This window comes from Xenopus laevis, chromosome 4S (assembly GCF_017654675.1).
Source record: "Xenopus laevis strain J_2021 chromosome 4S, Xenopus_laevis_v10.1, whole genome shotgun sequence".
Taxonomy (NCBI): domain Eukaryota; kingdom Metazoa; phylum Chordata; class Amphibia; order Anura; family Pipidae; genus Xenopus; species Xenopus laevis.
In genome coordinates this window covers 24,741,487-24,813,575 of record NC_054378.1, presented here as the reverse complement: position 1 = coordinate 24,813,575, position 72,089 = coordinate 24,741,487, and the positions used below count along the sequence as shown (strand labels likewise).

Here is a 72,089-nt window from a genome sequence, read left to right as displayed (position 1 = left end):
AAAACATGGGGCCACAAATATACAGTAAAAGAAATCTCCATTTATTGGTTTATATTAAAAAATGAATGTTTCCTAAAGGCCCTGTGTGTGTCATGCCTTTGAGGGCTCATGTCTTCCACTGAAAGATGAATTCGAGAGCACCTGAATCAAAATGTAAAAGTAAAAAAAAAACAATTAAAGCGTTATAGAACTGTACAAATGACATTTAAAAAACAAACATTTTAAGTTGAACTGTAAAAAGCGGATAGCGGAAAAAAGGCAACTGCTGACAAATTGAAAATGTGTTATATATAGGCCATAGGTAAACTATCCCATTAACACCTCTTAACATATATAAATACATAATAATAAAACTCAAGTACGTATATACACAGCTTTCTATGCAAACAAAATATAGTACAGTACAAGTATTGGACCTGTTACTCGGGAATTCTCATGCCCTCAGGTTTCCTGGATAATGGATTTTTCTGTAATTTGGATCTTCATACCTTAAGTCTACTAGAAAATAATGCAAACATTAAATCAACTCAATAGGCTGGTTCTGCTTCTAATAAGGATTAATTATTTTTAAATTTCAATCAAGTACATGGTACTGTTTTATTACTATAGAGAAAAAGGAAATCATTTTTAAAAATTTTGATTATTTAGATAAAATGGAGTCTATGGGAGACCGCCTTTACATAATTCAGAGCTTTCTAGATAACGGGTTTCCAAATAATGGGTCCATACCTGTAAAATAAACAGATTAACAGGGAATAAAGGAAGATATAGTGGTTTTATAGATAGGATTTATCTTTCATTTATTTTACATTATTTTAGTAAAATATTTGGGTGTAGCTTAAGCATACAATAAATACTTACTTGCATACATACTTATTTAACAAAATTGTAGTATTACTGTTTTTCCTATGTTTCATCTCATGAATTTACAACCATTTTTAATCAATTATATTGCAAAAGAACCATGGAACTTAATTAAATTACATAAAGGAATCAATATGAAACTCTTCTTATTTGCCAGCTAAATCTGTTTACATCCCTTATTCAGTTAGAGGTAAGGTGCATTTGTAAAATGCAGTTAAGAATTTCAGTGTTTAACACTGATACAATATATTTATTAATATAATTTGCCAGAATAATATGAAATATGTTTTGTATAAAAATCATATTTGTGCAGTAAAATATATTCTAATATTAACCCTGTTAAAGGTAGATTTCATAGAAAAACATAAAAATTGTCATATTTAATAATTAAGTAGTTATTATAAATTATTTTTGTTAAAATACCTGTCCATCATATTCAAACATTGTGTGTGTGTGGTACCTTAATCATCAAACTGTGTGAACCCCCCAATGCAGTTACCTGTAAGTTCACTCAATCATAAACACATACACAGACATACAGTATATACAGGTATGGGTATGCCTGTTATCTAGAATGCTCGGGAACTGCGGCTTTCCAGATAATGGATCTATCTGTAATTTGGATCTTCAAGTGCCAGAACAATGTTACATTTGTATCCCCCTATCTTAGTTTGGCCCTCTTAATAATGATTGGAGTAAAGGATGTGGTTGTTGATATCTCATCAGTCTATTCATTCTCATTAAAACCAAGTGCTGCTTCTGGCTTATCTGTTAACCACCCCTAACCTGACTCTCACTCCTAGAGTGATCTATTACATAAACTAACGTCAAACTAGCTGTTCTTACCTTCTCCTCTACTGAAGTATCCTATCTCAGGCTTCTTCCACCCTGTCCAGAAAGTGGGATCCAAAAAGATAGAACATTTTGCCCCTCAGGCCCGGACTGGCAATCTGTGGGTTCTGGCAAATTCCAGAGGGGCTGCTGTAAGATGCCATATACAGTCACTATTTATTGGGCTGGTGGGGGGCTGTTTGGGCCTCTGTGCAGTTGAAATGCCAGGGCCTATTTTGACTCCCAGTCCAGACCTGGTGCCCCCTCCCCTTTAAAGGACTGTGGAACACTTGAAACCCTAGCCATTAAAGGAAAACTATACCTCCAAAATGAATATTTAAGCAACAGATAGTTGATATCATATTACGTGGCATATTAAAGAATCTTACCAAACTGGTATATATTTTTTAAGTAAATATTGCCCATGTACATCTCTTGCCTTGAACCAACATCTCATGATGGCCTCTGTGCTGCCTCAGAGATCACCTTATCAGAAAAACTACAACTCCAACTGTAACAGGAAGAAGTGTAGAAGCAAAAGACAGAACTCTGTCTGTTAATTGGCTCATGTGACCTAACATGTATGATTTGTTAGGTTTGTTTGTGTGCATCACGAATCCTAGAATCCCAATGGGTGGGACATACTACTAAAAAGTATTTTATTATGAAAATGGTTTATTTACATGAAGTAGAGTTTTACATATGAGCTGTTTTATTCAATATATTTTTATTACATTCAATTTTTACATTGTTTGGTGGGTATAAAAAAAATTTGTTAGTTTACAATAAAAAAAAAACACCAAGACAAATTATACTTTAAAATCGCAAAGTCTTTATTAAGATATAACTTACCAAAACTTCGCTTCTGCTCCTCTTCAGAAAAGGCAGCAGGGCAACGATCCATCGAGCAGCACTCAATTTCTCCTCCCTGGCTATCTGCTGCTGGATCCTTTAGCTCCCACTTTCTGTGCTACTGTCAGTGCACCAATATCTGTATAAAATGTTTCCTATACACAACATTATTCCAGCTTTATAAAGAAGGATTGTGCGTCTCTGCTCCCCTGGCTGTATTCCTTGGGAAACGGCCGTTCCAGTACACGGCTGTGGGCCTTTTGTTTCCAGATCAGTTTTTCACTTAGTAGCTGAACAGAAGCGATGAACAGCCAGACCTGGCCTTGCACTAGTTTCCCAAGAAATACACACCCTGTTCTATACAGGGATTGGTGTACTGGCAGTGGCATGGAAAGTGGGAGCTAAAGGATCCAGCAGCAGATAGCCAGGGAGGAGAAATTGAGCGCCGCTCGATGGATCGTCGCCCTGTCGCCTTTTCTGAAGAGGAGCAGAAGCAGAGTCTTGGTAAGTTATTTCTTAATAAAGACTTTGCGATTTTAAAGTATAATTTGTCTTGGTGTTTATTTAAAAAATGTTTTTTGCTGTTACTGGTCTTTTAAGAAGCTTTCAGGGCATGCTTTAACTTGGAAAGTCAAATCTTCCGACCTCTAAACTCTAAATAGACTTAGCACAATGCTAAGGCTAATACTTAAGGGGACTTCTTGTGCTAAGGAAAACAGTTACCCTCCTACACTGAGAATTCTTGTTTATCAATTTTTATCTCTATATTATATTTTGTCTATGTATAAAAGGAGGAAAAAAAAAAGTTTGAGTAAAAGCTACCTATATGGAGAACTTGCTTTTTAAAGTCAACCCTAAATTGCCATGTTATTGACCCATGTATGCAGTCCTTCTGATGGTCCATCTGACTATTATCTGACCAGCATCAGCCCCTGTTATGATCCATTGTTAGAATACTAGAAAAAAATGTTTTCTTTATTTTTTTTCAGATTAATTTTCTGTTTTCACATTTCTAATGTTCTGCCTCTGGCTCCCATAATGCCCTGTGAGGAGAGGGGTGGACACTGGAAGTAGTTTTCTAAAGTTTGAGTGTACACAAAGCACTTACAGGAGCGAGTTAGGCCTCTACTTAAGTCCTTCCCTAAATAAGCATTAAACATTGGGTTTTTTGCATATTGCATCCCAAGTGCTTCTATCTGACATTTTCTAAATGATGTGCGAGATATGAGCATGCAAGGAGGAGACAGATAGTCCCACCAATCTGTTGCCATTCCAGTTTTCATATAAAAGTTCTGTTAGCTCACATAGATTCTGTTGCAGAACAAGGTTAACACAAAGTTTATATTCACCAACCTTAAAGTAGACACCTTCATTGAACTGGTGAAAGATTAACCTGGCAAAGGCCAAAGCTCAAAAATGTTAAAATGTCCATTAAAACTCAGGTTTTAAAAAAAAATGCACCATTACTATGAAAGAAAACATTTCTTTCCTTATTAATTTTTGCACTGCATGGAAGAAACATGCAGACAGACTTGGCATATAAAAAGTAACAGTAATATAGATCTTTACAAACAAAAAGAGGGGGAAAAAACAATGTGGTAGTTAAAATTCCTCAGGTCTGAAGCCTGACAATGGTAAGGTCTGGTTAAAAGCTCCCAGTGTGCTTAGATCCAAAAGAAAACAACAAAAGGTGTTAATAGCTTTTACTCTAAAGCACCACGCTGATACATTACCCATTATACTTATCCGCACACAGGGAAATGACAAACAGGTTTGATCAATTGGATTTTAATGCAAAGTGGAACTGGGAAAGAAAGGCAGCCAGCTCAGAAGAGTTGCTAATGTGTCTGAAAAAACCACTTAATTGAGGTCGTAATAATATTAGCACTTATTATCATCAATAATTTGACTTTATTTATTACTACATGGGAACGCCTGTCAGAAAGCGATGGTATGGACTTTGTTCTGCATGTTAACATGAAGTTAGCTGATGGATGAATGGGAAATATTTCAGCAGCTGCTACAGACAGTCACACAGCATGGAGGCATGATGTTCTTTTGCTGCTTTTAGTCCTTAGAACACAGCAAATCTAAAGAACACATTTATATCTATTAACCCTCATTTGAAACCAGCTATTGATTCCGATATGTGTTCATTAGTGGTTAAGGTTACAGAACCTTGCTTAGGGAAACATTTCAGCAAAGCCCTGAAAGATTTGCTTTTATTTTCATGTCTATATGCTGGCTGCACTCTTTTCATCATGTCTGAACTTCCATAGCAATCAAAGACATCCAATTCTGCTTCTTTAAATTTGAGAGAAAAAACATTTATTTTGCCATTTTCCTGGGGGCATCTGTTTATTTGGGAGATTTTAATTTATTAGAAGCTATGTTTTGGCCTCAGTTATTAAATAACAGTGTAAAATTATTTATTTTTGAAAAATGGAGAAATATAAATGTGAATTGTTACTTATTTTATTTCTACGCATGTAAGTGGTGAATAGCTTTCATTCAGACCATTGTATTTATGGTTACAAGCCTCATACTGAAAGTAGCAGAAAAATATTGCATAAAACACAATCCAAATAATTGACTCTTCCACCTACATTTATTCATATGCTGAATTGTTTTGTGCATTGGTGAAACAATTTATCCTCAATTTACCAATATAGACGCAGGTGGCTATGCTGCCTAATACTGATGTAATACACAATTATCCATGCACTCTTTTATTCATCTCAGCTACGGTGTCAAGCTAGCTCAAATTAAACTGAAAGCAATTTGGATACATTAATTGTTGCGATCTTACTAGACGGAGGAGGGTTTCTTTATTAACATTAGCCTTGCATAACCAAAATATGATATATGTATTTTGTGTTTGTTTCCAATTCAGACAATGAAATTAAAGAAACATTCTGAAAATCTGCATTTCTTTTCTAATTTAATTTTTTTTTATACCCTGACCAACATGAGACAGTTGTATCCTATAATTTGTATGGTTATGTGTGTTATTTGGCCAGTCAAATTCTGGTGAGATTGAACCTAAACATGTTTAATACAACCCTTGCTTTACCACCAAGACACAAGTTTGTCCTGCTTTGATTGAATTTGAATAGAATTGTGTGCAAGGTGCAAAGTAGGGAGGGCCTACAGACTCCTTGTAGTTGTAAATTGAGTGACTAATTGTGACTATTATTTTCACGGTTCCCATTCAAAAAAACATATCTAGTGTATCACACAGTAATTCCATATATTGTTACAGTGTTCTGGAAGTGACATCATGCCACTCATGTGTGATTTACCAAAGCAAATTTGTGCCTGTTTTTAAACTGCATGTCAGGTGACTGCTATTACTATAAAAAATTGCTGCATTGTGGGTAAAAAACAAACATTTGTGTGCATCTGTGCACTTTGCATATTACATTTGTCTGTAAATGAGCGATTTAGTATATATTTTACCCAGAATTGTATGGCTCACCATCTAAACTTGCAGTGTTATTCACCCAAACTTGTGCCTGCTTTCACATTTCAACAGTACATCGGCATACACATTAGAATATTATAAAATAGTCCTTTGATAATGATTTGTGTTGATTTTCTTCTTTCTTAGTTTATGTTTGTCATTTTCTAAGATGACAATAAATTTAAGGGTACTATATGAGTTTTGTTACCAAAGCCTTTTGAAAATTGGTTCACGTGACATTTCAGTGCATAATGGTTGATATGGTCCTGGCTTTGAAGAATGAGGTGACAAGCCTACTCTAGGGGGCACATTTACTATGGGTCGAATATCGAGGGTTAATTAACCCTCGATATTCAACCATTGAAGTTAAATCCTTCGACTTCGAATATCAAAGTCGAAGGATTTACCGCAATTCAACGAAAAATCATTCGATCGAACGATTAACTCCTTTGAATCGAATGATTCTAAGGATTTTAATCCATCGATCGAACGATTTTCCTTCATCAGAAATTGCAAGGAAAGCCAATGGGGACCTTCCCCATAGGCTAACATTGGTGCTCAGTAGGTTTTAGGTGGCGAAGTAGGTGGTCGAAGTTTTTTTTAAAGAGACAGTACTTCGACTATTGAATGGTCTAATAGTCGAATGATTTTAAGTTCGAATTGTTCGATTCGAAGTCGAAGTTGTAGTCGAAGGTCGAAGAAGCCAATTCGATGGTCGAAGTAGCCAAAAAAATAATTCAAAGTATTTTTCATTCTAATCCTTCACTCGAGCTAAGTAAATGTGCCCCTAGGTCTTCAGTGAGATATAGCAGCTCCATATCTGAGGTAACTGACAGTAATTGCTTTCACAAGTATACTTTGAATATTTGAATATACCATTAAAGCAGTGTGTAATTTCATTACAGCCATCTGCTAAATAATATCCTCTTACAAGCCCAATTCCCTACTAGGTTGCATTCAAACCACCTGACTGCTTGACGCCTTTCTGGAGAAAAAAATAGCCTAGGAACCCAAGCTCTCTCCTTCCCAACTGTCAAATAAATATTTTCTGAGCCCAGACATAATGACGGACATGGTTGTTGCTCACAGTGGGGATTAGACCACCTAGGACAGCTTTACTTTTTTAAGACTTAGAAAGCTGTTAATGGTTTTATCCCTACTTTACATATCATAATAGGGTTTAAACATTTAAACATAGCAGAAGAAAAATATTCTCTTTCAGTACAACTTTATTTAGGTCTCTAATTACAAAGATTGAATATAGGCTATTGACAATTGTTGGGGTTAGAGACAATTCTCTTACAAGGATGTATATAAGCAAATTGAGTGACTGTTTTAATGATATAGTTCATTGTAACTAACAATCTTAACTCTTACAAATGTATATATATATATATATATATATATATATATATATATATATATATATATATATATATATATATATATATATATATATATATATATATCGAAAATTGAACAACAATGTCCGCACTTTCAGGTCTAAAAAAGTGAAGAGGTTATTTTAAAAAATTTTTAATAAATAAGTATTATGTGGCAACACATAGGGGCAGATGTATCAAGGGTCGAATATCGAGGGTTAATTAACCCTCGATATTCAACTAACGAATTAATACCCTTCGACTTCGAATATCGAAGTCGAAGGATTTTGCGCAATTCGTTCGATCGAACGATTCGAAGGATTTTAATCCATCGATCGAAGGATTATCCTTCGATCAGAAAATTGTTAGCAAGCCTATGGGGACCTTCCCCATAGGCTAACATTGGCCTCGGTAGGTTTTAGGTGCCGAACTAGGGGGTCGAAGAAATTTTTAAAGAGACAGTACTTCGATTATTGAATGGTCGAATATTCGAAACATTTTTAGTTTGAATCGTTTGATTCGAAGTCAAAGGTCGTAGTCGAAGGTCGAAGTAGCCAATTCGATGGTCGAAGTAGCCAAAAAACATTCGAAATTCGAACTATTTTCCCTCTATTCCTTCACTCAAACTTAGTGAATGGGCCCCTACGATGTCTTATCATAACAAATATATACTTTTAAAACCATAAATATTTCAACTCAAAAAATTATTGCAACTCACTTCTATGTGTTAAAAATGCTTATTCACAAAAGTTATACAAGAGAACCACTGACACATATTCTACATCAGTGATCCCCAACCAGTAGCCCCTGTGCAACATGTTGCATGTTTTTCAATTCCAGGCTTGGAGGCAAGTTTGGTTGTATAAAAACCAGGTGCACTGCCAAACAGAGACTCAATGTAGGTTGACAATCCAAATAGGGGCTATCAAATGGCCAATCACAGCCCTTACTTGGCAGCCCAATAACATTTTTCATGCATGTGTTGCTCCCCAACTCCCTTTACTTCTGAATGTTGCTCACAGGTTCAAAAGGTTGGGGATCCCTGTTCTACATGTTACACATTATGGGGCAGATTTATCAATGGTCAAAGTGAAAATACGAAGTAAATAAATTCAATTGCTCTTTTTTTTATTCAATTTTTTTTATGTTTAAATATATCTTATTAGATTTCTCAGTCAGCACCTATGCTTCCCAATGCTTAAGACCTGGTGCACGTCCAACAGTTTCCACCATGCGTCCGTTTATTCACAATTTACAAATGTCGACAGCACCAGCCATAGATTATGCTGTTTAAAATGCCTTTATTGAGACATGGGTTTCTGGCCCCCAATACACTTGGCAACGTTTCAGACCGCCATCGGTCTTTTATCAAGCCTTGATAAAAGACCGATGGCGGTCTGAAACGTTGCCAAGTGTATTGGGGGCCAGAAACCCATGTCTCAATAAAGGCATTTTAAACAGCATAATCTATGGCTGATGCTGTCGACATTTGTAAATTGTAAATATATCTTATATCATAAGTCTATGGGTCCTATCTTCTATAGATAAAGGGGGCAAATTAGGAGTTCCAGGGGGGCGAGCCACAAGATGTCCGTATTTTACTGAGCACCGCAGCCAGAGCTCTAAATAACAACTTTAAAACTGATACAGATACCAGTGCCATATTCCATACTCCAACCATGGAAAGGCCCATAGGCTGCAATCTGTACAAAGCATAACAGCCACATTGCCAGGCCTACGCCACAGATTTGGACGGAAGGGGTGCAGAGACCAGCCATAGAAGGGAACCCACACAACAACTCCCTAATCCTCACTGCAAAAATACGCCACAACAGACTCTAAACACACATGGGCACAGCCTATGCCCCAATTCCATGAACGCAAGCCATATTACAAACCAGGCTGGGTTACCACACTAACTCCTGCAGCTGGAAAATCCCCAGCAACTATAACACAACTTTAATACCACAAAGACTCTGTGGCAATAAATAATAAAAGAGACAAACCATTATATTCCTTTAATTCTTGGGGCAAAATTCTACAATATCACAAAGATTAACCAAAACCAGACTCAAAGAGAAAAAATAACAGGACTCCCCAACAACTAACACCTTCTGCTCCACAACTTCAAACACAATAACTACTCCAAGCCCTGGGACCACTGCTAGATTAAAAACTAGCTGGTATAAAATAATCCATTAGAGAAATACTACCACAACTCACAAACCAATCACAACGGATGTCTGAAGCAGAACAAAGAATCTCAGATTTGGATTACAATCTAGACATAGCACAAATGACCATAGAGACACAACAACATGAAATTACAATACTTGCAGAAAAAGTCAATGATCTGGAAAACAGGAGCAGGAGGAATAATTTAAGATTGGTAGGAGTTCCAGAAACCATAAAAGGAGAAGCCTCGGAAATACTACTGACAACTACACTGCCAGATCTTCTGAAAATGGAAACCTCCACATTACCATACCAAATTGAACGCTTTCACCGTATTGGACCTCCACCTGCAAAGGAATCCACCATACCGAGACAAGTCATATTTAAACTCCTCAATAATGTGGACAAAATTAACATTCTCACAGCCTACAGAAAGATAAAAAACCCTTTCTATGAAAACCACAAACTACTGCTATTCTAGGATTTTTCAGCCTCAGTAGCGGTAAAATGCAAAGAATTTGGCCCCATCTATAGATCACTCTTTTCCTCGGGCTTCACGTTTGCTCTCCTATTTCCAGGTAAACTTAAAATAATAAACACAGACAATGGCAAATCTTTTCTTTTTCTTTTCTTTGAAGATCCCAAAGCAGCCATGGCCTATTATAAAGAACTATAGCCTGCAACTGGATCACAGGACCAAGTCACTTGAACTTCACCAGAACACCAAGACAAATGAGAGACAATAACATAGACATTCTACCCAATTTGAAGAGTCCCCAGCTGCTTAGCAATCGACTATTATACTATCTCTTAACTGCATCTCCCTGATTGCCTTCACCCTCACCTAACACTGGTTAATAAGTACAATAAAAACAAAATGGGCACCGGGAATGTTATATAATATTTTGTATATAATAAAGTTGTTGTCAACACTTAAGGCAAGTATTCCGAAATTAGTCACAAATCCCACAGGCTACATAACCCAGGGATGGGGGCTGCTCGCTGGGACAGTCCTAACCCTGAAAACAACTGCCACCCCCTGATACCTCAACCAAAAAAAGGTATAGGTTAAATCCATATGGCAGACTCTAACCAAGCCTCACAAAAGTAAGATATCTTAAAGATAATTTCTTGGAATGTGGGTGGGCTTAACAAAGAGAGACTGACCATATTATATTACTGCAAGAAACCCATTGGAGCTCCAGAGATAATCAAACACTTAACGCCAAATGGATCCAAACATTTCTAACCTCATCTTATAAATCTAAGACTAGGGGTGTAGCAATACTGATTAATAAATCTATACAATGTACAGTTCTGAAAAAATATCAAGATAAGAAAGGGTGATATCTAATAGCGGACATAGAAATCCAGAATACAAAATACACAATGGTGAATATTTATGCTCCTAATAATGACAACAAATGTTTTTGTCACAGATGTCTTACAACGGCTTTGACTCCTTGGGCGAGACAAATATCATACTCGGGGGAGATGCTAACGTGGTATGACTACATGGACAAATCAGGTAAACCCACCCCAAATTCATACTGTAGACTACAGCTAAACCCTACACGCATGTGAAATTCTACACATACAAGACACCTCTAGATTTATACAACCAACCACTAAAGACTACCGGGGAATGTACTAAAAGTCGGTAATGGAAAAACTATTTGCAATGTGAAAAGTTATGCCTTTGCGCAAAGAAATTTTGCTTTTCGCAAATTTAATATAGCTTCTGCAAAACCAAATACTGTTAAGCGACCACTTCTGACAGTGGAAGACCGTTTGCGTATTTTATAGTTTGCTACAATGCGCAGTACATGTAATAAAACTTCTTATCTTCAGAAAAAGTTGTTATATTTGCTCCAAAAGATTACGACACCTTCAAGCAATTCTTAAGAGCGTGCAATTAAAATTTGCAATGCGCAATTAAAATTTGCAATTCCTTGTTTAAGGAACAATGTGGATGTGGATTTTTATTCTTATTGGTGTGAATTGTTTTGCTATTTGCGATAATTACATTCGCCCTATATCTTCTATTCTGGGGTCCATGGGACTCACTCCAGAATAGACTATATATTTATCAATATTTTATCAATTTACCAATTTACCAATTTAGCCACAATATATTGTTGTGCTGCCACGCAGTTTTGCTGCCTAGCAGTTGATATTATATGTTATGTTATAATGGTATTTGGTATCATCCGTTCACCCCCACTGTTTCTTGCTAGATAGTTGCTCCCGCCCTCCATTTTCTTCTGTAACCTTCCCCTTGGTTTAGTGTGTTATGAAGAGACTGCAGTGTGTGTAAGCTGTGTAACTCCATTTGAAATTTACCTATGAAAAAGGCCTCTATGTTTAACATTTGCTACCTTGAAGCATAAAGAAGCATTGGAGAACATTTCTGGAGTCTTTATTCATTGAGTAAGCTATCTGTCAAGGTGATCATTCAACCTGCTGCACATATCCTTACAGACTGGGTCTACATGGAGCTTGTGGCCTGTACAACCGATACTGAGACAGAATAGTAAATTTCAAGGTAATCCATTGCATGGCTATACTCTGCAGCTTCAGAACCGTGAGTATTCATTTGACTGTGTGAAGAAAAAGAAAACCCTAAGACAGGAATCCATCTTCATACTGTGCACTGAAGCCATCATTGCCTGTGTGTTACTGCTACACTTACCAGAAGCATTGCACTGCACTAGAAGCCAACTACCTGCTGAATATTCCCCACAGTATAACCTATTGCTGGTCTGTGCTGTTTGTCAGCAATAAGTACATTCTGAACTGTGCAAAGACTGTTTATGATTGCTATATAAAGTCACAAGGATTCATTATTTTCAAGCTGTTTTTGGACTGTGAATTCAATATCTGCATTTATTATAAGAACTTATTCTTGCCTTTTACAAGGTGATTTTGAACTGTGTTTTTCTTTGCCAAGAATCTGGTTTGAGCTGGATTGCAGCCCCAGCTCCAAGGCCCAGCCTGCTTACAAACAAAGTATCAATACTTACAGATCTGATCTTTGGCAGATTTCCAAGACACTAAACTGCAGCACTTGTCATGTCTGACAGAGATTCTACTGAGCCTGCATCTATTCATGTCAAAGCAGACACCTTGCTTCATTCTGCACGTCCAGCTAGGGCCCCTCATCCATCCTTGAAGGCAAGGGAGGCTTATGAAGCAAATAAGGAAGCAACATCTGATAACCTGATTGCATTATGGGAGAAAACTTTAAGTTGTATAACAGCCGCTAATGAAACTAGCAACAACACTGAGCTATTGAACGCCGCCCTCTCAAGGGTTAAGAAGTCATTTGAGAATTATAAAAGACTTGCTGAAAAGTACTCTTCCCTTTTGTCATGTTCCAACATAGAGGAAGCTTCACTAGAATTAAAAGACTTTACTTCTACTGAGCAGCAGAGACATAGCAAATATCTGGAAGCAAAGGCACAGATAGAGGGTAGATTAGCACAGCTACATGAAACTACATCCTGTATATCCGCTTCTTCCAGACACTCAGAAAAATCATATAGATCTACCAGCTCACATCATAAATCCTCCTCCAAGTCATTGCGGTCCTGCTCTGTAAGGTCATCACTGAGCAACCAAATACTCAAAGCTCGCCAAAAGGCTGCAGTAGCCCAGGTTCAAGCCACCTGTTCTGAAAGAGAAGCAGTCTTCAAGGCAGAAGCTAAGCTTAAGGAAGCTGAAGCACAGGCAGAAGCTAAGCTTAAGGAAGCTGAAGCACAGGCAGAAGCAAAACGCATTCAAGCAAGAATACAAGCAGAAACAGAGGCCCATCTAGAAATCCTTCAGAAGAGAAGAGAAGAGGAAGTAGCCTTAGCAGAATTATCTGTCTTGGAACAAGCCCTATTGGAAGAAGAAGGAGCGTCTTGTCCTAGCTTGGCCGCCCGTCAAGATCCTGTTGAAAGGACCCTACAATTTGTTTTGACCCAGAACCATAATGATACGGTCCCGCCTACGGTTGTAGACCCACCTCATAATCCTCTAGCAAGTCAGTGTGCACCTCCCAACACAGATACTTCACTACTACCGTATGCCACAAAATCAAGTGTACCAACCTATCCAGCTCATGTGCTGCCACAACCCTATGTGAATAGAGATTACAAGGGCACAACAGGAGACTTCAGAGTGCACTCTATGCCTCCTGCAACACAGCACTCTTCAACTTCAAATGTGCAAAGGCCTTTAGACACGAGACCCATGCCTGGATTGAACCCATCTGCTACACCTTTGTCTCCACCTACTAGCCAGCACCAGATACCAACCTTGATCCAAGATGGTGCACCATCAGTACTTCCTGTGGGTGTAAAAACCGAAAGCACCGACATTGCAGAGTTTAGCAAGTATATGATCCGGCGAGAGTTGATTGCTACTGGACTGTCTAGATTTGATGACCGCCCAGAGAACTATAGGAGTTGGAGATCTACATTCAAGGCAGTAACCAAGAACTTGGGCATTGAACCCCAAGCAGAACTTGACTTACTAATAAAGTGGTTGGGACGACAATCTTCAGAACAAGTAAAGAGACTTAAATCTGTCTACATTCATAACTTTGAAGCAGGCCTTGATGCTGCCTGGGAACGTTTGGAACAAGACTATGGGAGCCCGGAAGTCATAGAATCTGCCTTATTCCAGAGACTTAAAGACTTCCCTAAAATCTCTATTAAGGACAATCATAAGCTCAGAGAGTTAGGTGACCTTCTTCTTGAACTTGAAATCGCTAAGTCAGATCCTAGTTTGCCAGGTCTTAGCTATTTAGACACTGCTCAGGGGGTAAACCCTATTGTAGCAAAGTTGCCTTATCATCTCCAGGAGAAGTGGACTAGCATGGGATCAAGGTATAAATATGAACACCATGTCTCTTTCCCACCCTTTTCTTATTTTGCAGAGTTCGTGAGGAAGATCGCAAGATCCAAGAATGACCCAAGCTTCTTGTATCCAGACACAACCACCCTTCCTTCAACTACTTCAAAGGGTATTGCCACCAACAGTAAATTCAAGGACTTAAGACATCCTATTGCTGTGAGAAAGACCGCAATTGCATCCAATGTCTTGGCTACAGATACTAAATTACAAGATACCAAGTCAAGCAATATTGATCAACAGTGTCCCATTCATGATGCACCACATTCTCTGTCTATATGTCGCGCATTCAGGGACAAGCCTATCAAAGAACGCATGACATACCTCAAGGAACATAATATCTGCTTCAAGTGTTGCGCATCCTCCGATCACCTAGCTAAAGACTGTAAGAATGATGTCAGATGTTCCCTGTGTAACAGTGCCAAGCATGTGGACGCTCTTCACTCAGAATCATTCAAAAGGAAATCTTCGCCTGGCAGCAACCCCAAGACTACATCAGATGATGGCGGGGAGAGAACTAAGCAAAACGCCAACCCTGTAACCACAAGATGTACAGAGGTGTGTGGAGAAGGGCTTCATAGCAAGTCTTGCAGCAAGATATGTCTCGTTAGGGTTTTTCCTGAAGGATGCCCACAAAATGCTATAAAAATGTACGCCATACTCGACGATCAGAGCAATCGCTCATTGGCCAGTCCAGAATTCTTTGACTCATTCAACATTCATGGAGAGACCTGGTCCTATACCTTGCAGACATGTGCCGGACAAGTCAGCACTTCTGGAAGAAGAGCCCACGGCTTCATAGTGGCATCAGAATATGAGAACACAGAGTTTCCTCTACCAACGCTAATCGAATGTGATCAGCTACCGAATAATAGAGAAGAGATCCCCACACCTGAGGTTGCACGTCATCACTCTCATTTGAATCACATTGCTGATTACATTCCATCACTTAACAAGGATGCGAAGATCATGATCCTTCTAGGGAGAGACATTCTCAGAGTTCATAAAATAAGAGAGTCATGTAACGGTCCAGATGATGCTCCCCATGCCCAGAAACTCGATCTTGGATGGGTGATAATAGGAGAGGTCTGTCTAAATCGATCGCACAAGCACCTGGACGTGACTTCCTACAAAACGAATGTGGAGGGATCAGAACGAATACGAAGAATCAGTAGACCTGAACAATGGAACTATGTCCCGACCGGTTTGAATCCCGCAGACATCGCCACAAGGTCTGTGCCAGCAGTTGTCCTTACACAAACCATTTGGTTGTCAGGACCCAAGTTCTTAACAGACCAGTCTTCTATAGACTCTGAAGGAGACGTCAACTTCCACCTGGTGGATCCAGATACTGATCCAGAAATCCGACCAGAGGTTAAAACATTGAGCTCCAACATCTGCTCAAGAAGAAACTTGGAGGTGAGACGTTTTGAACGTTTCTCTTCTTGGAAAAGATTAGTAAAGACTATTGCAAGATTGAGTCATATTGCACAGAGTTTCAGCAAGTCCAATCAGACGTCATCTTGTCATGGATGGCATACCTGCAAAGAGCCACCTAACGCATTAGAGTATGAGAAGGCAGAGTCATTCATCATACGTCATGTGCAAGAAGAAGTCTTTGCAGAAGAAATTAAGTGCTTGAGAGGCAATAGACCAGTCTCGAAGGGTAGCCCACTATTCACCCTGAACCCAGTAATCGACAATGAAGGCATACTTAGAGTCGGTGGACGGCTAAATAAGTCAAACTTGCCAAGACGAGAACAGAACCCCTTGATAGTACCAAGAAACCACCATCTGGCGACCTTGATTATCCGGCATTACCATGAGGAAGTAAGACACCAAGGAAGACACTACACAGAAGGTGCTCTCAGAGTTGCAGGGTTCTGGATAGTTGGAGTGAAAAGACAAATAGCCACGATCATTCACAACTGTGTCAAATGTCAGAAGTTAAGAGGTAGACAGCAAGATCAACAGATGGCTGACTTACCCGCAGACAGACTGAGCGAAGATGCACCCTTCACATACGTCGGGATTGATGTATTTGGACCATGGACAGTGACGGCCAAAAGAACCCGCGGTGGTCAAGTCAACAGCAAAAGATGGGCTGTAATGTTCACTTGCCTAAGTGTAAGAGCCGTACATATCGAAGCGATCGAATCAATGGACACCTCTAGTTTCATTAATTCTCTCCGGAGATTTCTTGCTCTAAGAGGTCCTGTGAAGATGTTGAGATCGGACTGTGGAACCAACTTCATTGGTGCTTGTAGAGAGTTACAGATAGACCAACAACAAGTTGCAAATTATTTGAGTGATCAAGGCTGCGTGTGGAAATTCAACCCACCACACTCTTCACACATGGGCGGAGCATGGGAACGCATGATTGGGATGGCAAGGCGCATACTGGATGCAATGTTGCTTGATGCAAGTTCTTCACGCCTTACCCATGAGGTGCTCACCACTTTCTTTGCTGAGGTTGCAGCAATAATCAACTCAAGACCATTGACTGCCATATCTACAGACCCAGAGTCTCCAACTATCTTAAGTCCAGCCACATTGTTGAACTGGAAGATTGGACAGATTTCAGCACCAAAGGGTATCTTCGATGAAAAGGACATGTATAAACGACAGTGGAGATACGCTCAATACCTTGCGGATTGTTTCTGGGACAGATGGAGAAAGGAATATCTCATGCTTCTCCAAGGTCGCAAAAGGTGGCAAACCCAGAAGCCCAACTTAAAGGAAGGGGACTTGGTCCTGTTAAAAGACCAGCAAACTCATCGGATCCAGTGGCCAGTTGGACTCATTACAAAGGCCATTGCCAGTGATGATGGGAAGGTCCGAAGTGTGGAAGTCAAGATCGTTAAGGATGGCAACTCAAAAACCTTCCTCAGACCAGTCACTGATATTGTGTTAATTATGCCTGCTTCCAAAGGTTCTGATCTAGTCTAATATCAGTGAACTACTCAAACTCTAATATAGCTAACTCATAGACTTGAGAAAGCTAAATAGCATTTTATGTTACTGTTAATAATATGTTAAAGAAAAATAATTGTGTAGTGGTATCTCACGATACCAGGCGGGGAGTGTGCTGCCACGCAGTTTTGCTGCCTAGCAGTTGATATTATATGTTATGTTATAATGGTATTTGGTATCATCCGTTCACCCCCACTGTTTCTTGCTAGATAGTTGCTCCCGCCCTCCATTTTCTTCTGTAACCTTCCCCTTGGTTTAGTGTGTTATGAAGAGACTGCAGTGTGTGTAAGCTGTGTAACTCCATTTGAAATTTACCTATGAAAAAGGCCTCTATGTTTAACATTTGCTACCTTGAAGCATAAAGAAGCATTGGAGAACATTTCTGGAGTCTTTATTCATTGAGTAAGCTATCTGTCAAGGTGATCATTCAACCTGCTGCACATATCCTTACAGACTGGGTCTACATGGAGCTTGTGGCCTGTACAACCGATACTGAGACAGAATAATTGTCGATGCAGTTAAAATTACCAAAAGAGAAAGTGACAAAGTCCCGCACAGACCAGACACTGAACTGTAGTTTAAAACTTGGGAATCTTTATTTAATCCTTATTAATCCTTATTAAAGCATGTTTTAATATGGATTAAATTAAGATTCCCAAGTTTTAAACTACAGTTCGGTGTCTGGTGTGCGTAACTTCGTTGGTTTCTCCTTTGCTCTTTACGCAACATGGGACACTGAAAGATTCCTGCACCTGATCGGATGATTTAAGCTGCCGAACTTTAACCCTCCACGGGCGGTGAACGGGGCCGGCGGTTCCTTTCTAAAATTACCAAAACCCCAATCACGCTCATCCAACTGGAGGTTCCCGGCATACTTAGCTACTAACGATAACTTTACCCTATTTTTCAAACTGGTCTAACTTTATAGATGACTATATTTTGCATTGGGAAGATCCCCATCTACTTTGGGCTGCCTCGAAACCTGAGAGGACATATTATATCCTATTTAATCCAAACAAAAGAAAATTTTGTTGGGAAACATACCCTATTACAAAAAGAATTGACCAAACATTATACGGCTTTCAAAACTACTAATTCACAAGAATATTCACAAAAATAAATACAATGAGACAAAGCAGCTTTTAGACACTTTATTAACAGAAAGCATATAATTTATAGAATCATACAGCAAACATGTTTTATAGATGGGGAAACAAAACTTTTGGCCAAAATAGCGGCAAAAAAATGCAATCAACCCCTATATACAAAAACTACAAACCCCACAGGGGTGGACCAAAGACCAAAATCAAATAAAAGATATCCTAACGACTCACTTCCAAACGTTATACAGTACTCGACAATGAGGACCTGATAGATGGCCTAAAATTCCTATAGGAAGCTGGGCTTCAAAAGTTGTCAGTCCAGGACAGAGAAATCCTTGATGCCCCTGTAACAAAAGAAGAAATTTCAAAAACGATTAAACAATTGAAAAATAACAGGACCAGATAGTCTCTCAGCAGAATATTACAAACTATTAGCACCCGAACTTTCCCCTATCTGATCTAACCTTTACAACAAAATCCTGCAAGGTTTACTATGGCATGAAGCAAATGTAGCAAGAATAATACTGTTTGAAAAAGAAGGTAGAGAGACCAACAAATCGCACATCATCCTGACCTATATCATTGCTCAGTCAAGATACAAAAATCTTGACTAGGGATGGGCAATTTTTTCACCTTGTTTCACCGTGGAAATGATGCCCATAGACTTCTATGGCGTCGACGACATTTAGAACGAAATGGGTCAAATTCGCCCATCCCTAATCTTGACCAAAATAATGGCAGAAAGAACTAATTCTCCCCAGAATACTTACCGAGCATCAATAGGTTTCCTCAAACACAGACAACCGGTGAAAGCCCTTCGTACTCACAGACGTATATCACTGCAATCTGGAAAAAAGATAACATGGAGTATTACTAAATCTAGACCCAGATAAAGCCTTCGACAGGATTTCACACATACATATTAGACGACTGCTAAAATACCAAAATTTTGGCATCCATATGCTCAATCTCTTTAAAAACTTATATTCCAACCAAAGCACATTTGTCACAGTAAATGGCCTGAACTCTGAAAAATTTATGATTAACAGGGGAACAAGAAGACAAGGCTGCCCACTCTCCCCACTATTATATAATCTAGCCATAGATCCCCTACTAAGACACTTTCTACAGAATTCAAACATTTCAGGCATCCAAATCAATCACAACACAACTAAACTAAAGGTCACAGCTTTCGCAGATGACATATTACTCTTCATACAAAAACCTCTAACAGAAATCTCAACCATACTGTCAATAATACACAGATTCGGACAAATAGCTGGCTTCCAAATTAATGCCAGAAAATCCGAAGCACTCCAACTCCATGACACCACACCACAAAATTGGTCTGCAGACTTTATCACATAAAATACCTCGGCATAAAAATACTAAAACACCATAAAGACACTTACAAACTGAACATCAGATCAATCACTGATAAGATACAACAAGATACACAACAATGGAAATACATAAACCTAACCTTTCTGGGCAGAATCCACTTCATCAAAATAGTTCTGTTCCCAAAATTACTGTATACTAAGCAAATGCTACCATATTGTATCAAACCAAACGACCTAAAACGCATATACCACGTACCTTCATTTGTCAAAACAAACTTCCTAGAATCAACTTGTATACACTACAACAACCAAAAACACTAGGGGGAGTTAATCTGCCAAGTACAATGAAGCAGCACTACTAAGATATGCAGGGGACTGGCTAGTAAATAGAATTGGTTCAATAACATAGACCTAGATGATAGATCAATCCTAATCAGAGGGTTTAACTCTAAACTACCTTCTACACTCACCACCTTCAACCATCCCCAACTACTAAAAGTTAACCCATTATTCTTAGACACCTACAAAACCTGGCAATCTTTAAGACTAAAACATTTAGCCCCCATACCGAACATGGCTAGGAAATAAGGAATTCCCTATGGGAAAATCAAACCCAGTCTTACTCACTTGGTGAGATAAAGACTATACCCTGTCGAAACCTTATCAAAAGAAACTGGGACCTGCTCTCTCCAATGGAATTAAAAGACAAAATTCCCTTTACAAGCCCACACATATTCCTTAGCCTGCAAATATAAAATTTTGCAAGAAACACAATCCACAGAATAAAAGACACAGGAGACAATAACATGATAGTCAACCTCTGGAAAGAGAAAACCACAAGACGCTCTTCTGCTCAAATATACCACACACTACGAACAAACATAAATGAAGATACAGAAGAATCCCCCCCCCCCCCCGTTGAAATGGGCAACACTTACAACACAAATACCTATCATGGAGATTTCTAAAATCCTATACACACATAACACAACTATTACCAACCAGCAGATACCAAGAAATGGCGTTACAACTCCTCCACAACTCCTATCTAACACCCGAAAAGCGTTTCAAAATGGGAAATCTCCCCGCAGACAGGTGCAGTCAATGCATGGCGACCAAGGCAGATCTTCTACATATGCTCTGGTTATGTCCAAAATATAAAGGTTCTAGCTGGAAGTAACCTCCTATTGGATGCAGATAGTAAATAAACCATCAAACCAACCATCAAACCAACTACAGAGTGGGCCTTGTTCAGCGCTGTTCAACTCTACCCAAATTTAAACAAATGGAAAAACATTTGGTGGCTAGGTTGACAGCGGCATCTAGAAAGGCAATACTCCTTCAATGGCTCTCAACAGAAGCCCTCTCAGTCACGCTCACGAAACAAAAACTGCACCACATCTTTCACATGGACTGGCTAGAAGCCATGACAAAAAAGAACAACAAGCTAAAAAATTATTTTCCACTTGGACCACATACAGTCTCCCTTCACCACTCAGATACCTAACAACTCACACCTTCATAAACGCAACTTGGTATGACATAGAAATCTTAAGGGGTAACTCACTTCTGCAAGAAACAAACCAATATATGCAAAACATACTTCAAGGGACTGGAACAACTGAAAGATCATCCCCCAGGAGTCACTACCATAACAGGCTTTTGGCATTTTACCTAAGGTAAACAAATCTAGCCTGTAAAATTGCAAGTTAAGCTCAGAACTTGTTTCATGAAAGCTTAACACTTTGTTAACTCTGTTTACATTTAATGTACTGTAATAATAATGATCACTATAAACCAGCAACTGGACATGTAAAATGTCCAAGAAATGTTCAACATGCTATGAAAACCAATAAAAACAATTTTCAAAAAAAATAAAAGGGGCAAATTATTAAAACAAGTTCCAATTGGATTGGATTTTTAGCAGCTTCAGAGTATAATAAATCTCGAAAAATTCCTCGAAAAATTCAAGTTTTTCCCCTTTAAAAACTCAACCTGAAAAATTCTAGGTTTAATAAATTTTATAAATAGTTAATATAATTTAACCTAGACCCTGCTCATTTTAAAGCTCTGACTAACCATCTCTTTTAACAACCCCATTTTTATTATTTATAAAAGAGCAAATATTTAGCAGTCAAATAAGTTCTTATAGGTTCTTACAGCTACATTTATTAACTAGTGGTGCCACTTCAACGAGATTTACAAATGCTATTATGGTAATATGTGGATGAGTCTACTGTGTTTCCGTATAAACTAAGCTTTGCAAATCGGCATGAGCACTGTGGAAGTAGTATTAAAGTCATTTTGCAGATTAGCTGTCAGAGGTTAGAAAAGCTGCCATAAATGTTATTTCTCCTTTGTGAACACTCTATTTCACAGCATTCTCTTGTAAGTGTAGAAAAGTGTTAGTAGTTCTTACACCTTTATGGGTATATTTATTAAAGTTAGGAGAGACAATTCTGCACAAAAAGCTATGCTTAGTTTGTTTTTGAACCAAACCAGAAATTGTTTTAATCTGTAAACTGTTTCATGCATTATATATTGATGGGACCTCAGAAAAATAATGTAACAAGCTTGAAAACTTCAAATCAGGGTATTTAAAATGTAGGTTCCCTTGGATATCTTGTCAAGTACAAGATTGTGAATTATTTGTTAAAAATTAAGTCTGTGGTCGATGGCCTTCCCGTAATTCTGGATAACGAGTTCCCTGACAATGGATTCTATACCTGTACTTTCAAAATCAGTATTGGACATAATTTTCTGTTTTGTAATGGCTGTTGTTAATTTATTAGAAGAGCCCTGTTTATTATATAATTATTTTATGTAGTGCCGCAGAACTTGCTGCCTATAAATAAATAATGATTTTGGAAACATTGATTTATTCCCTCTATTTCAGATCAAAGGACAAAAGCAGATTTGTAAAGAAATACATTATTTTTCAATGAGACAGACAGTTCATTAAGAGGTTCAGTGTAAATTACATGTATGCAGTTCAGTTATATGATCCATGTGCCCGAATTGTGCAGGTATGGGACCTGTTATCCAGGATGCTTGGGACCTGGGGTTTTCCAGATTTTGGAAACTTTGATTTATTCCCTCCATTTCAGATCAAAGGACAAAAGCAGATTTGTAAAGAAATACATTGTTTTTCAATGAGACAGACAGTTCATTGAGAGGATCAGTGTGAATTATATGTATGCAGATCAGTTATATGATCCATGTGCATGAATTGTACAGGTATGGGACCTGTTATCCAGAATGATTGGGACCTGACGTTTTCCAGTTGACAGATCTTTTCGTAAATTGGATCTTTATATCTTAAGACTACTGGAATATCATGTAAACATCAAATAAACCCAATAGACTGGGTTTGCTTCCAATAAGGATTAATTATATCTTAAGGATAAGAAGAAAAAACAGCGGAGCACCGTGAGAGTCCAGTAAAAGTATTAAAAGTAGAAAATTTTATTCAGTAGGCATGTAAAAACAGGTTACAGCAGCAGTTCACCCTGGCTGCCCGCTTAACGCGTTTCGTGGCGTCCTGCCACTTCATCAGAAGCTGACGGCAGCCAACCTTCAACTCCTTAAAAACCCTCCAAGTAAACACACCCACAAAAACCATTAACCCCATCCAGGCCAAAGGAATAAAAAATGTCGTGATTCATAGAATAAACAAGCAACCCTCCCTGACAAAACAGAAACAGTCAAATATACACAAATACAAAATAACAAAATAGTTCGTGCACTGATAGCATGATTTGTACCAAATGTGGTTAGTGTAGAATAAACAGCAACATATATAAAAACTAAATACAAAGCTAAACCATCGAATCCCAAATCCCCACCCACCGAATTAGTAAATAAATTATCCCTTAGCAGTAAAGGGCAAATTGACATAAATATTCTCAACCAAGCAAAATCATTACCCACAAAAACAAACCAAAAACAAAATATATATAGGGGCATTAATTAATCCCACCATAATCATTAATAAAAACATGATAATTCCCATTCCCTATTCATCCCACCATATGCTTCAGTAGTTCTCAACTGATGAATCCAGAACGCCTCTCTAACCAACAGCCTTCTATCAAGGTCCCCACCCCTTACGTCAAATTGGGGCTCATCTATAATTTGAAACTGAATATTCATAACTCCTTCATGCTTATCTAGGATATGTTTAGCTACAGCGGATTTACAGTCATTTCTGCCCACCGCCGAAATATGCTCTAGGATACGTGTTCCTGCCTTTCTCAATGTTTTTCCCACATACTGGGACCCACATGCACATGTGACCAGATAGACCACTCCCTTTGATGTACAATTGAAATATTTATTGATCTTAAAGACTTTCCCTGTATTAGTAGCTGAGAACTCTTTCGAAACTTTAAGGAATCTACATGATTTACATCTTGTTCTACCACATCCATAGTTCCCTTTATACTTTAGCCAGTTGTAAGAATTACCGCGGTCTTTAGAACTGTATAGACTACGTGAGACCCATGATGCTACATTCCTATTTCTTCTATAGACAAAGGATGGTCGTGTGTCCAACACCCTAGCCAGAGTCGAATCCTGGAGCAACACCCCCCAATATTTCCTTACACTGCGTTGTAATGACCATGTTTCTTTGCTATATGTAGTACAGAATTTAACCCCTGAGTTCCCCTGTTTCTGAGTCTTAGGCTTCTTATGCCGTATAGAGCCACAGTCGGACAGCAATTTCTCCCTGTCCATAGCCACTGCCCTCTCATAGGCTGTTCTCACCACATTCATCTCATATCCCCTTTCGATGAAACGGTCCCATAATGCCATAGCCTGGGAATGAAAATCATCCCATGTGGAACAAATCCTCCTTAGACGTATAAACTGGCCTATGGGAATCCCTCGCAAACATGCCGCAGGGTGTGCACTCTCTGCATGCAACAGGGTATTGCGGGTAATGGGTTTTCTATACAAATCCGTACAAATCCTACCCTCCCTAGCCATTAGCATTATATCCAAGAATGGAATACTTGTATCTTGTGTTTCCATAGTAAATGCCAACCCCGCTACCTTGTTGTTACAATACTGAACAAAGGCCTGCAGAGAAGTTTCGTCACCATCCCATACCCCTATGCAGTCATCGATGTAGCGGTAGAAACGAACTATACTAGTTCTATATGGATTACTATCATCAAAAATGTGGAGCCGCTCAAACCAACCCATGTATAGATTGGCATACGTAGGGGCGAAGGAAGCTCCCATGGCGGCTCCACATTTCTGAACATAATAATTTCCATCAAACATGAAGAAGTTGGATCTAAGTAAAAACTCAATTGATTGCAACAAAAAAGCAGATTGTTCCACGTTAAATCTACATTCCAAATCCAGCCAAAACCTAACAGCCTCAATACCATTAGTGTGATTAATCGAAGAGTAAAGGGCTACCACATCCATCGAAAACCATCTATACGTGGACTTCCACTCCAAATCCTGGAATTTATTTATGCACATCGTAGTATCCCTCAAGTATGTCGGGAGTCGTTCGACCAAGGGTCTCAGAAGTTTATCAACATAGGACGATAAGCCCTCCCCCAAAGATCCTATCCCTGCCACAATCGGGCGGCCCTTAACCTCACTCAACGACTTATGTACTTTGGGGAGTACGTGAAAAATTGGCATAACTGGGGAATCACATTTCAACCCTTCCCACTCACTTTGTGACAAAATGCCTTGATCGAAACCTTCCCATAGTAGGGCTTCAAGTTTCTCTTTGAAAAGCAATGTGGGATCTTTGTCTAGGGGGGTATAGGTATCTTCATCACGCAATTGGCGCATAATTTCAGTTACATACATTGTTGCATCCATAACTACCACCGATCCACCTTTATCGGCCTGTTTCACTATTATATCCTTATCTTGACTCAATTTCACCAAAGCTTCCTGTTCACCCCTTGTCATGTTACTCCACTTGTTTCGATTATGTATCTCCAAACCCTCAATATCCGCTTGTACTAATTTATGAAACATATTTATTTGTGGGCTCTTAGCTGTAATGGGATAAAAATCAGACTTTCTCCTTATATCCGTGCGTATAACATTAGGGTTAGAATTATCCACATTTTCCCTTTGTAAATCTTGTAGATCATTTATTAAACATACATCTCTAAAGTCATGCAGCTGAGCCCCATTGTCGGTGGTACCAGGGAGGTCACACAATTGTTAATCAGCAGCATCACTTTTAACTGATGATTGTACCTCCATTAAATCAGAGTTATCTCCCTCCGTGTCCCCCATGTCCATGCTTGCAAAGTCCATTTTTTTCTGGACATTGCATATATCCCATAGTGGTGTAGCACCCGGACGAAGTATTATATATTGTTATATATATATATATACATTCTCTATATATATTTTTCTACTATTGTTCGTTACAAGCAGCTTTTAATTGCCTGATTAACAATGGCGGATCAACAGAGAAAAAGACAAGCGGAGTTGGTGTTTGCTGAGGCTATTACCACAGAAAGATTAGTGGAGGATGGTTATACACCTGATACATTTTACCTTCTCCGTAGTCTGGAACGGAATATGAAACGTGAGGTTCGATTATGGTGGGATGTGTGCTCACTTGAGAATTATATCAAATGTGCCCGGGTCCCTCGGGGTCTGAGGATTAAAAAGTTTCCCTCATTTACAGATGTACCGACTGAATTTACGACCGCCTGGAATGCGGTACTAACTGACTGTTCTATGCGGCTAATGGAGCTTATAATTAAGTATAACAAGCAAGAGCTGATAGGAACGCAAAATGAAATCCTGGCAACAGAGAATGATTTGAAATCAGGCAGATTTACGGGCTTTGATATGAGTCTGTTGGACTCTTTGAAACGCCAGGTGCAACAATTTGAACATGCAATTAAAACTAATAAGAGGGATAAATTCCAAAGGGATAAGCGGGACTATGACAATGGTCAAGTATACCTGTGGCGGCATAATAACGATTACGCTTATTCCCCCAAGTTCATGGACAGCAGGAGTCCGGATGCGCTGCGACAAACACCCCGCTCCATTCTGAAGCCAGGGAGACTGGTTCAATTTCTAGATCCGGGAATGGACGCTCGGGGACCTTTCACTCCCTCTCCCTCTTCTTCTGTTCCTTTTTTAAGGGTAGGTACGGAGCTTCCAGAGCGCGACCCAGGCGAGATCTATCGTGCCCGGGACCCGAGGGATGTACCGACCCCGAAAGAAGTGATGCGAACCCGCAGCTACGGAAAGAACGGAGGCGAGGCGGGCGGAGATCTAAATCCAGGTCATCAGTCCTGGCGCGGAGGGAAGAGCAAGAGATCCCTACGGTGGTAGGAATGGATCTGGCTTCGGATAACGCGGACCCCAGCCAGGTGATTACCCATCCTGATGTTCCCCTTAGTGGTTTTGACCCCAACAAAGACAATGTTATTAATCTATCGTCTAAGTGTCTTTCAGATAATGAACTTTCGATATTGTCAAAGGGCCTGAACTTTATTCCAAATAGGAGTGTGGATACCTTCTCTCTTATCCGCGATTTGAATAAGTTTATCAGGACTTTAACTCTGAAGAGACACTTTGCAAGCATGGACATGGGGGACACGGAGGGAGATAACTCTGATTTAATGGAGGTACAATCATCAGTTAAAAGTGATGCTGCTGATTCACAATTGTGTGACCTCCCTGGTACCACCGACAATGGGGCTCAGCTGCATGACTTTAGAGATGTATGTTTAATAAATGATCTACAAGATTTACAAAGGGAAAATGTGGATAATTCTAACCCTAATGTTATACGCACGGATATAAGGAGAAAGTCTGATTTTTATCCCATTACAGCTAAGAGCCCACAAATAAATATGTTTCATAAATTAGTACAAGCGGATATTGAGGGTTTGGAGATACATAATCGAAACAAGTGGAGTAACATGACAAGGGGTGAACAGGAAGCTTTGGTGAAATTGAGTCAAGATAAGGATATAATAGTGAAACAGGCCGATAAAGGTGGATCGGTGGTAGTTATGGATGCAACAATGTATGTAACTGAAATTATGCGCCAATTGCGTGATGAAGATACCTATACCCCCCTAGACAAAGATCCCACATTGCTTTTCAAAGAGAAACTTGAAGCCCTACTATGGGAAGGTTTCGATCAAGGCATTTTGTCACAAAGTGAGTGGGAAGGGTTGAAATGTGATTCCCCAGTTATGCCAATTTTTCACGTACTCCCCAAAGTACATAAGTCGTTGAGTGAGGTTAAGGGCCGCCCGATTGTGGCAGGGATAGGATCTTTGGGGGAGGGCTTATCGTCCTATGTTGATAAACTTCTGAGACCCTTGGTCGAACGACTCCCGACATACTTGAGGGATACTACGATGTGCATAAATAAATTCCAGGATTTGGAGTGGAAGTCCACGTATAGATGGTTTTCGATGGATGTGGTAGCCCTTTACTCTTTGATTAATCACACTAATGGTATTGAGGCTGTTAGGTTTTGGCTGGATTTGGAATGTAGATTTAACGTGGAACAATCTGCTTTTTTGTTGCAATCAATTGAGTTTTTACTTAGATCCAACTTCTTCATGTTTGATGGAAATTATTATGTTCAGAAATGTGGAGCCGCCATGGGAGCTTCCTTCGCCCCTACGTATGCCAATCTATACATGGGTTGGTTTGAGCGGCTCCACATTTTTGATGATAGTAATCCATATAGAACTAGTATAGTTCGTTTCTACCGCTACATCGATGACTGCATAGGGGTATGGGATGGTGACGAAACTTCTCTGCAGGCCTTTGTTCAGTATTGTAACAACAAGGTAGCGGGGTTGGCATTTACTATGGAAACACAAGATACAAGTATTCCATTCTTGGATATAATGCTAATGGCTAGGGAGGGTAGGATTTGTACGGATTTGTATAGAAAACCCATTACCCGCAATACCCTGTTGCATGCAGAGAGTGCACACCCTGCGGCATGTTTGCGAGGGATTCCCATAGGCCAGTTTATACGTCTAAGGAGGATTTGTTCCACATGGGATGATTTTCATTCCCAGGCTATGGCATTATGGGACCGTTTCATCGAAAGGGGATATGAGATGAATGTGGTGAGAACAGCCTATGAGAGGGCAGTGGCTATGGACAGGGAGAAATTGCTGTCCGACTGTGGCTCTATACGGCATAAGAAGCCTAAGACTCAGAAACAGGGGAACTCAGGGGTTAAATTCTGTACTACATATAGCAAAGAAACATGGTCATTACAACGCAGTGTAAGGAAATATTGGGGGGTGTTGCTCCAGGATTCGACTCTGGCTAGGGTGTTGGACACACGACCATCCTTTGTCTATAGAAGAAATAGGAATGTAGCATCATGGGTCTCGCGTAGTCTATACAGTTCTAAAGACCGTGGTAATTCTTACAACTGGCTAAAGTATAAAGGGAACTATGGATGTGGTAGAACAAGATGTAAATCATGTAGATTCCTTAAAGTTTCGAAAGAGTTCTCAGCTACTAATACAGGGAAAGTCTTTAAGATCAATAAATATTTCAATTGTACATCAAAGGGAGTGGTCTATCTGGTCACATGTGCATGTGGGTCCCAGTATGTGGGAAAAACATTGAGAAAGGCAGGAACACGTATCCTAGAGCATATTTCGGCGGTGGGCAGAAATGACTGTAAATCCGCTGTAGCTAAACATATCCTAGATAAGCATGAAGGAGTTATGAATATTCAGTTTCAAATTATAGATGAGCCCCAATTTGACGTAAGGGGTGGGGACCTTGATAGAAGGCTGTTGGTTAGAGAGGCGTTCTGGATTCATCAGTTGAGAACTACTGAAGCATATGGTGGGATGAATAGGGAATGGGAATTATCATGTTTTTATTAATGATTATGGTGGGATTAATTAATGCCCCTATATATATTTTGTTTTTGGTTTGTTTTTGTGGGTAATGATTTTGCTTGGTTGAGAATATTTATGTCAATTTGCCCTTTACTGCTAAGGGATAATTTATTTACTAATTCGGTGGGTGGGGATTTGGGATTCGATGGTTTAGCTTTGTATTTAGTTTTTATATATGTTGCTGTTTATTCTACACTAACCACATTGGGTACAAATCATGCTATCAGTGCACGAACTATTTTGTTATTTTGTATTTGTGTATATTTGACTGTTTCTGTTTTGTCAGGGAGGGTTGCTTGTTTATTCTATGAATCACGACATTTTTTATTCCTTTGGCCTGGATGGGGTTAATGGTTTTTGTGGTGTGTTTACTTGGAGGGTTTTTAAGGAGTTGAAGGTTGGCTGCCGTCAGCTTCTGATGAAGTGGCAGGACGCCACGAAACGCGTTAAGCGGGCAGCCAGGGTGAACTGCTGCTGTAACCTGTTTTTACATGCCTACTGAATAAAATTTTCTACTTTTAATACTTTTACTGGACTCTCACGGTGCTCCGCTGTTTTTTCTTCTTATCCTTGGGATCCCTTTGACCGCATGGGATGGCGGCTGGCTGTGCAGCACGTTTGAATCTGGTGTCCGGTAAGTGCTCCCACTAAACAATTTTTTTCTGGACATTAATTATATCTTAGTTTGGATCAAGTACAAGGTACTGTTTTATTATTACAGAGAAAAAGGAAATCATTTTTAATAATTTGGATTATTTGATTATAATAATCTATGGGAGATGGCCTTTTTGTTAATTGGAACAATCTGGATAATGGGTTTTTGGATAATGGATCCCATACCCAGGGCCGCCATCAGGGGGGTGCAGGGGGTACTCTTGTGCCAGGCCGGACCTAAAGGGGGGCCTGGCTGTACTGCACTTTTCTAAATAGCGGACCCCCCTTGACAGCGCCAAAGCCATGCAGCACCTGCCAAAGTCCCAAAGTCATGAAAGGAGTTGAAGTTGAAATCCTGAAGCCACGAAAAGACCCAAAGCCATGAAAGGAGGCAAATTTGAAGTCCCTGAGCAGCGAAAAAGACCGGAAGCCACAAAAGGAGCCGAAGTTGAAGTCTACTGAACACCAATAGGTTTTTTTTTACGTTATTAAACCCCTAGCTACCAATATATTATTTTAATACTGTATAGGCCCCTGCCACCAATGTTTTTTTAAAAAATATTCTCTGGAGCCCCAATTTTGTTTTTTACTAATGGGGTGCCCTAACCACCAATGATTTTTTAAAAACTTTTATGGGGGGCCCTGGAGCCAATGGGTTTTTTTTAACTGATAGGGGGGCTCTGGTCACCAATTTTTATTTTTTAATTTGTAGGGAAGCCAAGACCCCCAATGTTTTTTTTTAAAAAAAAAACTTTTATAGGGGACCCTGCCGCCAATTTTTTTTTTTAACTTATAAGGGTTCATTAATGGCTTTTTATAACTTGTGTGCGGGGAGTTTTTAGCGCTGATGTCTGTGTGGTCTTTTAACTGTGGTGTGGGTGGAACCTGGGGTGGGGCTTGGGGGCTGGGCTGGGCTCGGAAAATTTTGATGTATGGTGCCCTGTGATTTCTAATGGCAGCCCTGCCTATACCAGTGCAGGAAATTGTGTCAAATATCTGGGCCACTACTGTGTCTCTACATAATTTTTGTCAATGTGCAGATGCTTACTATTTGTATGTGATGCTATATGGATGCTTACCATTTCCTAATGTGTAAAATGATGTCTAGGTGCAATTAAAAGAGTAATCGGAATCGGTGAATTGGTTGAATGATTATCAGCTAATCTGGGCACTCACAGAAGTTAAATACATATACAACATTTCACAGTATAGTTTCATTACAAACAGAAATAACCCATTTAACTTTATCTTTTTTGATAAAAGCTAAATTTATTACACAATAACGGACATTTCTCCTTCACTGTCTACTTTATTATGAAAAAAACAACTGAGACCTGAATTGCAGCAGGAGTGATAAATAACACTGGGGGCCCAGAACGAAAGAAAAGCTATAACATTTGTACTGTTTAGAAGTGATACAAATACAATTGTGATCTTTGCAATTTGGTATACTTTAAACATGGGTCATCCTTCATTATTAAAGTTGGATAGTCCCATTTAATCAGTTTGGCAGATTTACAGTCATTTTCCTGCATTACATTGACCGATTTTACATTGAACACAGGACCAGAATTATCAAAGAGAAACAGGCGCCTGTGAAATTAGATCAATCTGGTGAAGTCATATTGTGTTATTATTGATGCAAACAGGCCCTCAGATACATAACTGTGTGCTAAATTTTGCTGTTCCCTGTGGGCTCAGTACACATAGACACAACCCTCATTGGTGCCCCTAATCCAGGATAACATATAATAGTATCCATACCTGGGACATGTTAAGAGAAGGCACCATGCTGAGACTCTGGGAGCACTCTGCAGCTGCTGGCAGGATATCTTGAGATCATGAAGTGTACATCCAAATTGGTTACAGACTGTGACCATAACACTCCCTAGCCCACTGCTGGAAGCAGCCTACTCAAACCCCAAGCATGACAGCCCTACATACACATTTAAATCTTCTATTCCCATTACAGTTCTTAAACTATTCATATTTGGTATGTTCTAAAAGATAGATAGTAATTTGGTTACAATTATGAGAAAACAGAACTGCGCTCGTGCCAGGTCTTTCAATTGTAATATTCAGACATAAATTTTTAGTCTAATAGGTATCAAGAGATTATTTTAAATTGCGGAAATTTACAGTGTATAGTACAAATCATACACCATATCAAAGATTTGGTTCAGGATTTATTAAAATTCCAGCTCTTAAAAGTATTCAAATTCAGCCAATTCCCACTTTTTCAGCCAAATGCAATGCAAAACCTAAATGTAATTTGACTTCTGAGCTCTGATCAGCTAAAAGCAATGATGTTTTTTCAACATTATACATTTTTTGTGTACCATATTTTAATATGCAAATTAGGGCTTAGATTCATTTCAGCATTTGGCCTATTTTTTGCAAAATAAATATAGATAGATATTTGCCTATATACAAACAATATGAATAGGGGCTATCGGTGCTGACTAGCTTTACGAGAATTACAAAATAACTACTCCATTTAGGGAGCTAGACACTATATAATTTATATAATTAAGTCTAAAAGGATTAGTTGTGTTAAAGTGTACTGATATAAAAATGGTCTTTAGAGAGGATAATAGGATACTTCCACTGAATCTTTACCGGCTACCCATGTGAACCAATCTTTGAGTCCAAATGTATCAGCACAAAACAGCCACCACCTAGGTACCCAAATAATGCAAAGACTGGCTTTACAAAAATTGAGGTGTTAGTATCCCATTTTGGCCAAAACATGTTAGCTTACATGCCACCGCAAGGCCCCTTCATTACATGCAAGACTCATACTGCCCACCAATTCTAGTGAAAGCAATTGTCTGTTTCTTAATTTGTGCAACACTTTAGGAAAGCCATTCTCCTGAGAGCCCCAGAGCAGCAGGGTCAGAGAAGGGGCTGCATGACCCAGCTTGCATCACTAGTGGGGGATAGGTTAGATTCAAAGGCTGGGGTAGGGCATAGTAAAGGGTGGAGGAGGGGATACAGGTATATAGGAGTGATAGAGAGGTTGGCTAGCCACCATTTTAGGTGGACAGCAGAGGAAAAGGTCCCCACTCACCCTCCTTGGGGGTTGGTTTACTTAATTGTTTTCTTAGTTGTCACGAATGTGGCGTTGGAGGGTTCAGGGATACACTATTTCTAGTTAGAGGAGTTAAGGAACGGGTGTTAAGACAGGTAAATTGGAGCTGAGAGGGCAATATGGTCTTTGTCACAGATTTGGGGAGTCCTTGTCAGTCTGTCGGGGAGGCGATTTGGTCTGGTATGCCAGATCAGGTTGAGTGGATGGTTTAACCCCAAAGGTGGGTGACCATGGGGGGTGAGATGGAGCGCTAAAACTGCGTGCTCAATGAGGCCGGGGGTTGGCGGCAGGTATCCTCTGAGCTAGGTTTAGTGGCCTTGAGGATATCATGGCTCAGGGTGGCTGTGGCAGGGCAGACTGATAGATAATCTTGTGTACAGTTATTTGTTGTATTAATATTATATACATATATATGAATGTTATGTATCGATTATTCATGTTTACAATTTATATTGTTGTTTGCACTATTGTATTTCTAATAAAGCTGTGACCATCATCATTCCAACAGTGATGTCACGCAGTTTTTATTGGTTAGTCAGGTGAGTGAGTGTAGGCGGATGCATGGGTCATGTTTCAGCCCAGTAATACCCCTACTCATAAACAAGCTTACAGAATTGGTTTGTAGAGATGGAAGTACTTGAGTAACCTGCACAAAGGCCTGACCTTAACCCAATTGAACACCTGTAAGATAAACTAGAATACCATGTCCTTCTAGCTATAAGGAACCAACCCCTACTAATAATGTCCTAGAATAGTTGAATCTGTTGAATGTGATGTTAAATAATAAAAATATATATGTTGTGTGTTTTGTGTGTGTGTGTGTGTGTGTATATACACACACACATATACATAAGAGAAAAACTGTGTACTCATGTATCCAATTATACATACATACATACATACATATATAAAATGTAGCACACAGACATTTCAAGAATCTGTACTCAAGAGACCTTAAAAATATTTTTATTGTAACATAATTTTCAAGCTGTAGTCATCATCTGGATGATCACAATAGAAGTGGAAAGCATTAAAGATTAAAAATATATATATATGGATTTATGATTGTGGAACTTTCAATTCTCTCTCTTTCTTCTTCTTCTATATATATATATATGTATATATATATATATATATATATATATATATATATATATATATATATATATATATATATATAGATATAGATATAGATATAGATATATATATCTATATAGATATATATATCTATATAGATAGATATATCTATATAGATATATATATATATACACAGTGGTGTGAAAAACTATTTGCCCCCTTCCTGATTTCTTATTCTTTTGCATGTTTGTCACACTTAAATGTTTCTGCTCATCAAAAACCGTTAACTATTAGTCAAAGATAACATAATTGAACACAAAATGCAGTTTTTAAATGAAGGTTTACGTTATTAAGGGAGAAAAAAAACTCCAAATCTACATGGGCCTGTGTGAAAAAGTGATTGCCCCCCTTGTTAAAAAATAACTTAACTGTGGTTTATCACACCTGAGTTCAATTTCAAAGGTTATAAAGCCATTTCTAAAGCTTTGGGACTCCAGCGAACCACAGTGAGAGCCATTATCCACAAATGGCAAAAACATGGAACAGTGGTGAACCTTCCCAGGAGTGGCCGGCCGACCAAAATTACCCCAAGAGCGCAGAGACAACTCATCCGAGAGGCCACAAAAGACCCCAGGACAACATCTAAAGAACTGCAGGCCTCACTTGCCTCAATTAAGGTCAGTGTTCACGACTCCACCATAAGAAATAGACTGGGCAAAAACGGCCTGCATGGCAGATTTCCAAGGCGCAAACCACTTTTAAGCAAAAAGAACATTAAGGCTCGTCTCAATTTTGCTAAAAAACATCTCAATGATTGCCAAGACTTTTGGGAAAATACCTTGTGGACCGACGAGACAAAAGTTGAACTTTTTGGAAGGTGCGCGTCCCGTTACATCTGGCGTAAAAGTAACACAGCATTTCAGAAAAAGAACATCATACCAACAGTAAAATATGGTGGTGGTAGTGTAATGGTCTGGGGTTGTTTTGCTGCTTCAGGAAGACTTGCTGTGATAGATGGAACCATGAATTCTACTGTCTACCAAAAAATCCTGAAGAAGAATGTCCGGCCATCTGTTCGTCAACTCAAGCTGAAGCGATCTTGGGTGCTGCAGCAGGACAATGACCCAAAACACACCAGCAAATCCACCTCTGAATGGCTGAAGAAAAACAAAATGAAGACTTTGGAGTGGCCTAGTCAAAGTCCTGACCTGAATCCTATTGAGATGTTGTGGCATGACCTTAAAAAGGCGGTTCATGCTAGAAAACCCTCAAATAAAGCTGAATTACAACAATTCTGCAAAGATGAGTGGGCCAAAATTCCTCCAGAGCGCTGTAAAAGACTCGTTGCAAGTTATCGCAAACGCTTGATTGCAGTTATTGCTGCTAAGGGTGGCCCAACCAGTTATTAGGTTCAGGGGGCAATTACTTTTTCACACAGGTTTGGATTTCTTTTCTCCCTAAATAATAAAAACCCTCATTTAAAAACTTCATTTTGTGTTTACTAGTGTTATCTTTGACTAATAGTTAAATGTGTTTGATGATCAGAAACATTTTGTGTGACAAACATGCAAAAGAATAAGAAATCAGGAAGGGGGCAAATAGTTTTTCACACCACTGGTATATATGTATATATATATATATATATATATATATATATATATATATATATACACGACAAAAAAGCTGAAGCACACCAGGATTTTCTTCAAGAAATGTAAAACTGTTTATTCCATCAACGTTTCGGCTCTCGAGTGGAGCCTTTATCAAGATAAAGATTACAACAAAGTGAAAACTATTTAAAGACTCACCCAGCTCACTCCCACCTCCCAGTGACGCCCCCTTTCAGGTGTGAGGGATAATTAGAAAATTCATTAGTGTGACTGGTTCTTCCAATAGATACATTCTGTAGAAGCAAATACATATAAAACACAGAATGTGAAATACAGTGTATAACGTGCTATATATAAATATTAAATATTAAACATCAAAATAGAATTTATATATAAAAACACTTAAAAATCCACAAAAAGGATTACCAGTATCAAAACCTAAAAACAAACTGTTTGCAGAGATCGCTATATTATACTTGACAATCATTTTACAGAATCTACCCCTTTTATCTTTTATCCAAAAAAGGAGAAAAAGAGCAATATTCATTGAGACCGCGAGGGGCCACGGTGTCCAAAGTTTTAATCCAATAAACTTCTTTTTGCAAAAGTAACCGGTCCCAGTCACCCCCCCTATTAGGTTCAGGTACCAAGTCAATCCCCATGAATCTCAAAGTGGGTAACCCATGTCCCTTTGCTAAAAAATGTTTGGGTAGTGGTAAATCCGATTTTCCCGATTCAAGTGCCCGTTTAATTGAGGATCTATGATTGCCCATTCTCTCCCGTAGATTGTTTTGAGTTTTCCCAACATATGTTAACCCACACGGACAAGTTATAATATAGATGACATGTGTTGTCGTGCAGGTAATACGATGTTTGATGGGTATTTCTTTCCCAGAATGGGGGTGTCTAAAAGAATTACCTGTCGTCATCTGTCTACAAGTAATGCACCCCGCACATTTAAAACACCCTTTCTTAAGTTTACTTGAGATGGCACTGCATGTATCATAACATTGAACAGGATCTGTTTTCATCAGTAAACTTCTCAGATTAGGGCCCCTTTTGAATCCCCATAGTGGTTTTTCCTTCACTTTATGGGCCAAACTTTTATCGCTTAATATGATGGGCCAGTGATTGTCTACAATATTTCTAATTGCTGGGGAACCTGTGGTATAAGTAGATGTTACAATGAAGCGGTTTCCTTCATTAGGTGTCTTCTTGCCCTGTCTCGCCCTCTCTTGTGCAATGTGTGCTCGTGCCTTAGTCAAGGCAGCCGATAAAGTATTCTGGTCATAGCCCCTTTGTACAAACCGGTCAAAAGTTTCTTGTAATTGTAACTCACAAATATCTTGTTCAGAATTGTTCCGCATAGTGCGTAAAAATTGAGAGAAGGGAACTGCATTTTTGGAACTTGGGGGATGAAAACTTGTGGCGTACAATAAAGTGTTCCTATCTGTGGGTTTACGATATAATTTGTACCCCAAGCTATTATCCCTTCTAAAAATTTCCACATCTAAAAATTGAATTTGTTGCGGATGTATTGTAGCAGTAAACCTAACTGGACTATCCAGCTTGTTAAGGTCTTCGACCATCGCATTCAATGTTGCTTCGCTGCCTCGCCATACAATTAAAATATCGTCAATATAACGTAAATACAGTAACAGGGAATCACCGTATAAAGGGACAATATTATGCTGTTCGTACATGGCCATATAACAGTTGGCGTAGGCCGGAGCCATCGAGGCACCCATCGATGTGCCTGTCTTTTGAAGAAAAAAATGTTTTTCAAACCGAAAGTAGTTGCATTTCAATGTTAACTCCAATAATTGACAAATAAATTCGATTGGAGGGCCAGCGTACACAGCAGAATTTTGTAGTGCCCACCGAACTGATTTAATTCCTTCAGAGTGAGGGATAATAGTATATAAACTGCTTACATCGAGGGAAGCTAATAGTATGGGTTCGTTAGGTAATTTTAAATTTGACACAATTTCCAAAAGTTGTTGAGTATCTTTTAAATAGTAGGGGAGAGCTTGTACGGTACTTTGTAGACAATCATCTAAAAATAGGCCAATGGGATGTAACAAACTCCCACGAGAGGACACAATGGGCCTACCGGGTGGATTCTTCACATCTTTATGTACCTTGGGAAGACAATAAAGTACTGGACAAATAGGGTGTTCCTGAGTAAGGAAAATTCTTTCTCCCTCAGTAATCCACTTTTGGGTTACAGCATGTTTTAATACTAATTCTATGTCATCCTTAAATTTAGATACAGGATTAAAGGTTAACTTTTGATAAACCGCAACATTGTTAAGCTGATTACATACCTCATCACGATAGTCTTTATAATTCATTATAACGATACCCCCTCCTTTGTCTGCTGGTCGTATTACAATGGATTTATCGTTATTCAAAGACTTAAGAGCTCCTCTTTCATCAGCAGACAAATTAGGGTGTACCTTAAATGAAGATTCAGACAAGTTAGAAATTTCGTGAGAAACAGTCTGCAAAAACACCTTAATGTTAGTATTGCTAGAACTAGGGTCAAAGTCACTTTTCGTCTTCCATTTTAATTGAGTGTCGTCTTGTTTTTTGTCCCCATAATGTTCTAGTAAACGTAGTTTTCTGCCCATCTTATAACAATCCACCTCACAATTAAATTTGTTAAATGGTACTGTGGGGATAAAAGATGTACCTTTGCAAAGTAGTGATGACTCGGCTTGTGTCAGCGTGTGTTGCGACAAGTTATATATTGGAGTCAATGCGGGTATCTGGGAGGACGTCCTCCTCTGCTTCTTCCCCCTCCGGATGCGCCTCGGCCTGCTCTGCCTGCGCTCCTGGTATTCACTGGGGAAAATTCCTCTCTCGGTCCTCGGTCTGTGGGTAGGGTGTCCAGCTGAAAATGGATCGCTTTCTGGCTAGAAGAGGATGCGGCTGTGGCAGCGTGCTGTGTTACAGGAACGTCGCGTCCTGATGACGTAGTATCATCTTCGCCGGCTGATTCGCCAGAGCTGTCCACTGTACTGAGAGTACGGATGCGCTGTTTCCGCCATCTTGGTTGTCCTCTCCGCCATCCACCCGTTCCTCCTCCGCCTGCAAGCCACCTGTAAACGCGGTGTTGTTGGTAGTCTTCATCCACCTTGCGCAATTTCTCTCTTTTAAAGCGGAGTAAGTCATTTTTAAATGTGTCCACATTGTTTTTCAATTTAGTGTGGAATTCTGCAAATGTTGCCTCATGTATGGCAATCTGGTGTGTATTTTCTAGTGTGGCAATTTCTTTTCGCACTTTACTTAATTCACTGCTAACTTCTTCAATGACCAAAACCATGAGGTCAAGGGAACAGCGATTTAACACTCCAACCCACTTCCTGCATAGGTCGGGATTGTGTCTTCCAATAGTTGGAGCATTTTTAATGCGAAATCCACGTGGTATTCTCTTGGATCTAAAGTAGTCTGACAGAAATAGTCCGTGCAAGTCTAGATCTACTTCGCGTTTTTTAAGATGAAAAAGTTTGTTATATATATCTTTGGGGCAATCAATGCCGGGTTCTTCAGTATGTGTATTATGCCACAATACCTTTTCAATTTCAGATTCCGTGATGTGCCACGTCTCTGCATACAGAAGATTCTGTCCACTCTTTTCCATGAAATCCTCCATGGCCATGTGGTGAGTAGGATAGCTGTAAGTTACAAATGGTGGTGCTCCAAGCAAGAAAAATTCATACAGTGTAGAAGGCTTTAGCACACACTTCAGGAGTTAGGGACCTGGGTGCAATCCAGAAGTAAAATATCCACGACAAAAAAGCTGAAGCACACCAGGATTTTCTTCAAGAAATGTAAAACTGTTTATTCCATCAACGTTTCGGCTCTCGAGTGGAGCCTTTATCAAGATAAAGATTACAACAAAGTGAAAACTATTTAAAGACTCACCCAGCTCACTCCCACCTCCCAGTGACGCCCCCTTTCAGGTGTGAGGGATTTTTAAGTGTTTTTATATATAAATTCTATTTTGATGTTTAATATTTAATATTTATATATAGCACGTTATACACTGTATTTCACATTCTGTGTTTTATATGTATTTGCTTCTACAGAATGTATCTATTGGAAGAACCAGTCACACTAATGAATTTTCTAATTATCCCTCACACCTGAAAGGGGGCGTCACTGGGAGGTGGGAGTGAGCTGGGTGAGTCTTTAAATAGTTTTCACTTTGTTGTAATCTTTATCTTGATAAAGGCTCCACTCGAGAGCCGAAACGTTGATGGAATAAACAGTTTTACATTTCTTGAAGAAAATCCTGGTGTGCTTCAGCTTTTTTGTCGTGGATATTTTACTTCTGGATTGCACCCAGGTCCCTAACTCCTGAAGTGTGTGCTAAAGCCTTCTACACTGTATGAATTTTTCTTGCTTGGAGCACCACCATTTGTAACTTACAGCTATCCTACTCACCACATGGCCATGGAGGATTTCATGGAAAAGAGTGGACAGAATCTTCTGTATGCAGAGACGTGGCACATCACGGAATCTGAAATTGAAAAGGTATTGTGGCATAATACACATACTGAAGAACCCGGCATTGATTGCCCCAAAGATATATATAACAAACTTTTTCATCTTAAAAAACGCGAAGTAGATCTAGACTTGCACGGACTATTTCTGTCAGACTACTTTAGATCCAAGAGAATACCACGTGGATTTCGCATTAAAAATGCTCCAACTATTGGAAGACACAATCCCGACCTATGCAGGAAGTGGGTTGGAGTGTTAAATCGCTGTTCCCTTGACCTCATGGTTTTGGTCATTGAAGAAGTTAGCAGTGAATTAAGTAAAGTGCGAAAAGAAATTGCCACACTAGAAAATACACACCAGATTGCCATACATGAGGCAACATTTGCAGAATTCCACACTAAATTGAAAAACAATGTGGACACATTTAAAAATGACTTACTCCGCTTTAAAAGAGAGAAATTGCGCAAGGTGGATGAAGACTACCAACAACACCGCGTTTACAGGTGGCTTGCAGGCGGAGGAGGAACGGGTGGATGGCGGAGAGGACAACCAAGATGGCGGAAACAGCGCATCCGTACTCTCAGTACAGTGGACAGCTCTGGCGAATCAGCCGGCGAAGATGATACTACGTCATCAGGACGCGACGTTCCTGTAACACAGCACGCTGCCACAGCCGCATCCTCTTCTAGCCAGAAAGCGATCCATTTTCAGCTGGACACCCTACCCACAGACCGAGGACCGAGAGAGGAATTTTCCCCAGTGAATACCAGGAGCGCAGGCAGAGCAGGCCGAGGCGCATCCGGAGGGGGAAGAAGCAGAGGAGGACGTCCTCCCAGATACCCGCATTGACTCCAATATATAACTTGTCGCAACACACGCTGACACAAGCCGAGTCATCACTACTTTGCAAAGGTACATCTTTTATCCCCACAGTACCATTTAACAAATTTAATTGTGAGGTGGATTGTTATAAGATGGGCAGAAAACTACGTTTACTAGAACATTATGGGGACAAAAAACAAGACGACACTCAATTAAAATGGAAGACGAAAAGTGACTTTGACCCTAGTTCTAGCAATACTAACATTAAGGTGTTTTTGCAGACTGTTTCTCACGAAATTTCTAACTTGTCTGAATCTTCATTTAAGGTACACCCTAATTTGTCTGCTGATGAAAGAGGAGCTCTTAAGTCTTTGAATAACGATAAATCCATTGTAATACGACCAGCAGACAAAGGAGGGGGTATCGTTATAATGAATTATAAAGACTATCGTGATGAGGTATGTAATCAGCTTAACAATGTTGCGGTTTATCAAAAGTTAACCTTTAATCCTGTATCTAAATTTAAGGATGACATAGAATTAGTATTAAAACATGCTGTAACCCAAAAGTGGATTACTGAGGGAGAAAGAATTTTCCTTACTCAGGAACACCCTATTTGTCCAGTACTTTATTGTCTTCCCAAGGTACATAAAGATGTGAAGAATCCACCCGGTAGGCCCATTGTGTCCTCTCGTGGGAGTTTGTTACATCCCATTGGCCTATTTTTAGATGATTGTCTACAAAGTACCGTACAAGCTCTCCCCTACTATTTAAAAGATACTCAACAACTTTTGGAAATTGTGTCAAATTTAAAATTACCTAACGAACCCATACTATTAGCTTCCCTCGATGTAAGCAGTTTATATACTATTATCCCTCACTCTGAAGGAATTAAATCAGTTCGGTGGGCACTACAAATTCTGCTGTGTACGCTGGCCCTCCAATCGAATTTATTTGTCAATTATTGGAGTTAACATTGAAATGCAACTACTTTCGGTTTGAAAAACATTTTTTTCTTCAAAAGACAGGCACATCGATGGGTGCCTCGATGGCTCCGGCCTACGCCAACTGTTATATGGCCATGTACGAACAGCATAATATTGTCCCTTTATACGGTGATTCCCTGTTACTGTATTTACGTTATATTGACGATATTTTAATTGTATGGCGAGGCAGCGAAGCAACATTGAATGCGATGGTCGAAGACCTTAACAAGCTGGATAGTCCAGTTAGGTTTACTGCTACAATACATCCGCAACAAATTCAATTTTTAGATGTGGAAATTTTTAGAAGGGATAATAGCTTGGGGTACAAATTATATCGTAAACCCACAGATAGGAACACTTTATTGTACGCCACAAGTTTTCATCCCCCAAGTTCCAAAAATGCAGTTCCCTTCTCTCAATTTTTACGCACTATGCGGAACAATTCTGAACAAGATATTTGTGAGTTACAATTACAAGAAACTTTTGACCGGTTTGTACAAAGGGGCTATGACCAGAATACTTTATCGGCTGCCTTGACTAAGGCACGAGCACACATTGCACAAGAGAGGGCGAGACAGGGCAAGAAGACACCTAATGAAGGAAACCGCTTCATTGTAACATCTACTTATACCACAGGTTCCCCAGCAATTAGAAATATTGTAGACAATCACTGGCCCATCATATTAAGCGATAAAAGTTTGGCCCATAAAGTGAAGGAAAAACCACTATGGGGATTCAAAAGGGGCCCTAATCTGAGAAGTTTACTGATGAAAACAGATCCTGTTCAATGTTATGATACATGCAGTGCCATCTCAAGTAAACTTAAGAAAGGGTGTTTTAAATGTGCGGGGTGCATTACTTGTAGACAGATGACGACAGGTAATTCTTTTAGACACCCCCATTCTGGGAAAGAAATACCCATCAAACATCGTATTACCTGCACGACAACACATGTCATCTATATTATAACTTGTCCGTGTGGGTTAACATATGTTGGGAAAACTCAAAACAATCTACGGGAGAGAATGGGCAATCATAGATCCTCAATTAAACGGGCACTTGAATCGGGAAAATCGGATTTACCACTACCCAAACATTTTTTAGCAAAGGGACATGGGTTACCCACTTTGAGATTCATGGGGATTGACTTGGTACCTGAACCTAATAGGGGGGGTGACTGGGACCGGTTACTTTTGCAAAAAGAAGTTTATTGGATTAAAACTTTGGACACCGTGGCCCCTCGCGGTCTCAATGAATATTGCTCTTTTTCTCCTTTTTTGGATAAAAGATAAAAGGGGTAGATTCTGTAAAATGATTGTCAAGTATAATATAGCGATCTCTGCAAACAGTTTGTTTTTAGGTTTTGATACTGGTAATCCTTTTTGTGGATTTTTAAGTGTTTTTATATATAAATTCTATTTTGATGTTTAATATTTAATATTTATATATAGCACGTTATACACTGTATTTCACATTCTGTGTTTTATATGTATTTGCTTCTACAGAATGTATCTATTGGAAGAACCAGTCACACTAATGAATTTTCTAATTATCCCTCACACCTGAAAGGGGGCGTCACTGGGAGGTGGGAGTGAGCTGGGTGAGTCTTTAAATAGTTTTCACTTTGTTGTAATCTTTATCTTGATAAAGGCTCCACTCGAGAGCCGAAACGTTGATGGAATAAACAGTTTTACATTTCTTGAAGAAAATCCTGGTGTGCTTCAGCTTTTTTGTCGTGGATATTTTACTTCTGGATTGCACCCAGGTCCCTAACTCCTGAAGTGTGTGCTAAAGCCTTCTACACTATATATATATATATATATATATATATATATATATATATATATATATATATATATATATATATATATATATATATATATATATATATATATATATAGATAGATACAGGTATGGGATCTGTTATCCGGAAACCCGTTATCCAGAAAGCTCCAAATTATGGAAAGGCTGTCTCCCAGAGACTCGATTATATCAAATAATCCACATTTTTTTAAACTATTTCCTTTTTCTCTGTATTAATAAAGCAGTAGCTTGTACTTGATGCATACCAATATATATTTAATCCTTATTGGAAGCAAAACCAGCCTATTGAGTTTATTAAATGTCTACATGATTTTCTAATAGTTAAGATGAAGATCCAAATTACTGAAAGAACCATTATCGGGAAAACCGCAGGTCTTGAGCATTCTGGATAACAGGTCCCATACCTATATACTCGACGTTCGAAACGTCGAGTTCAATAAAATACTTTTGTTTGTATCAAAAAGACCCTGTGAGTGCCGCTATTTTGCAAAGCTATATATATATATATATATATATATATATATATATATATATATATATATATATATATATATATATATATATATTGCTATTTTTTCTTTATTTATTAAATGGTAAGCTTTAACTTATATAATATCAAAATATTGGATGATATTGATAAAAAAGCAAGAATATTAATTAGAGACACTATCAAAATGTGCTATAATAATAATTTTAGACATATATATATGACTTTATATCATGAATCTATGCATGTAGATTTACAGCTGTACTAGCATCTTGTGACACGTTCTAGTTATACATATGTTTTTGTATTATATTGCACCTATCCATCACTCCAGACCATTTGTGAGTGCACCAAATCTGACAAGTACAACATTTTTCTGAGACAAGACTCTATAATCCTATTATTCATTCATCAGCATGCATGCAATGGGGAAACCAAATCAAACTCAGCCAGAAAAAGAGCAGCTAGGAGCTTTTTCTGGCATTGTGAGGTTCAGCTTAGCTGGGGCACAATAGGTGTGTAATTTAAGTTTTTTGTTGAGCTCAAATCCAATCACATACTTGAGTGGAGGATCATAAGCAAACACACGCGAAAGGAATGAGATAATTCCTGCCTCACACAACCACTGGTTTCAAGCTTTGATTTGATCAACTTTCCACTCACAAAGTCCTTTCTGCTTCCAGCCCTTTCTTGTATTGAAACGCTCCTTTAACAGTCTCAGGAACGCCTCTCTGGGGTAGCATGAAATAAGGTAACTCTGTTGTGTGTTCATTATTTCTTCTGTAATCCCAATGAGACTTTTCCAGTGGAGGCTTATTCCTCAATCTTTGGATTTTTTTCTCAGAACTCAACACAACAGAAGATTTATCAGAATTATTCAGGGGCAATGATCAAAGTGATTAATGCTTTCTGTACCAGAAAGTCAACTAGTGTCCTGCAAGAAGGAATATTGCATCTATGCAACATATGTAAATGCAGCCTGATCCCAATAAATATCTTTGGCTTAGAATCAAATAATAGAGTATCTTCCAGCACACTACCAATGCTATATATACACCAAGTGCATCAATCCTTTAAATGGCGTACCGCCCACCTCGAATATGCTGCCAATGACTGTAGAAAGGAGAGCACTCTACCTAGCAGAATACTGCTATAATGAGGATTTATTTCAGACTGACTGACACAATTTGTTTCAGGTCCAGGGTGGTGCCCTTTCTCACACTTGAGAAAGGGCACAGCTCTGGTCCCGAAATATGTAGTGTCATAACAGGGATAACATGCAAACTTCTTGCAGATGATGCCCTAGAATCCAATTATCCCAGCAGTGCAAGGCAACAATGCAGTCAGCATTTCTTTAGGCACAAGTGTACTATGAATATTTCCTGCAGTGGAAACCATAAAATTACTGTCACCTTCAGGATGGCAGCAGCTTCAGGGTTCATCTGCATCATCAGACACGCTTGCCCACAATTGATCTTGCCACAAAGATGCACAAAGCACATGTTTAGGTTATATACCACTAATGAATGGCATCAATACATGCAACAAATACTATTTTTGTGCAGTTGTGGCAGAGGTTATAAATAATGGCCTTGAATGCACACAAGCACTACCACCATGCCAAAACTTAGATATACCCATGCTTTCTTGTATTATTATTATCCTATATGCCAAGAGCACAAAAGTTTCCACTGACACTATTATCTATTGATAATAAAGCATATATTTAAAAGAGTGTTAGTCATAAGTGCTGGTTTTTATGGAGCCTATGTACTGAGTAACATACCTCATACAAGAACTGCACGTTCAATTAATATTTATTAAAGTAAAATGAAAATATAGGCAAACACAAAAGCAAGTCCTTGAAACAGTCCAAGGGTCAGGGACAGCAGCAAAGAATCAACCAAATTTATAGAGTCAGAAAACAGGCTAGGCTTAAAACCAAACAGGAGGTCAGATAATGGGGTACAAGCACAGGGCAGGAAGAGGATTTAGAAGAACAGGATCAGGAACATGGTCTCAGGATCAGTGACCAGATAAGGAACCAGGGTTGAGGAGCAAGAACAAGATCACAGGAACTCTAGGCTTGGTGTCGACAGAATGGACAATGATCCAGCCCCAGGGTGTAAGGGAAGCAGGCTTAAATAGCCCTTTAATGAGCTAATGCCCACAGTGACAGGGGGCATCGATCAGGGAATAATGACACTAAGGCAGAGACATATGAAAATCCAACTGAGGCAGAGAAAAAGAGGATATTCCTTACAAATACCAGAAACTACCATATGACTTCCACTACCACTCTTAATAAGTAGCGAGATACAATTACCAATTGGGCTTACAACTTGATCTGTATACATGAGGGGGATGAATGGAAGACAGCGTTAACACCAGAGATGGGCATTATAAGTATCTGGTATATTTGGGCTCTGTAATGCTTCAGCTGTTTTCAAGGAATTTGTTAATGGTATCTTCTGAGATCTTCTGAGACAATGCATGGTTATCTACTGAGATGACATCTTAATTTTCTCTGAAGAATTAATCAGCCACAGATGCCACTTTTTTATGCAAAGCTTGAGAAATGTGTTTTTGAAGTTCCAAAAACATTTCATTATATCTAAGGAAGGAGTTGAGTTGGATCTTGCCAGTTTCTGCAATACAAGATAGGCCCCTACCTACCAGCGCAAAGCCCATACTGTGATTCATTGGCTTTGCCAACTACTATAGGCAATTTATCAAGGGATTTTCCTCCTGAACAGCTCCCATCTTGGCTCTCATTGGCCCATCTTGGCCTCCACAGGCTTTAGAAGCCTTTAAATGTTTAGAGGAGATTTTTTATTCTGCTCCAGTGATCCTCTACAACCTTCTTTGCTAAAGTTGATGCTTCCAACATTTTTGTCCCAGAGGCAGATATCCCCTTCAGAACTCTACAGCATGGGAAATGGAGAATTTCTTGCTGTTCAATTAGTGCTGGCAACATCTTCTAAAATGAACGCCTGTACCCATTACTATTTTCATTAACCATATGAATCTAGACTATATCCAAGCAATATATAATCAATCAATCAATCAAGAGATTAAAACCTTGACGGCACGATGGGCACTCTTCTTTTCACAGTTCAATTTTATTATTACTAATCGTTCTGGTTCCAAGAAAAAAAGGCAGATGCTCTTTCTAGAAGCTTCATCCTAGAGGACAGTAATAACGTGGATAACAATCCAGGTATTTCTCCTTTCAGAATTATTGCTTCTTTTTCCACAGATTGCCTCTAAAATGCAGTTGGCTTGATCCACTGTTCCCCCAGATAACCGCACTCTTTAACTTCATCTCTCTCTGGTGTTCAGCAGACTCATTGTTCTAAACAAGCAGGTCATGCAGGAGTTAAAAAGACTATGAATTGTCTTGTATGGTGGCCATCTATGCAGAAAGAGATTTCAGAGACTTTTTCGCTTCTTGTTCTGTCTGTGCCTCTTCCAAGTCCAGTCATTCTCTTCCTTGTGGTCTTTTACAACCTCTACCAGTTCATTTAGCCATGGACTTTATTGTTTATTTACGACCTTCCAAAGGACACATGGTCATTTGGGTAGTAATTTGAAAAATTTTTGAGAGGTCCTGTATCTTTCTGCCAGGATGCCTGGTCTGATCTCTTTCCTTGAGCTGAATTCACTCATGACAATGCTTCTCAGATCTCTGCCGCCAGAAGGTCACCATTATTATATGTCTATGGTCACTATCCCCCTAGCTTTTCACAGGACTTCTTCCTTTCTTGCAGCAGCTAACGATAATATTGCCATATGTCATATGTCTGGAGTTCTACTAAAGTTAACTTTGAAAAAAGTTCTATGATACAAAATTCTTTTGCTGATAGGAAGAGTAAGTATTCAACTCAATATTCTTTTGGAGATGAAATTTTGGCTTTCCACCAAGAATATTCATCTTAAGATTCCCTCTCCTAAACTGGGTGCTACATTTATTCGGCCTTTTCCTATCCTGAAATTGTCAATCCGGTGGCTGTATGTCTTCAACTTGGCCTAAAGATGCTCATCCCAAATGTGTTTCATGTGATTTCAAATCAATTTTCCTCTGAACATCCTACTTCCTATCCAATTATTATTGATGGCCAGCAAGAATATGAAGTCGATAAAACTGTGGATTCTCCTATGGAAAGGTTTTTGTCCTGAGGAATGTTCATGGATTAAACACAAATACAAGAGTCGTCTGCACTCAACCCATGGATTAAACACTCTAATGTCTATGCTCAACAGTTAGTATGGGAATTTCGCAAACAATTTCCTCAGAAACCTGGTCATAATGGTCTGGTTGAATCACCTAGCCCCCCGTTGCCAGGATGTACTGTCATATGTGCTCTGAAGCACTCTTCTCCATAATGGTCTGGTTGAATCACCTAGCCCCCCATTGCCAGGATGTACTGTCATATGTGCTCTGAAGCACTCTTCTCCATGCTCTCGAATTAAAGCCTGGACAGAGGGGGGGCAGTAGATGTGATCTATTTGGATTTTGTCAAAGCGTTTGATACTATGCCCCACAAACAACTGCTTTCTAAACTAAGGTCTGTTGGGGATCAGGATCAGGTACAGAGGGTGGTTGTTAATGGTACATTCTCTACTTGGAGTAAGGTTCTTAGTGGTTTGTTCATTAATGACTTAGGGGAGGGTATTGTAAGTAATGTATCAGTGTTTGCAGATGACACAAAACTATCCAGTCCAATTAATTCTATCCAGGATGTGGCATCATTGCAACATGATCTTGACAAACTGGCAATCTGGGCAGCTAAGTGGCAAATGAGATTCAATGTTGATAAATGTAAAGTCATGCACCTGGGATGTAAGAATATCCAAGCCACTTGTCCCCTTAATGGGACTGCACTAGGCAAATTCATTATGAGAGGGTACAGAGAAGGGCAACTAAGCTGGTAAAAGGTATGGAAAATCTTAGCTATGAGGAAAGACTGGGGATGTTCACGCTGGAGAAGAGGGTTTACAGGGTGATATGATAACTATGTATAAATATTTAAGGGGATTGTATAATAATCTCTCAAATGCTTTATTTACCAGTAGGTCTTTCCAGCTGACACGAGGTCACTCATCCCGATTAGAAGAAAAGAGGTTCTGCCTAAATATTTGGAAGGGGTTTTTTACAGTGAGAGCTGTGAAGATGTGGAATTCTCTCCCTGAATCAGTTGTACAGGCTGATAAATTAGATAGCTTTAAGAAGGGGTTGGATTGCTTTTTAGCAAGTGAGGGAATAAAGGGTTATTGGAGATAGCTCATAGTACAAGTTGATCCAGGGACTAGTTCATTTTGGAGTTAGGAAGGAATTTTTCCCCCTCTGAGGCAAATTGGAGAGGCTTCAGATGTTATTTTTTGCCTTCCTCTGGATCAACTAGCAGTTAGGCAGATTAAAAAAATAACTAAAAGTTTGAACTTGATGGACATGTGTCTTTTTTCAACCTTACTTACTATGTTACTATGTTACTACGGCACTTATGACGTCACGTGCATCATCACATCGTGGTTTCGCGAGAGGATTTGAAAGAAAAAGATGGTGGAGACCCAAGGTTCCTGGGTATGCTAAATTCCTATATATGATTCATGGTTCCTAAACCTTCTGCTTTGATTCTGGCTATGCTGATTGCTGCCTACCTTGACATCTGCCTGGATTTTGACTTCTCAAAAGCAGCAATGATCCAGGACTTCAAACTTGTCACAGGGGGTCACCATCTTGGAAAGTGTCTGCAAAACTCACATGCTAATTTGGCTCTGAGCAGCTGTTAAAGGAATAGTGACACCAAAAAATGAAAGTGTTTTAAATGAATGACAAAATAATGTACTGTTGCCCTGCACTGGTAAAATTGTTGTGTTTGCTTGAGAAACACAACTATACTTTATATAAACAAGCTGCTGTTTAAGCACAGGATACACAGTAGATAACAGATACATTCTGAATAATCCCATTGTGTACTACAGAGCTTATCTGTCCTGTGCATTTTCTCCTTTTTCAGATTTGAATGGCTGCTCCCATGGCTACACAACAATGTTTTTATATAAACTATAGCTGTGTAGCTCAAGCAAACACAATTTTACTACTGAAGGGCAACATTACATTTTCATTACTTTAAAACATTTTTTGGAGTTACTCTTCCTTTTAGAAGCTGAGCTTAGGCGTCATTGCAAATAATTAAGGAGAAAATGAGGCTGGCCTGTAATATAAGCTGATGCTATAGGGCTGATTATTAAATACTGATTTTTGCACTTGCCTCTGTGCTGCAGTGTAGTAATTATCTGTATGAATTACTAATCAGCCTTACAGTATATTTAGTGTGCTGTGTGTCGGTCCCTAAGCTTAGTAACAGACAGATGGCTACTATATATTGGACTACTCCTGCCTGGCTGTACTATTACTTCCTCCTTGGTCCTGATGTTAACCTTGGAAAAGCCATGAGCACTGAAAATACTGTACTTCAATTGAAGTTGACTATTCTCAAACATGCAGGATTTGAATATGTTATAATGGATTTTGGCTTTTTGTTTATATATAGAAAATATAATTAAGTTGTTCTAAATATATATAGAAGAGTGTATGAATCAACCCACCTACTGCAAATAAGGGAAAGGATTAGCGAAAATGTGGTTCATTTGTACCATTTCCAACAATTTCTGTAAATTACCCTCCAGTGTTTCTCATTTCAGACTAAAATACAAAAAGCAAAAGATAAACAAAAATTCTAGGCAGATGTTTCATTCAAAAGTAATTTAATTTTAAAACAGTTGTTTAGGCTGAATCACAATACATAGCCAGTGAAGCTTTTTATGCCTCCTGAACAAAGGAACTTCAGGCCCTTGCAAATATAGAGTGTTTGTAGCTCTAACAGCTTTACTTCGCCTACTGCTGCAACTGCATTGTAAATCCCCCCCACCACCACTGTAATAGAAAGCTAAACAGCTAAACAGTTGCAGACAATTGCCATTCCAAGATTCAGAGCAAAGCATTAAACTATCAGTTGTGAATCTTCTTGACTTCATCATTTTGCTTACACACCAGTGTCTGTCCAAATCTTTGTAGAGAAAGTTTCATCTTTAACCCTTTCTGCACTTTCCGATATATTTTAGATTCCTGTTTGTGTGTTATCATAAGATGCAAAACATCTCCTTTGTTATGAACTATTTGCTTCCAGTTGGGGTTTAACATTGCTGTTTTTTTTTTTTTTTAATTTACTTTTCACCAGCAGCTATGCCTCATTCTGTAATTACCTACAGAATGGCTTTACTTTTGTAATTATACAGGAAAAAATAAATGGCAAATACAGATGTATTGCATGTTTTTAAATAATTTGTGTTCATTCACATATGCTTGGACTGAAAGATGAAAAGTATACAAATGACAGAAATGTCTGAAAAAAATACCCAGGGCTAAAATTTGTCTTTGCCACGTCAGTTCTACCTCCATAACAATCTTGTTCAAAATGAATTTTAAAACTCCAGCATTAACATGTGGTTTAGAAATCTAATTATATATAATTTTCTGTAATTATCCCACCGTGCTAATACAGTGTTGTGCTGTGAAAGAACCAGCATGTCTGTACAAAATGGAGACCTCTCAGCTCCCTATAGTATAGGTAATATTGCATACAAAAGAAAGGATTACTAATCAGGAGACCAGTGAATGGCAGTGCTAGCAGGCTGAACAAATTACACTTACAGGTAAATACAACTAAATGTTGAATAACAAACACTGACACCACCCAAAATTGCAAAACAAATATTGTCACTAATGCCAGTGTGTTCTTTTATCCAGTGGATCTGCGGGTTTTAACAAGCTAAGCATCACTCTATGGGGTGTATTCAGTGCAAGGCAGCATGTAATATAAAAATTTATTGAAGATATTCAATATAGTTGATATTTCCTGGATTGGATCATTTTAAAATGATAGTTATGTCAGTGGTACAATAAGTAATATTCATTTTTTTTGTGGGCAATAAAACAACACAGTCGTACATTCTACAAGTCTGGTGGCTTTGACTTCAGTTACTAATGCTCTTAACACTACTGAAAGATCTGGCGTTGATAACATTTGGTTTGGCAAGTGTCCATGAATAATCTTAAGAGATAGTTAAACAAATGTGCTGTGCAGGGAATTATCCCCTGAGCAAGCATGGGCGGGTTGACGGCAATGTAAGGGTTAACCCCCACCTGCCGAGTGATTACTTAATTGCGAATGCATGCCTGGCAGCTGAAGTGATCTTAGTGCCCTAGTATTGGGCAATTGGGGTCAGGTCGTAGACTGATGGGGGTACAAGGGAACAGGTTCTTCTGCGAAAGTCAGCAGAAGTGAACTGTGACCACCCCCCCCAATTGATTTATGAAAATATATAATAAAAATATATATATATATATATATGAAAATATATAATAAATAAATAAAAAAATATATATATATATATAGATATATATATATATATATATATATATATATACAGGGCCGCCATTAGAAATCACGGGGCCCCATATGAAAAATCCCTAAATAGAAAAAATAAGAATGTACAGAACAAGAACAATGATAAAATGGTGTTTGTTTCGAATCAATGCTATCAATGCTATAGTTAAAAAACATTGGCCTATATTACAGATGGACACCAACTTACCCTTCTCACAGCACCAATGTGCGCTCACCGGAGAGGTCGATCATTAAGGGACATCCTAATGAAAACGGACTTAAGTAATGCTGATGTGGGCACTTAGTTGGGGAGGAACAGAAATGGCTGTTATCGCTAAGACATGTGGTTGTTTATTAACTGGTGGAACCTTTTCTCACCCACACAGTGGAAAACGGTATGAAATTCGTCACAGGTTGACCTGTACTTCTGAATTTGTTGTATATTGGCTAGTATGCCCATGTGGCCTCTACTATGTTGGAAAGTGTGTAACGACACTCCGGATGCGAATGAACAATCATCGCTCAGCAATACGTGCGGCTTTAGCCACAGGTAAAGTGGATACTCCTCTAGCCAGACATTTCCTGGGGTGCAAACATCCACTACCCTCTTTACGTGCAATTTTGATTGACCAGATTCCACTTTTAAATAGAGGGGGTGATAGATCGAAACTTTTGTTGCAGCAAGAAGCCAGGTGGATGCGGACCCTTGATACAGTGGCACCCAGAGGACTAAATGAAATTTACTCTTTAGCTAGCTATCTCTGAGTAGATATATGTGATGTAGCTGCTTCTAACCTAAATAATGAGGAAATAGGCTAAGTTGTTACAATGATGTTTATTTGAAATTGTTGCCTCCTAGATACATAGTTTCCGAGTCATTTTGTTTTTAACCGTTTTTAGATGTCACATTTGATACACCAAAATGATACATGTTTAGGGCTTTATAACATAATGGTTTTAATGGTCACATTTTAATATTTTGGTCTTAATAGATATTTAATAGAACTGTGTGGATTTTTTTAATACTTAATATATGCTAAGAGGCGAATACCTTCTAATTCACATGTGTGATGTTTTAAACATTGACAAACTGATTGGATATGTGGTTGATTTAATGTTTTGTTTCACTTCCTGTTTCTTCATCCTGACGACGGCTCCATGTGAGTCGAAACGCGTTGATGCACCATGCACTAATAAAAGCCCTTTAATGTATATTTGAGGAGTCAATGCCCTGAGTGCTTTCGTTGGACTGATATTTATATATATATATATATATATATATATATATATAAATATCAGTCCAACGAAAGCACTCAGGGCATTGACTCCTCAAATATACATTAAAGGGCTTTTATTAGTGCATGGTGCATATATATATATTCTATATATATATATATCAGAAAAAAGGTGATGGCACTCACAGGGTTTGCAGAAAAAAACAACTTGGAGAAAAAATAACAAAGTTTATTAATCCAACATTTCGGTCCCACACAAGGACCTTTCTCAAGGAAACACAGTGCAGTGATAGATTATACAATTTACAGCCAAAGTGAGGCTAAGTGATCACAGACCGCACCCACATTACTGACATCATCGTGATGACACACCGTGAGAATAAAAACACTGGTTATAAAACCGGGCCATGAATGTTGTTACCCATAGAAAGGTCAACTCTAGCATCAACATGTCCCAGTCAGAGGGTTACAAGGTGAACAGACAATCATAGCTTCCAAGTGCCTTGTTACAGTAGAGGTGGACGAGCCCATAATGGGCATCAGATTAAGACAATGCACACATAACTCTCCCCTTCCTATGGGAGTGATATTTAGACATATTGACCTCAAGCCATTAGCCTCAGAATTCTACGCATTAATGCCAATTGTCACAACAACTACAATGGCTGTATTATCTAGAGGTGTCTGTGCTCAAGGCCTACCAATTCTGGAATGAATGCCTATGAGGCCCGGGTGGGCTGATGCATGGGCAAAGGCTTTGGGGCATGAGGTCACATGCATGTGTGTTTGTCATTTATCCCTGCCCACATACGTGTACTACACAAGGATCTGATCTGTTTCCCCATACACTAACTAATGCATAGAGTGCCTTGACCGACAGTCAACCTCAGGAGCCTCTTACACGTGTCCTAAAACAGGTAGGTATAACAAAAAAGTGTGGGTTAGCCGGAGAATAAAAATCAGTGTACATAAAGATACATGGCCAAAACAATGGACTGCAGAGAGATGATGTGCACATAAAACAGTAGTTGCACTGTGGGCATAGCTCAGTCCAAAATACAAAGTGAGTGCCATCACATTATAAATTCTAATTGCATGAGCACCCAGGTAGTATTTATTTTCAGGGTGTGCGGCCCATATTTGCTGTGTTTTATATATATATATATATATATATATATATATATATATATATATATATATATATATATATATATACTGTCGCAGCATTATGTGTGGAATTTTGGGTGTATACAACTTGGGGCCATATCAAACAAATATGGCATGGATATTATTATTTGTTAAGTTTTTGGATAGTCATATGGTGGCCTGCTGGGTATGAGCAGAGGCTGGCTGTTTTTTCTGATATCAAAAAATTATAACTTATGTTTTCAACTACACTGTTGTGTTTAAAATGCTAATAAAACCGTGCTGTGGCCAACCCTCCAACCAAAGGATTTCCTGGTGTCCTGTACAATTATTTATATATATATATATATATATATATATATATATATATATATATATATATATATATATATATATATATATATATATATATATATATATATATGTATATATATATATATATATATATATATGTATATATATATATATATATAGATATAGATATATATATATATATTGTTATACTCTACTATTTATTATATGTTGTTATATTAAGAGTACATCATACCTTGGGCATGAGGAAGAACAGAAAAATGTACTAATGCTTGGTGTTCTTAAGATAGTTATGTCAACAGAACAATAATGAAATATTTTCAAAGTATATTTTTAAGTACCTTATACCTGTATAAATACAGTACAGTTTTCATACAGGCAATAACCTGTCATTATTATTTGACCCGTTTGCTAAAAAAAAGTAAACTCGCTGAATACTTTTAAGAGGCAAGTAGTGTGCTGACCCTTACCACATATTGGGCCAGATTCAATTCAGTGTGAAAAAGTTACCTCATAGTTTATCACGTGAAAAAAAACAGGATTCAATTTGAAGGGAACAAACTTTCAGTTCAGTTCCAGTTTTTTTACATAGACTTCATTAGAGTTTTCGCATGGTAAACCGCGAGATTAGTATTTTTGAATTGAATTGCATGTCATATTGTGTTTTCATGAGATAAACATTTTTCTCACTAAATTGAATCTGGCCCTTTATTTGTCATCAAATCTTAGATTTCAATAATTCCTCCATACATGAAATACAGACTAATATATAGTCTGGATCTTTTCTAGAAACAATAACAATATACATCAAAACTACAAGTGACCATGAGCCTTTTGACTATGTATTGGAGTTTAAAGTAAATCAACAACATTTTAATTTATTATCTTCTCCAACAAACCCAGTTGTGGCCAAACTCCACAAAGGATGACTGAAGTTTTTATAATTTGCGTCTTGTTCAGGTCTAAAAAGGGTGTCCCTGCTTAAATCATTTCTCAGCTCATTATGGAGCAATGTTATTGTATCTTACTCTATAACTAGGCGCTACATTGAGTAAGAACAGAGTATACAGCTTGGTACATCTGTTTGATTAGATTATTAATTTTCCAATGCTGATTAGAACTTGCATGAACAAAAATATAGAACTATTTTCTGTATAGTGATAATAGTTGAAAGGACACATCTGCTATTTTATACTATTGTTTAAGGTGATATTACAGATTTAAAACAAACAAGTAAGAGCACCATCAAGCAATTTGTAACTGCAATTTTTACTATCAGAGATCTATAACAATATAAGAAGAGGAAGTAGTATTTACCTTTTTACGTTTCTCTCATGTCTTTTATAGCATTGGATGTTTTTAACCTCTTAATAATATATGGAATAATGTAACAGTTATAAAATATAAGACTATTAAACATCACTGAAGTGTTTCATGGCTATATAAGTATGTCATGGCTATATAAGGCAGAAGGCCAAGTGATTTTATGAAGGTCATGCAACTCTGATACTCTGATATCCATATTATAAAACAAAGGTAAGTTTTTATTTATAATACAAGTTACAACGAGTTAAATGACAGAAGTGGTGCAACAAAGAACTAGTTATATCTAATGACACCACAAAATGCCATTTGAGTCTGGCTTATCAGTACTATCAGTTTTAGAAAAACATATCTGTTATCTGCTTTGCAGACTCTATAGTCATAAATAATCTTTTATGGCTGCTTCCATTGCAACAATGGAACTTATTTAACAAAATCATATTAGAGTAAACTCACAATTGTTCAATTAAGTTTATTAAAAATACTAAATAGCTTAAGCTAAGTAACAGAATTTAGCACACTCCCATCTACATACCTCACCTCCCTATGGACAGTGGGATATGGGGGAATTAAAAAGGAGCACTCATTTGTTATTTATATTGAATTATGATTTAAAACAAAATATTTTGTGGCTTGCATGAATTATTATAAACAAATGCAAAATGAGAATAAAATTTAATTTTCTCCTTGTATTAATGAGACTGTTACTTTAAGGCATTGGGATAGGAAGCTGAACATTGCTGATTTCACTTTAAATCAGAGAATACATACTTAATAGTAGATATGTGGTGGTGATTTCAGCAGAGACACTAATGGGTATTTAATGTTTCCATCAATGTTTGTAAGTTTCTGGCATAAGGAACACACACAATAGCCTCAAATCCCTCTTTAACACTTATTTGAGATGACAGGAAAAATGAAAGAGTTTGTGCTTTCAATGGAAAAGCAATCATTGCTACATTATATTTCTGCTTGCCCTATCATGCTAATGCATGGTAAAAATGTCACCAGATGTATTTAAAGACCTGATCGAGCTCTGAGGCTTCATTCCTTTTACTTGGCTGATTAGTTAAGGGAGGAGAGAGAAAAAAATCTTCAATTTGTATGTAAATGTGGCACGGTTTGCTATCAGCTGTACACCTGCACCTGTAAAAAAATAATAAACTGGAGTTTAATGCTGTAATTATAAGCATTTCTCAGAGTTTTCAAGTGACTCTGACCAGTGAGATGAGATATTTGCGTAGGGATATTACTGATGCCCAGACAAGAGGGGGATATGTAGCGGTTGCAGATTAAAACCACTCTATCCTGCACACTTTCTATGGAAATATTGGCTGAAACCTATATGCTTGTAAGTGTGGGTGCAAATTTTATATAGGTAATTCAAATGAGAAAGGCAAAATGGCATGTAAATGAGCTGCTATAACTTGAAGTTGTGATCTTAGTTAAATTGCAAGTAATAAATGTATATTGTAAGTTAGTTATTAGGGTATATAGGATGGAATGTGGGGACACCTAAGGATGATCACAACAGTCTCAAATATTTTAAGTCAAAATATGTGTTGTGGTTGTGAAACATTTTCCACAAAAAAATTGTTTCACAGGAAAAAAAAGAAAAAACGAATAAAGCAAAGCTAAATAGGCTTCACAAGCTAAATGGATTGTGTATGAATAAGTGCAAAGTCTGCATAAACTTATAATGTGTGACAACAAATAGTTTGCTTACGTTATAATAACTGCACTGGACCATGAAAATAAATTATTTCCTGATTAATTGATATGGGCAACTGAGTCAGGAGTTCCATGATAATATAAAGACAAATTATTATGCATGGATGATAAGGAATAATGATTAAAGGCACTTGCATTTACTGTATATAGGTTACATAAATCTTTGGAGCACAGAATGCATTACCTGCTATAATAATACATACCGGTATCTTTTTTCTACTCTGTGTTGTGTGAAATCAGAGGGGGATGCAGGTATGAGGAGATATAGGCTGTTGTATTAGATTTATGTACAATGGACATACACAAATTAAGTTTTATACAATTATCAATGTATGCTGGCCCACCAATCCCAACTAATATCCATTTACTTCAGTCAGTTAGGGTATTGGACAGATTTGAAAATTTTATCTGCAGATGCACCAAGTAGACAAAGGCATGGTGCATAGGCAGATGAAGGAGTGAAAAGAGGTTGCAGCTTTTTTATTTTGCACAAACAAACAACAGAAAAGTGATTACACCATGTACAGTCCCTCATGCTCTGCATCTGTTCGACCCAGTAAATAATCAATCAAACAGCAATCCATGTAACAGTGGTACCAATCCAAATAGATTGTGAATTTGGTTTGAATTTAACTACATCCAGCAAAACGATTTGCTTACAGTGGAAAAAACCAGCACAGTTAGTGTGAGACGTGCTAACAAGTGCTTCAAAATGCTTGAAGTGAAAGCCATCTTAAAACAGTATTCACATGTCTCATGCAACACTCATGACATTCTTTAAACTGAAAATGAGAGGCTTTAACCCACACTTAAGGTATTATGGGCAGAGACATGTAAATTACTAATATACATTACTGGGGGGCCAATTAGGTGCAAGTGTGTTGTGTCTATTGACGCTGGAGCTACCACCTGGTCAGGAGTTGCCCATTGTCTCCAGGGTTCCCCTGCATCAATAGGCACAGAAGTGACCAGTTTGAAATGGAAGGCACTAAGGACTAAGCAGTGCTGAGCACAACTATATGGAATGCTAGATGTGCCTTTTGACCCAAATACCTTTAATGAATGTAGTGAAAAGTGTGCCACTGAGCTTGCAAACATAAATAAGCATGTGTGTCATTGATAATGACATTAGCTTCCAATTTTCTTTTACAAGTCAGTTGTAGCTATTGACAAACAATCGAAGGAACCCCTAGCATTACAGGCTGGTCTAGTCTGATGGTAATTCCAGCGTTTCCTTGCATTAATGCATGCACTGTTAACTTAATTCATTAAAGCAGGCAGAAGGGACACAATAGTGCTTGCAAATTGCAAAGTGGCATATATGGACACAAGTACATATATGTTACACACAAACTTACCATACATGCAGAATAGCAGCAATGTATGCTCTATTTTTGTGTATTTTTTCATTTTGCACTTGTGCTTGCTTTGTAAATGAGACTTAAACTGCAAAAAATCTTCTGTTCAGTTCAGAAAAGCAATCCATAATTGTTCAGTTAAAATTCTTTATACAGCTTGAAAACCCCATTAGTTTCACGCAGGTTTTTTAATTTTGTTATCTCACTTGTTCTCAAGTGCTTTTATTCTTTATTAATTATTTCTTGGGATACCATCTTGAGTTGTTCTGTTATCTTTTGAATTTGCTCAAGCCCTGCCAACTGAAAAACGATGTTCAAAATGTATTTTACTCAGTGAGAGATTTTTCTCAGAAGTGCTTTGCTGCATGAACAAAATTAATTGCCCTGCAATTCTCAATAATCTGTCTGCAGCTTTATAACATAAGTAATAAAGTTAAAAACTCACTTGATACATGCAATAAAGCATGTCATTTTTGTGCCAGAGTATGAAGACTTAGCATATTTCCCCTGTATATAACTATATATAATAATAATAATAATAATAATAATAATAATAATTATTATTATTATTATTATTATTATTATTATTATTATTATTATTATTATTATTATTATTATTATGTATTTTTAGATTGCCAACATATTTTGCAGCTTTGTAAAATCAATGTATTTATACAAAGAATGAACACAATTACATACATAGCCACCAGTAACCAATACAAAAGGTGAACAACGCCACTTGCAAAATTGCTTATAATCTAAAAGGGGCAGTTGAGAGTTGAGACACAGGGTGCGGGAGTGGGCAAGAAGATCAGAAATATGCAAGGTGAGAAGTGTAGCATATGGTATTGCATCTTTTGAAAGCAGAAAGGTTGGGAGAAAGTCAGACAGACAGTAGGAGATAATTCCAGAGAAGCGGGTCAGCCCTTGCAAAGTTTTGAATGTGAGCATGTGAGGAGCTGATGAGAGAATAGTTTAGGAGCAGGTCTGTAGAGAAAAGTCAGAGCTGTAGGGTGGGGTTGAGTTATGAACTGCTTTGAATGTCAGGGTCATTAGTTTGAATTTTATTCTAAAAGGTAAACCAGTGCAGGGATTGGCAGAGAAGCATGGCGAAGGAGGAGCAGTTGCTGAGGTAAATAAGCTTGGCGGCAGTATTCATTATTGACTGGAGAGGTGGTCTGTGGCAGGGAAGACAACTTAATAGAGAATTACAGTAGTCTAGACGTGATATGATGAGAGAGTGAATAAAGATTTTGGCCTGGTGAACTTTAAATATTCACCAATTTATCAAGACAACAAAAATTAAGAGAATTTTTTACCAGGTTTAGGATGGCAAGCTTCCTTTATAATGAGAGAGCAGCGACTTTGTATCTCATTGTCTACATCATTTCCTCTATGCTAATATACCACATATTTCATATATTTATGGTGTAAATTCTCTAGCACTAATTGTCACTAATTGTATGGGGAAAATTCACAAAAGAATTTTCTCAGAGAATTTACGCATATGGTGTACTTTTTCAATTTTCAATAACTATGTAATGCCATTGTGAAAATAAGCCTAACATATTGAGGCACACTTTTGGGTATTGGGCATTGGGGTTCTTGGATATTTTCATCAAAAAATAAATTTTCCTCAGTTTTTATTGGTACATTATTAACATTTATGGAGTTTCTATGGCCCCCATAATCATATTTTGTACAAAGTAGTAAGTAGCATCAATTTCCCCTCTAACAGATGTCAAGTTATGTGGGGCATAAATTACCACTGGTCCCCACCCCTTTTGCCTATAGACTATTTGTTGGCCTGTTTTGTTTAGTAGGTGGGTTCAGTTTAATAGTATAATTATGAAAACAGTTGGTTGATTAGGAACAATAGGAGATAGGTACACACTCCTCTTTTACATGTCTCCTAGTATGTCAACATATTTGGATGGACTACAAATCATTACAAAAATGCCTAACTCAGTAGATCAGCTTCTAAACCTACTGAAGCCTATTGGAACAATAGATAAATCATTATCTTTTGTGATTATTGTAAAGCTGGCATTGTTTTAGCATGCTACAAATTTCACAAGCACAAAAGAGTGAACTATTAGTAAGTTTCAAAAAAGCACAGGCACAGTTCCATGCTGATTTGATGCAGCCAGAGGGTTATAATGTATGCACAGCCTTCAGTTCACATCCGTAGATTTCATAAAGAAGAATCCAGATTTCCACTTTGTGATTCATAAATAAACCATAAATTCTGTAAAATTGAAGAATTTGCATTCAACAGGTTGACTTTAAAACTTGCTGTGTTTATTCTACTAATTTACCTTGTTAGCATACTCATTGCCAGGACACACACAGTGGCATGTCTTGTTCTTTTATATATATATCAGTTCTGACAAATTTAACACATACAACCCTGATCAGTGTTTAATGCAATGCAGAGCAGTGTTTTGCAGCCCTTTATGGCACAGCAGGAGTACGTTTGTGGTGAGGCACTTGTAAATAAGGTATGTCTTATTACTTTCCCTCTGCACAGCATCTAAATGTCATGTTTTCATTGACAAACATTGATTTGTTTCATAAACTATAAAGAAAAAGTGAAGCTTGCACTTGGAAATTAATAGAGAAGAGTTTGCAAGGCTTATATTTGCACATTTTTTATTTATCCTAAAGGAGTGACCTGCACTGGTTTGAGAAAATTAACAACATCTGAAGATTTCATTGTATGCAAAAGCATTCCAAAACCTTCATATGTCCCTTAATCTGCTACTAATTTCTCATACTAAGATGTGCCATTCCAAAATAAACATGATCAGCTAATAGATAATATAGAAAAAAATGTTTCCCAAAGTTAGTGTAATGCTAAAAGTCTTTTTATTTTAAGGTGGCAATACATGGACAGATTTTAGCTTCTGATTTGGAACCTTCATTCTGAGTTGGCAGCTAATCTGCCTATGTATGGGCTCTCTGACAGGTCTACTTGACCGACATCTGGCCAAAAATTTGTTGCACTGTAGTGAAAAAAAATTAGATCCTAATTTTTTAATTTGCATAGAATGCTGATTTGGTAAAGCCAAAGCTTCTCCTGGACATTGTGCATAGGAGCTATACAGCTTTCAAAGTTAAGTATCTTACTCTATAACTAGTCACAATGTATCACTGTTGAGGGAAGAACAGCATGCTACTGTCCATATAAAACAAAAAAAAGTGTGCAGCCTTGTGACAGCTAATAGAACTGGAAGTTTAAGGATAGGCGATCAAAAAACAGGTAAAAGATCAGGAAAACAACAAGTATTGATGTAACCACATATTCTGTTGAGATTTTGATGATTACCAGTGATCCCTAAGCATAGCTTCTTAACAGCAGCCCAGAGCACACTGAACATATGCAGTGACACTGACATTCTGGGTCAATACTGTTGTAGGGTTGCTGACCATCTAGCCTTTTACAGCAAATTCAGTATATACAACATTTCTGGCCAATATCCTAATTAGGGTTTAATTCTAAATAAGAATTTGGGGAGAATTACATTTGGATTTTTGTATAACATGATAACATGTTGAGTATTTAGTTTCAGTCTCTTTATAATCCTCTTTTAAGATAACCACAAAACACGCACCATTTTTAGGCCTATTGTCAAAGACAAAAACCTGTATTATAGCTTGATCAGAATGCAAGTGATGATAAAAACCTAATAAACAATGCACTTCTTCCAGAGATATTCAGATGCACATTTGTTAATCAAAGTTTATCACAACGTAGCCTTTACATTCGATTATACACATTATTAGTACTTGTACAATGTACCAACATGTTTTTGACAATTGTTAGGAGTTAGGAGGGTAATGTCTATTACTATATTTGGAATTTGCTAATCTAGGCAAATCATTAAGAAATGTCTTAGTGTTCTGTCCCCTGTTCTTTTGTTCACTCTTTAGGGTGCCTATGAACACCCATAATTGTCAACAATGCCCAAAGCATTGACCCAGAGGAAATTACATTGAAGACTTAAGGTGTAAATGCTTTATTCTGTCCAAAACATATATTGTCATATACCTGTATATGTAAGGGTGAAGACACAGAGCTACCAGTAACAGTTATTTTTTGTGGCTATAAAATACCCCTCCATAGACAATACTGAGAATTGCCTCTGCTAAAACACATGTATGGGGGGATGTAATATAAGAGCAAAACAATTAGCACGAATAAGAATAAAAAGTCTAATTTTGCAATGTAATACTCTTCCCTAAACTGTTATTACACTGCAAATTTTAATTGTGCATTGCCCACTTTTAAGAAGTGCTTGAAGGAGTTGTAATCTTTTTTAGCAAACATAACAATTTTTTCAGTAAGAAGTTTTATTACATTCACAAACCTTCTTCCACTGTCGGAAGTGGTCGATAAACAGTTTCCCGGTCTGCAATAGCTATTTTAAATTCACGCAAAGAAAAATGTGTTCACACAAAGGCATACATTGCGAATATTTTGTCTGTTACCGACTTTTCTTACATTCCCCCAGTAGTGTCTTAGTAAAGCCAATTATCACTATCGTCTATTTTGTAGCCATGAGAAGTAGCTGCTACTAGTACCCTAAAAGTGAAGCTTAAACCCCGGCTAGAAAAAAACACTGAATTTAGATACTTGCCATGAAAATGCTGAACATTTATTTTTACACTAAATTTTCATGCCTCCTGCTACATGCCACTGTGTAATAAAATTGACACATTAATAAAAATGTATACAAACTATAAACGCACAATAGTCTTTATAAATACCATTTTACACAAGAAAAAAAGTGCTTCAATGGAGTGTCAGAAGTTCACCTTATCAAATCGCTGGTTATTGAGAAGCAGAGTGCAGTGATAACTCGAAATATCATTTCAAAGCACAGCTGTCGTTGGACACTTAGTTTTCCATTTCTATCAAAACCACTGGGAATTACTATTTTCATGCAACAATGCAAAACCCCTCATTACCATCTTCTAAATATACATGACTAAAATGCACAATAATCGCTGCCTACAGACTGCTCTTTTGGTGTCTAGTAAAGAAACATTTATCTTTTCAGGTATGGCACATTAAAGAGGGATGAAATCCCATTTTTATGGGATGGAAAAATGTACAAAAGGATATGCTCTTGTGCCAAGTGACATTTTGTGCATCTTAACCAGTTAGATGTCAACGGGGTAAAATTAAATGAATCAGATCACGTAACAAAATCTGAATTCTGGAAAGGGACCAGCATCTTTAAGAAGGTTTGCAACAGAATTCTACCAATACACTGTTATTTACATCTCTCCAAACATCTTTAGAATCCCTGCATGACCTTTGATCATTTTCAGTGTATTTTACTCTGCATAGTTCAGTTTATTTCCTTCCACTCAGGTCACTGAAGGCATTAAAAAATACATTCACAAAAAAAATCACAAAGAGCTCCAATTTGGCAGCTATGTATCTATATGTGTGAGTAAAATTCAGTAGTTTAACTTTAATGTCTCCTTTGGCAGCAAAAGAGCTAATCCTGCCTTTGTAATCCAGCCTCCAAAAATGCTGTTACGGCTGACATCAGTGGACATAAAACTAGAAAATATTGCCTTGGATTAAAGCCCTGAACTTATTGGCTTTTCATATTTAACTAGGAATACGTACTGCTAACTGTTATTAAAAGTTATTTATAGGATTCTCAACATATTTTATCTAGTTAAGGCCAAATAAATGCCATTTAACTTTTTTTTTTTAGTAAAAATGTTAAACATTACTCTAATATTGTATAATGTAATATAGTAACATGCAGTGTTTTCTACAGTACTAGGGACTCATAGCAATGACTTTAAAGAGCAAATAACCATTAATAAAAACCATTGGTAAATAAATTTAAAAAGTGGTTGCTATTGTTATTGGTTATTATAAAAAGACAAAACTGTGTGCATGTTATGTCATAACCCCATTTATAAGTGCCTTGTTATAAAAAAGAATGAAGACCCTGTGAGCAAGTCTTAGTTTTATAATAGGGACCTTTACATAGTTAAAGAGAAATAGCCTAATGGACACTTAGAGGAAACAATTGTCTGGTGAGGTTAATCTAATTTGCCATTGGCTGCAGGAAATGATCATCCATTTCTTTATAAGTAAATAAGCACTTCCTTATTCCACCAGAGAACCAAATGAAATGGCTTAATTTGGCATGCCCTGGAAAGTAAAACAATAAGCATGGTGCCATATTCAGCTCCATAATTTTGACATTCTGGTGGTGGTTTTCTTCCAGTTGCAAAAAAACTACAGGTAAAAATGACTTGCACAGACCTTTGTAATATGCCTGTTTATTTGTGGGTTTATCAAATTCTACTTACTTTCAATTACATAAAAAAAATCATGTCTTAAAATAGGGTGGTTTTGGTACTGGAATTGATATTTTTTATTTTTTCATAATTCTCTTCAATCCTTGTTTGCAAATTACAATTATCTGTCATTATACTTGGGTGGTTAGCAAGGTAATATAACGTGAGCTTCCAAAATACAGTGAAGACCCTGCCAACTAGATGTGAGCCCAATTTTGAATTGAACCATGGAAATTCTGTAATTTATTCCACATTAATTGATGGGATATAAGCAACTTTGTTTAACAATCCAAATTTGAACATGCAGTATGGGTGATTTCACTTTACTGCAGATTGAAAAAAATAAATGGTAATGAAAGGTGGGAGTTATTGAAAATAATTTTTTTAACTACTTCCGGACCAGCGGCTCTCAGTCTATGACCATTTACATTTATAGTAAGTTGCTGGTAGAACTTGTAATGTTTGCATTAACGCTACTGTTAAAGGCAGCATGATAGCTTGGCCTGGTAATTGTTCAAAATGGGGCAGAAAATGCTGCAGGTTATGTGTTTGGTACTAATCTTTTTCTTTCAATGGATTACTTGTACCTGCAAAACACTAAATACTTCAGTGCACATGCAACTATTTTCTGCCATCAAATCAAAAACTGCGGGTTGTCTTGTCTCTACAAGACAATGTCAAAAGCTTTCATACGGCCACTTACTAACATGACACAGTGTGAAAAAAAATCTCAGCTCAATTTAAGTCTCATGCAAAGAGCTTACAATTGTAATTAAATCATTAAATTCTTGTCTACGCTTCACAGAGCGTAGAGAAATTAACTTCCCACCAACCTCATTTTCTATTTGAACATGAAATAATGATTTTCTGCCAGTCTAATTACAAAGCCAACATCTGATCAAGGCAGCATCCAGTAGGGATTATCAAATGCTCGCGTATTAGACCTCATTACCAGCTTGAGTGCAAAATTATTACATCTTGTAATTGGATGGTGAGATTTATATACAGATCTGCCTGGTTTCTGTAAGATTGTAATTACAAGCTTGGTTGGTTAGCTACTTATCAGAACTTTGCAGGAAAACAAAACAATATGGCTCAGTGAAATGAGCATTTCATTAACCTCTAACCTTACCATGGGGGGAACTGGTGTAACATTCATGTATGCATTAGGCAAAATGGGTTCATCCATTTCTCTGCCTGTTTGTGATGGCTGAGCATAAGAGACTGTTTCATTTATTTAACCTGGGTAATCTGTGCTGAAAAACTATATAAATGAGCTGTCTATTCCTGCAGGATAGGCTCAATGTATCTTTTACTTAAGGCTAACTAGCTGTGAAACCATTATTTTGTCCCTGCAATAGGTACCATTTTTCAGTGCTAAAAGGAAAAGCAGACACAGATTTTAGAACAACTGTTTTTACAAATCATATGAAATGATAAAAAAAGAAAGAAGTATCTAATTTTCCCATTTAGTAACGACTCAAGATTGAGTATTTAATTAAGTGTTTGATGAGAGCAGACACAAAGAGAGAAGAAAAAAATAAAAATTGTTAAATCACCAAGCCAACATGATTTTTTCTTTTCTTTTTTCTTTTAACAAGTGATTTCACAGAGCAAATCAATGTTGGCAGGTAAGGCTGACTGCCACTAATCTTGGCATTAAGGATCTCCAATCAGAACTCCGCAGGTAATGAAGTTGTTATTTGGGCTTCATAGTTTAGATTAGATTCTCAGTAAGGATTAATGCTGCACTAAAATAGGATTGATAAAACCTTGATAAGAATCTGAATCCCTAAAGCCTCTGAGTTTACCATAGCTTTTAGTCTGTAAATAGATGTGAGGGTCTTGGCAAAAGCTTTACAAGCTGAAAACCTTTCTTTGCCAGAATTTTATTTTAACACAGTGTGAGGAACTTCAATGTCTGGCCCCTCGTGCAGTGTCAAGACAAACTATAATATATATAATCTCTGCAAAGAGGGGTTAACTAGTCTGGTGATGAATTAATAATTCTTTATATACATCACAGTTTATCTAAGATGGGCACCTGCATCTACAAAGCAAAAGCAGTTTATACGAATGAATAGCACTCCATGGGCCTTAAACTAAATGCTAAAGGCCAGAAATCAAGCACCATGCTCCTGAATTTTAACTACTTTGTAGACCAGTGCAGAATTATAAATTTATCTCAATATACAGTACAGTTTTTATATAATGATGTTATAGTGCTCTTATTAAAAGCATGAAAGTGCCATTCCTCAGTCTTGCAGCTGTTATCTGCTGATCTGCATCTTATGCTATAATATGTAAATTCCTTGGCATTATATTTTAATTGAGAAGCAACTGTCTAGAAATGAAAATCAGGCTCTATTATACTCAAAGTAAAGCTGCTGTTCTACACATACCACAGCTGGGGTAGCAAAGATCAATACTGGATCGATACAGTAAGCAAATCAATCACCTGGGGTTTTCTTTTCAAAATATTTAATTAAATGTGCTGGCAAATAAGTTCAGGATTTATTGTTTGATGCTGAGAGCATTACTGATTTTTCTTTGCTAAATTTCCACCAGGGAACCCCTGTCTGTCCTTTCTCTGAGGATTATAAGAGGCTGGGGAGTAATGTAGACAGCTTTTCAATATATAATAATGTGTATATATACATGGTTATAGACACACACGGTGCTGTAAATAATCCACTGTGTCCATGACTCATTTCACAGCCCTGAGAAAGGTAGGCCTGACGTTAAGAGATGTTTTTAGTAAATGATTCCATCTTACACAAAATCTATTCAGCTCCTTATTGCTGACAAGGGGGAACAATTTCTATTGATTTTTTTTTCCTCTGGGAAAAGACTCTTTCCAACCCCTACTCCAGCTACTGAGGAACCTTGAGTAAAATTAAGCCTTTGCAGCCAGAGGTAAATGTAAATAATATTCCTTATGTTCTTATACATACATGCATGTATATGAAAATTTGTGGTTATATGTGTTTGTGTGTTTGCTTTAAGATTCACCTGAAAATAATTATATTTTTTTCTAAATTAATTTTATTTATTGGATATCTAATATATTGATGTAGAATACAACGATAAAACATTAGTGCCAGTCAAGTGAGTTTTAAAAAAGTCATCCTTTCTCAAAATCCTTTTAATTTCCTTAATGCACTGGTTTATTTTTTTTTTATCTATCCAGCTAAACAGATAGAAAGTACACAGTTTGGTTCTGTTAATGATTCTGAGGTCCATTGTATTGCTGAAAGTGCATATTAATATTTATTTATTTGCTTATTTGTGTATTAGATTAAAATATTCATGCAATGAACACCTTTTTATCCTAAAGCTGTTTTTATGAATGCAATGTAAACCTATGGTAGTGCTTTATCATATGTTAAAGGTATTGTTATTTATATTATACAGGATAGGGTTCATAGCACATTAGGATTATGTGCGGTGTCTAAGGCACAGTGAGATAAAGGTCATTCAAAGTAGACAGAGGAATCCAACTTACCTAAGTAAGTCAACTGCTGTTTGATAACATAAAACAACTGAACAAAGATTATTGTCTAACGGTGTGCCCCCAATGAATACTAACGTGAATTGCTTATGTAGCAAATCAGTTTTGAAAAACAGCTGCTTTTTAAATAAGTCCTACTGTCTAAAAAGGACCAAGGAGTCCATCTATACTGCAATGAAAGGACCCATGAGTGTAAGTATGCCACAGAGATGGATAACTCATATATTCTGGAAAGAATGGAACACCCATGAGTTTGAAAGCACTAGAAAGCAGAGATTCACAAAATCCTACCACGTTTTGAGTCTATGGCCATTAATGCTAATATGGACAGTAGTTTTAGGCTAGAGAGATTATGTTCCAAAAGACTGATAGTAAACAGCCAGAGGCTTACAAGTACTTTTTAATTTTTAAATGGGTTTTCCAATGCTGTAGATGCAGTGATACCCAACAGAGGTATCACAGAGGTAACAGGTATACCAAGAGCCCCCTAAATCCTCCATTATCTGTTAACCAATTTTGCCAATATGCTTTTGTTTAATCTAAAATGAAACTGCCAACTGTTTCTAATTGTTTATTAGAAAAGGATAAATAAAGCGGCAGAAGTAAATCTAGCAGTCCCCACTATCATGCTGCCAATAGCTTAAAAAAAGATTTAAGTTGTTCAAAGTTTAATAATAAGGCTGCAGCATCCCTTAGGATTTCTTCTCTTTCTCTTCCTCTTCCACTTGGCCCCTCCCTCAGGATTTTGCTTTGGTTGTTGACTACTGAGTATGCTCAGTTCTCCTGAACTCAGATTACTAAGTGTGATCTCCAGTCTAGCAGTCAATGTATAAATGGCATTGCTGGTTCCTACAGAATCTCTGCTCCTATTTTTTCAGCTAACCTCCTCTCCTGAGCTTAGCTTAAACATGACAGTATTTAATCCAAACAGAACTTTTTACAAAAGTAAGTTCTGCCTGTGCAAGCCGGCATTCTTCATTGCATGATTTTTAGAGTGTGCTCTTTGCAGATATAAATGCACTGATTATGTGGGAGAGCAGCGACGTTCCAGGGGCTGCTGCCCCTCCCGATCTGCGCTTTCAACTTTTAGCGTTGGAGTGGTCCATGGAGGGGCGCATCGCTAGTGCAGCTTAAATACTATAAGTAGTTTAAGAGCTTAAGTAAACTGTATTCTAAACTGTATTTTAGAATAAACCCAATAATATACCTGTATGACATTTGAATGGGTGGTTATATAGAATAAAAAAAAGTCATTAGAATAAGCTTAAACAAACCTAATTGCCTTACCCCAGTAAAATAATATCACTTGGCCATTTACAAAACCCATAAAAGCTAACTGGAGAAATTAGTCAAGCAAGAGCAGCAAACCATGTATATATTTTAAACAATTTTCTTTACAGTCTTAAAGTATTTTCTACAATATGACATGAAGAATATTGGTTATTTTTGTTATGCAAATAATTAAAAGCGATATGAGTATACAGTATGCTGTCATCCTGTTCTCTTAAATGAAGCCTTTAGTGTTTCAATGTTTTTTAAGGAGTGTTTTAAGGAAGTACCGTATGCTGTGAGCAAAATAAAAACCCTTTGGCAACTCCAGAAAAATTAGTAAGGATGTTCTTGTGAAATACATTTCAAAATAGAAATATTTTTGATACATTAATACCTTTTATATAAATTGAACAACACTGGTGTAACTACTGGGATGCAAGGAGTTTGACTGAACCCAGGCCCACACCCTCTGTGCCCCCAGTGACAACTCTGTGAGTGACTTTTCTGCGTGTGTGCTAGAGGAAAGCGAATCCAGATAGGGGCGTTGGTACACATACGCTGC

At 37.9% G+C, this 72,089-nt stretch overlaps 2 protein-coding genes across 2 annotated transcripts; one reads left to right on the top strand and one right to left on the bottom strand.

Annotated features, from left to right (window-relative positions):
• Positions 1 to 36,294: 36,294 nt before the first annotated feature.
• On the bottom strand, positions 36,295 to 40,195 carry LOC121393204. Its single transcript, XM_041561083.1, has 2 exons — positions 38,918 to 40,195; positions 36,295 to 36,515 (listed from the first exon to the last, which is right to left on the bottom strand). The coding sequence occupies exon 1, from the start codon at positions 39,884 to 39,886 to the stop codon at positions 38,981 to 38,983; it is 906 nt and encodes a 301-aa protein (XP_041417017.1). The 5' UTR covers positions 39,887 to 40,195; the 3' UTR covers positions 36,295 to 36,515; positions 38,918 to 38,980.
• Positions 40,196 to 40,213: 18 nt separating this feature from the next.
• On the top strand, positions 40,214 to 44,340 carry LOC121393205. Its single transcript, XM_041561084.1, has 2 exons — positions 40,214 to 41,646; positions 44,048 to 44,340. The coding sequence occupies exon 1, from the start codon at positions 40,678 to 40,680 to the stop codon at positions 41,581 to 41,583; it is 906 nt and encodes a 301-aa protein (XP_041417018.1). The 5' UTR covers positions 40,214 to 40,677; the 3' UTR covers positions 41,584 to 41,646; positions 44,048 to 44,340.
• Positions 44,341 to 72,089: the final 27,749 nt, after the last annotated feature.

What these genes read in the sequence shown, in the direction of transcription:
- LOC121393205 (XM_041561084.1), top strand. Translation starts at nt 40,678, where the DNA reads ATGGCCATGGAGGATTTCATGGAAAAGAGTGGACAGAATCTTCTGTAT.
- LOC121393204 (XM_041561083.1), bottom strand. Translation starts at nt 39,886, where the DNA reads ATGGCCATGGAGGATTTCATGGAAAAGAGTGGACAGAATCTTCTGTAT.